Raw genomic sequence first — 60,948 nt, forward strand, 5'->3', positions numbered from 1 at the left:
GGAGTCGGAGGTCGGATTCGGCCTCCGACAAAGTCGGAGTCGGAGTCGGAGGAGGCCAAATCCAACTCCGACTCAATCGGTGCTCAGCCCTAATCTGCTTTCCTCACTAGTAGCACTAGAGATGAGTATGGACTTTGACTGTTTCGTATAATGCCACTTCGAAACATCTCAGCTACCAACCTTTCTATCTCCTCTTTTTGGTAATATGGATATATGTAGGGCCTTACACAAGTAGGCTTATGTGACGCCCCCAAATTCTGTTTGGGATCGGACGGACATTTGAAGCGTCGAGACATGCAACACAAGGTTACCTGCCCCCGTTCATGACATATAAGATGCAATATTCCTAACATGCATCTAACATTATGCAATATTTGCAGCGGATAATTTTTTTCTTTAGCAATACTATGCACCAAATTGAAAATATCCAAATTGCTTAAAACATACTTCATACATAAAGACCCATTGAACAACTAAGATCACAACACTAGTCCAAAATGCTTATGATCCAAAAAGTACTGGAGATGCAACTCCATCGTACAAGTAGTAATTTAACTACTATATTAATATTAACGACGCACCGTCGTTCAGTCGACTGTGTCTAGTTGGTCAGCTCCTGATCCTCCTTCAGGTTCTGTAACAAGATCTACCATTCGGGGGGAATGGTAGTTGGGACTACCACAGTGAGATTTGATTACAAATCTCAGCAAGTTAACAAGAAACTTCCACACAGACTAATGATGCATGGATGACAGTAAAAGCATAAATGCATAATCAAATTCATAAGTAATTAAAGCATAACTTAGCGTACAACATAGCATAATTGACATGACTTAAATTGAAACATGAGCTGAACTTGACTTGACATGAACTTGATCTGAAACTTGACTTAGCATGAAAAATACATACTCCACAGTTGTTGTGGCCCCATGTATTCTACGTGTAAATACATACTCCACAGTTGTTGTGGCCCCATGTATTCTACACAAACTTGACTTAACATGAAAAATACATACTCCACAGTTGTTGTGGCCCCATGTATTCTATGTGTAAATACATACTCCACAGTTGTTGTGGCCCTATGTATTCTACACATCACAATGCAGTTAAATACATACTCCACAGTTGTTGTGGCCCCATGTATCCTACATAAACTTGACTTAACATGAAAAATACATACTCCACAGTTGTTGTAGCCCCATGTATTCTATGTGTAAATACATACTCCACAGTTGTTGTGACCCCATGTATTCTACACATCACAATACAGTTAAATACATACTCCACAGTTGTTGTGGCCTCATGTATCCTACATAAACTTGACTTAACATCACAATGCAGTTAAATACATACTCCACAGTTGTTGTGACCCCATGTATCCTACATAAACTTGACTTAACATGAAAAATACATACTCCACAGTTGTTGTGGCCCCATGTATTCTACACAAACTTAATATGAAACGTGACTGGAATACGAAAGGATTGAAGTTCTAACGTAACATAACGTGATTTGAACATAACTTGAAATACATGACCAACTTGAGATAGAAACATTTCGTAACATGGCATAACATATAACAGACAACATATTTAACATGACATACTTGTAATGTACAGTAATACATGACAGAATATATATTATGTAACAGATAAAAATTGATGACAGAATAAATTCTGTATAATAGACAATTACGTGATAACTTGGCATGGCATGACATATTTGATAACATACATACATACACTGTAGTTCCTTTACTTAGCACACATACACAGTAGACTGCTAGTAAGTTAAAAGCTAACTTACCTCGATCTCCGCGTTTCTTATAAAACCTTAAGCGCGATCACGAGGAACTGTAATTAGTGATTCTAAAAGTTAGAACTAAATCACTAATAATTTGAAACCCAACAACAATATTGGAAAAACAACCCCAAGAAAGCCAAACTCAGGTATATGGATGGAGAATCTAGACCCAATGAGAACCCGTTCAAAGAACCTAGATTATATCAAAATCTAGACCCATTGAAGAACCCGTCTCAAGAACTTAGATTACAAAGGAAGAACGCCACAAAGGTTTTGATTTACCCTTGATAAGTTCAGAAGTTCAAGAAGAACAAGAGGAGGTCACTCAACTCTCAATCACAATTCCATATAGTCTGCCTCTCAAATGAGGTTACAATTGGTTTAAATAGACAATCCCCAAAAACCCTAAGTAAACAATTCGTCTAGTACTGTAGCGTGAACAGTGCCATACGCCGCGCTACAGTAACTTCTGAAACCCTAGTAAGACATAAAATTATAACTTTCCAAATAAACCCTTGGCCAAAATACAAGGCCTTCCCCAAACCCTAGTTCATTAGAAATAAGACGTGTGGGCTGGACATCCCCGGAGCCCAATTATTCTTGATTAATTCATTTGACTAATAAATTAAACCCTTTTAATGAAATAAATAAATCCATGGCCTTCCATAACAATAGGCCCAAGTCGTGTCTTCTATAGCTTGGATCAAGTGGAGCAAAACTGGTTCTCCTTCTTTCAAGCCCGTCATGAGTGTTGGGCTCTTGCTAGCTTGATCCCAATTGGATTGCACCAATTCTTGCATTGCTCTCTTGATCTTCGTGGCTCTTAATCTTGTAATTGATCCTTAAGACTTGGTCCGCCTTGGGGCCCATCATTCCCCCTCTCCTCAAAAGGATTCGACCTCGAATCTCCACCTGGATCAAAGGGAAAAACATCAGTAACATTGAAAATAGCAAACACATGATACTTACCTGGAAGATCCACTAGATATGAAGTATCTTTAACTTTATCAAGAATTTGGAAATGTCCATCCAAGCTACTTCTGTCATCAACAGGTAAATGCATTAAATCAAAAGAAATAAATGGATTAAAACCATAAATAATTTCAAAAGGACAATATGAAGTAGCGTTATGCATGATCCTATTATATGCAAACTCTATAAATGACAAATGATACTCTCGCAAACGTTCATGTAACAATTCAATAATTGGAAAATGATACTCCCAGAAACGTTCATTTAGCAATTCAATAAATGGAAAATGATACTCCCACAAACGTTCATGAAACACATTTAAAGTCTTCCTTACACCAAAATGACCATTCCAATTATATGCGATCTCAATGAATGGCAAACCATACTCCCAAAAGTTTTCATGTAATACACGTAAACTCTTCTTTACACCAAAGTGACCATTCCAACTATATGCAAACTCAATGAATGGGAAACAATACTCCCACCAATATTCATGCATTATGTCTAAAATATTCTTTATACCAAAGTGACCACTCCAACTATTTGCAAACTTAATGAATGGCAAGTAGTACTCCCACCAATGGTCATGCAACACGTCTAAAGTCCTCTTTATGTCAAAATTTCTCAACAGACCACATCCATGCACAAGCAACTCACGCATAAGACTAGTAGGCACACAAAGTCTTTTCTCTCTAAACAAGTACCAATCTAGTCTATATAATTGAGAAAACGATGCTTTCTTACGTACTCCATACACACTAGCCAAGCCATCATCATTAACAAATAAGTTCTTATCATATTGAAATCTCAATAACTTTGCATCCAAAATGAAGACAAGGACATACCTTCTTGATAATGCTTCAAATACAAGATTTCTCTTACCATATGTGTACTGAATCACATGAGGAAAGGTCTCAATGAATTGAACCCACTTGGCATGCATTCTATCCAACCTAACTTGTCCCTTCAAGGGCGTCAAGGACTTATGCTCTTCAAATAAAGGTCGGTTAGGGATTGTCACACCTGACACAAGATCAATGTATTGCTCTATCTCTCCAATAGGTGGCAATCCACTAAACACACCGCTAGGAATCATGACCTCATATCCCTGCAACAAAGAGATAACAACACTAGGCAAAGATTTGTTAAGTCCGTTAGTATTAAAATTTGCCTTAGCATAAAAACTCACTTCTCTCTTTGTTTTTCTCTCACTTTCTTCGCTCTCATCTTTCTTTTCACTCTCTTTTTTTCTTGTGGTTTTAACATCACCCTCATTTCTTTCACTCTCTTTTTCCTTTACACTCTCCTTTCTTTCAATCCCTTTTTCAACATCTTTTTTTGAACTCTCAGCCTCACAATTGTTTTTCAACTCATTCTCTCTTTTTCTTGAGGTTTCACTATTTCTTTCTTCCCCAACCTCACTTTTACCCTTTCTTTTTTGATCAACCTCACTTTTCAACTTGAGTTGGTCCTCATGGACCTATGTTGGAGTTAAAGGAGCAAGTTTGATTGTTTTTCCATCATTTTCAAAACTGTACATGTTCCTAAACCCATCATGGATTACTCTCCTATCACACTGCCACGGCCTCCCCAACAAAATATGGCCAGCATGCATAGGCACTACATCACAAAGCATCTCATCCTTGTACTTCCCAATTGAAAAAGAAATTAGCACTTGCTTATTTACCCTAACTTCCCCACAATCATTCAACCACTGCAACTTGTATGGTCTAGGGTGTTTCAAGGTAGGTAAATTCAATTTCTCAACTAAAGTAGTGCTAGCAACATTAGTACAACTTCCCCCATCAATTATCATACTACATACCTTGTTGTTGATGTGGCATCTAGTATGAAAAATGTTCTCTCTTTGTTGCTCTATATCATCCATCTTAAATTCTGTATTGGGAGCACGCCTAACAACAAGGGACTCGCCATACTCTTCATTCTTATCGAACCTATTCTCAATACTAGGCTCATGTCTCCTCCTATCTTTCCCACTTTGTAGATTTTTAATCACTGCACCTCGTTGATCCATCCTATCCCTTACTTCTCCCAACACCATGTTCAACCGCTCAAATTGTTGTTGCATGGCTTGCAGCACAAATGAATTATTTGACATCCTTTTTGGTTATGAGTCACTTTAATGAGTCATTGTATGTGCTGCACAAAAAAAAGAATGTTAGTGGAAAAAGACATCACGCTCTCTATCTTACGTGTTTAAACTCAAATAATGGCACTCCACTCGTGTTTCACACTTAATTGGCTTTTTTTTCTGATAATGATCTCACACTCTCTTGCCTTTTACCTCAAGAGTTTTCCCACTCAAGTTCTTTCAGAACTAATTGAACTAAATCAAGACAATACAACCTTGTCTTATTCCAACTAGTAATTAGGTCCAAGAAACAAGAACAAGAGAAAACACTGAAAGAATAAAATGACACAAGACTCAAGGAAATGCTACAAGGGAAAGAGTACTCACAAGACAATACACCAACTATAAAGATATATGCAGCCCCTTTGAAATAAAATAAAAATTCGGATTTTTTTTTTTGATTTTTTTTTTCTTTTCCTTTCCTTTCTTTTCTTTTCTTTTCTTTTCTTTTCCTTTCTTTTCTTTTCTCACTATTTCAGTCAAAAACAGCAATATTCAATTGCAACAATCAAACAACTGAATTCAAACACATAAAAATTGGCAAAGAAATAGAAGAGAATCAATGAAACGACACTCCAAGGAATTGACAAACTTAAAGATGCAAGAAACTCCAGAAATTTCCAACCTCTATATGGTGTAAATTTTGGCAGCTCTCAAACCAGCAACTTAGCCAACCAATGTTGATAAACATGAAACCAAAATGATAGAGTAATCTGGCAGCCCTAGGAAAAACGAATTTCTGCACTTTTTTTTTTTTTTGCAACCCTAGAACAATGAAACCTTAGAATTAAAGATGCAATAGATAAAAGATAGAATTACACCTGATTGGAAAACCTTGCTCTGATTACCAAATTATGTGAACCCCAATAGACTTGCTTTGAGACCCAACAACAATACTGGAAAAACAACCCCAAGAAAGCCAAACTCAGGTATATGGATGGAGAATCTAGACCCAATGAGAACCCGTTCAAAGAACCTAGATTATATCAAAATCTAGACCCATTGAAGAACCCGTCTCAAGAACCTAGATTACAAAGGAAGAACGCCACAAAGGTTTTGATTTACCCTTGATAAGTTCAGAAGTTCAAGAAGAACAAGAGGAGGTCACTCAACTCTCAATCACAATTCCATATAGTCTGCCTCTCAAATGAGGTTACAATTGGTTTAAATAGACAATCCCCAAAAACCCTAAGTAAACAATTCGTCTAGTACTGTAGCGTGAACAGTGCCATACGCCGCGCTACAGTAACTTCTGAAACCCTAGTAAGACATAAAATTATAACTTTCCAAATAAACCCTTGGCCAAAATACAAGGCCTTCCCCAAACCCTAGTTCATTAGAAATGAGACGTGTGGGCTGGACATCCCTGGAGCCCAATTATTCTTGATTAATTCATTTGACTAATAAATTAAGCCCTTTTAATGAAATAAATAAATCCATGGCCTTCCATAACAATAGACCCAAGTCGTGTCTTCTATAGCTTGGATCAAGTGGAGCAAAACTGGTTCTCCTTCTTTCAAGCCCGTCATGAGTGTTGGGCTCTTGCTAGCTTGATCCCAATTGGATTGCACCAATTCTTGCATTGCTCTCTTGATCTTCGTGGCTCTTAATCTTGTAACTGATCCTTAAGACTTGGTCCGCCTTGGGGCCCATCAATATATATTATGTAACAGATAAAAATTGATGACAGAATAAATTCTGTATAATAGACAATTACGTGATAACTTGGCATGGCATGACATATTTGATAACATACATACATACACTGTAGTTCCTTTACTTAGCACACATACACAGTAGACTGCTAGTAAGTTAAAAGCTAACTTACCTCGATCTCCGCGTTTCTTATAAAACCTTAAGCGCGATCATGAGGAACTGTAATTAGTGATTCTAAAAGTTAGAACTAAATTACTAATAATTTGAAATATGGAAAATACTAACTTAAATAGTAAAATTTCCATTTTACTCTCTACATGTGGGAAAATGACCGTTTTACCTATAACTTAAGGATTTTGCATACTAACTCCAAAAGTCACCAAAATTTACATGCCTCATGTAAATTTTATCCTCAATTCAAATATCAATTTAGAAAAATTTAAAACTAATCACAACTATTAAAACTCCATAGAGCCGAAATTCTCATATGCTATTTCTATTGATTTTTTTGTTTCCAACTTGTTTTGATCAACTTTTTGATCTATGACTTATAAATATGTGATCTTCAAACCAAACCATCACATAGTTTAAAAATATGTCCTAAAACATATATAAGCTTCTAATTCAAGATCACATGGTTAAAAATTAACCAAAACATAAATTTAGCCAAGAACATCCACACTTTGGCTTATCTGAATATCTCTTTACATAAAATTTCATATCTTTGAAACTAACATCAAATATCTTCAAAATAATAATATAACATGTATATAAGATGCTTAGGATCCTCCAATAAAATTATCAAAGTCATTAGAATAGGTTTAGACCACCAAAGAGTTAAACTTTCTCAAAACAGAAACTGTTTTTCCTCTTCCAGTTTCTAAGTTTCTAAATCTAAGAAAATCTTTCATCAAAACCTTTAATCATGCAAAAATCCTCAACCAATAGTCATATATACATGTTAACAATACTCCATAAAAATTTCGGACCAATATCTATCCGTTAGCTTGGTCAAAAACTCCAAACTATAACATACTCTCCAGATTCACGCCCAGAATGACCTTTCTATGGTTAAAAATACTTTTGACTGACCAAATGACCATGGAATGATACGAAAAATACATCTACGGAAACTAGACTCAAATAGGAACAACTTATATGAAGGAGACTTTATGATAAAATACTTACAAAAGCTTCTAAATGGGTGTGCAAAAGAACTCCTAAAAGCTGTCCGAGAGAGAGTGTTTGGTATTCTTTCAATGGAAAGCATAAATGAAGATAATTTCATGGGGAGGGATGGCTGGAGATGCTTGTGGATAAGATATGGAAGAGATGAGGCTGGAGTGAGAGTTAAGTGTAGGACTCTCTTACCGGAGTGAGAGTGGAGTGTAGGACTCTCTTACCTAATAATATCTACAAAAATCAACTCAAGATATTTTTACCCAATAATATCTACGAAATTAGCTTAAAATATTTTCTAAATGTGGAGTAGACTTGGAAGAGTAAGGTGGTTAAAATCTTTCCATGTGTATTTTAAATCTATGTTCTTAAGATATTTTCCAAATGTGTATTTTGCTTAGGTGTCATGATCTCACACCTTGATTTCCTTCATAATTCCATCTAATGGTTTCTCTTTGTGCTAAGTATCTAATACTATTCATTATGTGTGGTTAAGATCTTGCCAAGTATCCAAATAAAATTTTGCTAACCTAATTTGGACATTTCACACTGTGATTTTGAAAACACTGCGTTTAGTACGTTTACCGAGATTACTATTCACTCCAAAAATAAACGTAATAAACTTAGTACTGAAAAATCCTAAATATTCAATTAAGCCTAGTGGTGTAGACTATAATGTATTCTGACACTTCTAACTATCTCAAATAATTAAAATCGCATTTCTGGCACCATAGTGAGTGATAACACTAACTATGTTGACAGGCTAAAACCTATGCGATTAGTCGATTCGTGTAAACTTACGGAATTTTCACGAGGTTCTTAAGGTCAAAAGAAATTCCACAATTGAATTTCTAGCGGGCTGTTACAGCTTAGCCCCTTCTTGCAACTGTATTTTGTGATCATAGCTCTTAAGAGGGGGTAGTTCAATAGGTTTAGCAAAGACACCCCAAAATTCCTCCAACACCCGCTTCACTGCTGGTAATGTAGCACTCTGAGAATCCCCATGAATCCCATCCAGAACTTGGAGCCATAAACCCTTAGCCGAACCCCTTTTAAGTTGGTTAATGTGCTCTTATTCCTCAATATTCCTGGTAGGTAATTGTAATTCGTGCAACTTAACCTTAACATCACCTAAGGAAAACTTCATGGTTAAGTCAGAAAAATCCCACAAAATAGAACCCAAACTCCTTAACCAATCGACCCCCAATACCACCTTATATCCATCAAGTGTTAACACAAAAAAAAATTAGCAAAAAATTGTAACTCTTGTAAAGTAATAGGAACTGCCTTACATAAACCAAGGCAAGGGAGGGTAGCACCATTTGCTAATTTGACTATCAAATGGTTATCTACCATTGTCAATTTAGTCTTTTTTGCCCCATATGGATTAATAAAACTATGAGTACTACTTGTATCAATCAAGACCAACACCTTTTGATGGTTTATTTGTCCTTATAGCCTCATGATTTTCGATGCTAAAGACCCTACTATGGCATTTAATGAAGTTCCCAACAACTCCCCCATTTCTTCTCATGTGGTCTCCTCTATTTACATTACAGCCAAGGCTCTATCTATTCCCTCAAGTTCTTCCTCTTCTTCAACCCCAATTCCTTCCAACAGAAAAAATTTGGGGCGATTGCACATGTGCCCTGGGTGAAATTTCTCATCACAATAGTAGTATAAACCTTACTCTCTTCTTTCTGGCATTTGTGTGGGTGAAACTCTTCAAATGGGTAAGGTAGGTCTCCTGGTTGTGTTGTAAGGGATTGAGTTTGGTTTTGGTTTCTGATATCTGGTCTATTTGGTGGGGCTGGTAGTCTTAATATAGGTGTTGGTTCAAGTAGTTTGAGAGGTGGGTTTTGGGTAGTGGTAGTTTGAGGTTGGTGTTTAGGTAAGAATCCGTAAGTTTTTCTAAGGACCTCCTCCTCCTATAATCTTACTAATCCAAAAGCTCCAAAGAGTGTGATAGGCTTAAACATAGTAACAATAATTATAAGATCATCCTGAAGCCCACTAAGGAAGGTACTAATACAAAACTCTTCTGTTACTCCACTGATTTTGTTAGACAAGGCTTCAAATTGGGACTGATATTCTTCCACAATAGTAGTCTGACTCAATTTTGTAAAGGCTCCCACTGGATCCTCATAAGCTGAGGGCCCAAAATGAAATTTAAGGGATGCCACAAAGTCCTCCCATGAATGGACTAGGCTGGAGTCCATCAACTAATTGTACCAGTAGAGGGCCTTGCCCTCCATATGAAAAAAGGCTACCTGAAACCTTTATTTATCTGGTGTTTGATAGTATGAAAAGAACTGTTGTGCCTTGCGAACCCAATCCTCAGGTTCTGACCCATCAAATTTAGGGAAATCCAACCTAAGTGTATTAGCTTGTATTGTTATTGACCTTAGTGTGAGGATTAAAGGATCCTTCTCCAAATTGTTGATTCCCAAGAATCATCGCCAACTGCTCATAGCTGGACACCAAATTATTGATCTACTGTAATATTGTTTCTAACATATTTTTCTGCCTCTCTTACTCTTCTCACAGGTGCCCCATCTCCCCCTTCAAAGTTGATACTACTTCTGCTAGCTGAGCTTGGCGGGTACCTTCCACCATGGCACAGGAACGCAACTCTGAGACCACTTTTATGAATAAAGGGATTTATCGTTGTAAATATAAATGAGTGTGATAGGTGGCTATTCGAGAAGTCACTGACCTCCAGCAATACTTAGGAACTTTTGGATGAAAACTGATAATTTCATTGAACCTATGCAATATATAAATAGACCCTTATAGGATAGACCCACTACTTGACACGACTACAATAGCCCAAAGGGCGTGCCCACGTTCTACCAGAATGTAACCCACCTAAACCAACTAGCCCACTAACTAAGACCCAGTCAATACACTTAATGGAAAACAAATAAAGCAAAGTACTTAAATAATCCCAACTAAATACAAACGGACATTAAAGACGTAACTCTAAGATAAACCCCCAAATAACATTGACCCCCTTCAGATTAGGGCCTAAGTTGTCGCAGAGGAGAAGGGAAGGCTGGAGGGAGAATGAAGCCTCACAAGGGTAAAAAGGTTGTGTAAAATGGTATGTTTTGATTTTAATGAAACACACTATTTCATTAAAACAAATGCCCCACCCACCAGCCGAAATGCGTTGAAGAGAAAAGAAGGAAAAAAAATTTCTACGCGAGTAGAGGTCATCTTCCAATAATAAAACGTGTTGTTTAATTAATACCAAGTGTCAGCCCACATCCCATAGTGCGCAACAACTACCCTTGGCCGACTGCATTTAGCATTTTTGTTTGGTCAATAAGGCTTCTGATTTTGAATTTTAATTTTGAGCATTGTTTTATAAACGATTCATCCAGACTATTTCAATCAATTTAACTTGAATAAGTTGGGAACTAATTCAATATTTGTGCAGTATCTGATTTGCCCACAAAACACGTTAAGTCGATTAATTGAAATTAATTCTAATATGTTAGACTAATTCTAAGTAATTCTTGCTGATTCAAAACTATTTCTTTTCTCATTTTTAGATGTGATTTTTTTTCTTATACTTAAATATTATATATATATATATATTTATAACATATATATTAACTTTTTCATTCGTGTTTAGTGAGAAAGTAGAAGAAAATTAAAAGATAAAATATAGAATCTGTTTGATTGAAATTTGAACATAAATGAGTATTTTTAGATCACAATTATGACTTGCTACCTTTATTTTATATCTAAATTCCTACGTTGGGTGGATCATGATCCTTAGAAAGATACAGGTGCATTATAGATACTTTTTTGTCATTTAATTGCTCTTTGTCACATGAATCTCTCCTGATCCCATTATCTTCCAGCCACCCTTTCCTCGCCAACAATAATGTATATTTATGCCCAACATCATTGATTGATAAAGTTGTAGCATGGTTTTAAGTTTTATTATTCAAGGAAAATCTGATGGAGGGACCTAATTAATCAAATTGTAACCCTATGAAGTAAATTGATATAAATATATATACATATATATATTTATTTAAAACACAAGGAATGAGGAGATAATCTTGTAAACACCCTTGGATTGTTTTAGTACTTAAACCCTAAATTTCATTTTCAACTAAAATCAGAGTAGGATTCTCAATTTTGCCTAGCCCTATTTGAAGTTCCATTTCAACATCATTTTTTCTTTACCTAACTCTGACTCTGATTTTGAAACTTTGATTACAATCGGAGCAAAGTTGAAATGAAGAACAGAATATCAGAGTTCATGTAAATCCCCAGTACCAACTCCATTACTTAATCAAAGTTCACAAAAAAAAAAAAAACACAGCATTGGAGCTGAATAATAAGAATTGATAATCAAATAAGATGGAAAAAGTTGGAAGAAATTTCTGCAAACAAATTGGAAGGAATTACTTCTAAGAACATATTATAAACATAAATTAATTGAAATGCCGAATTTCCATCAAGAGTTCATATATAGTCACATTACAATATGTAGGGCATGACAAGGAATTCCCTCATACTCCAAAGGGATGTACACAACTATGATCATCATACTTGGAGTCATCTTTTAATCATATCCACACCAACTCTAATTCGAAGAAGTCGTTATAAGAAAAATGGTCTTTTGGGACGATTTTAGTATTGTTGGAAATAAAAATGCTGCAATAAATCAACAATTCCACCGATTTTTATGTCATCACAGACTTTTAGTAACAAGTTTTTAAATTGTTCTTTTGCAGCGCTTTTTTTACTTTTTTTCGACGAAACAATTCGCCGCAATATGTGGACTGCGATCAGTGATTTGTGACTTTTTGCGATGGAAAATGCAAACTAATAAAAACTTATTGCGACGGAATAATTCGCCGCCATATTTAAAAACACCCTCCTTTTATTTCCTTCCGCACAACTAAAATTGCATTTGAACACAACTGCCTCATTTCAGGTTTTGAACCCATTCTGCTCCTGTGAGCCCCTCCCTCCCTCTCATCTTCTCTCTCTCGTGCTCCCTCTCACACTGCGGCCATTTCCCTGTAGATACTTCTCTCTCTCTCTCTACCCTCTGACTTCAAACCCCAAGGCTTTCACAGCAGACCCTCTCTCTCTCTCTCTCTCTCCCCACTGCAGATTTCTTGTGGGTTTAGTGCTGCACCCATACGTGTTTGTCCCTGGAGTTCTAAGGCCTAGTTTGTTTTCAGAGATGAGATAAGATGAAATGAGATGAGTTGAGATAAGTTAAATAAAATATTATTAAAATAAATAAAATATTATTAGAATATATTATTTTTGTATTGGAATTTGAAAAAGTTGTGTTGAAATTTTATTTTATATAAAAATTTAAAAAAATTGTAATAATTGAGATGAGATGAGATGAGATGAAAGTTTTCTGAAAACAAACTAGGCCTAAGTTGTTGAACTGTGGTAAGGCCCTCCTCCTTCTCTGCTCCTCACGAACACACACACATTACTCCAAGTTATTTTCCACTCGCATGAAGTTTCTGTGAAGAGTTTCAAATGTACAGTCCGTGGGATCTGGGGATTTCTCCTACGTTTTGTGTGATTTTGGGTCATTGCTGATTTTGGGATTTGGGGATTTCTCCTACGTTTTGTGCGATTTTGGGTCGCTGCCGAGTTTACCCACATTGTGAGTTCTCTTCATCTCTCTTTCTCTCATTCTTTTCCTCTGTATTTTTCCCTTTCACAGTCTCTGTTTTCTCTCTTTATACCTCACAAATCTATTTTTACAGAGCCATCTTTACCTACCCGTTGTTGGCCCTGCGATTTTGTTGTTGTCGTGAGCAAACCTCTCTCACACTTGTAATGCTCTGTCGTTTTTCCCCTCCTTTTCTCTTTAAATTTTCAGATTTCTCTTTTATCTTCATTGGATGGTTTTCTTGTAAGGCACAAAATTTTTAAATGTGTTATTGCCGTTAGAGTAAGACGCAGAAAATTCTTGAACTCTGATTTTCATTTTTTTGTGTCGCAGGGTAGCCCATATGTTCTTAAGTAGCCTTGTCGCTCGCTCGAATTCGACTAATCACTACACAATTTTTAGGTATAGTAAACTGAGCTTGGGTCTCACTTTTTGCCCAATTAATTCATGGCATGTATGATTGTTTTCGTTGAATTATTTGATGGATAATGTTGGAAAGGAACAACTGGCTTTGTAGTTCTCTCGTATAATTGTTAAGGTGTGGCAATTTGAGGTTAATTTAAGTGGCTGTATAGGATGTTTTTAAACTATTTTGGGTATTGTATCCAGGCTCTTTTGAGTTGATATTAGTTTTCGGGATGTATTATTGGAGGATTAAGTAATGTAATGTGTGAAATGGTGCAGTGGGGTACAGACTAATTTGTATAGTTTTTTTTTATTTTTTATTTTATTTTGTAACAGCCTGGGGGTTAGTTTGAGCTTAGTGGTGCTCCTCTTGAAACTTTGCATCAGACATGTGCTGAGGTTAATTCACACCTTTATCAGCTTGGCTGACATTAAAATACTTGGTTATATGCTATAACACACTAGGGGTGAGTAGTCAAGTATATTGAAGTCTAGTGGTCATCGGCCATCTTCTTTTCCTTTCATCTTAGTGCAACTTCTTTTACTTGTGTTAAGGTAAATAGAAAAAAGTAACCTATTACTTAAGTTTGTACCTATTTGATGAAATCCTAGTGCTCGAATATCGTGTGTTGCTTTTCTGGTTCAGTTGGTTACTTACGATTTGGAGAGACAGAAATGTTCTGATTTTTGAGGCCATGAGACATCTGTTGTGAATCTCAAATTCTATTTTTTGTGAGTATATGTGCTTTGGCGTGTGCTACAGATACTTTTTTTTTTTTTTCAAACTTGATGGAGTTCATTGAACTTCATAATCTTAACAAGTAATCTAAGTGTTCCAACTTGTACTATTGATAACTCCTTTATAACTCCTTTTATGCCTTTTCGACCTTTGGTTGTGTTTCTCTGGTATTTTCTCTATAAGTATCATGTGTTAACCTATATGAAAAGGTATCCTATTTTATGTCAACTCTAGTCCATGTTATTTCAGAATCACTTTTGACAAGCCACAAGAGCAACCTATTCGAGTAATGTTTATATACGAGCAAAATTTATTTTGCAAAAGTAAAAAACATATGGTCATATGGTTTTTACTTTTGCAAAACTATTTTGACTTATCAGAAGGAAAAAAAAAACTTAAGTTCTTCAACTGTTAAGGATAAGGAGATGACAGTTTTTTTGATAAAGCTGTGAGGCATTTGCCACTTTTAATTCTTTGTGGTCTGTGTTCCTGCTTATTAAGATTTTATTTCAATTTTCAAGGAACGAGAAGTATTTTGATATCATGACCTGTGAATACTAGGAATTCTTTTTGTTGAAGAGAATAAATAAGGTGGTCTATGTTGAGTCTATGAGTCTATGACTGACAGTCAAGGTATTATTATGTTCAGATAGATTTCTGAATATTCTGTTGATGCCTAGGTTTCCTTCATGCTATTTGTTCTCAACTTATTATGTATCTGAACTGGTCTTGGATTGAATTATATTGTGTAATTTTTCTATATGAATTGGTTTGATGCCTATGCAGGTTATATTTTCATATGACTATCATCATTATCGTCCATTTTCATTGGCATCTTGCTCCTTTACATTGAGATAAGTTGAAGTCAGGGCTTTTGCCTTTTAATCATCTATTATATGCTTTTGAGCTTATCAGTTTTCTTCAGTTCTGCATTTTAATAGGTTAAAGCTGTTGTCAAGGAAACCAAATCTGTGGTTTCTAAATTTGTACCTATTGTTTGTAAGTATCTACATTTAATATTGTATGCACTTATTACAAGTGATGATTTGCATGCACACTAACTTTACGTGTTGTTATACAGGTGCGGCAAATGGAGATGAAAGGAGGATCTGCCAGCTTATAGAGATTCATGTATTTACTCTGGCCTGGTCTCCTAGAAAATGGGTAACTGGTGTTTTATTTCCAAGTTTCATAAATTTGAGTACAAGAATTCCCAAAAGAGGGATGAATAGTTCTCTATATCATGTTTCCCCATGGCAACTCGTATAGGTTCTTTTAGCATCAATATTGATGTAGGGTATTTATATTGATACCACTAAGCTGAGAATGTTAAATCTGTTTAATTTGGTGTAGGCTAATGGTGTGTATCTTCTTAAAGGCACATGTTGTTTACGGGCTATACATAAGACTAGTGATATTTGCCATCTTGAGGATCTGTTCGGTGGCAAACCATCTTGTGACCAGCTCAAGAGTGAGATAAGGTACAGGTTGCATCAGGTTTCTATCATCTAAAACTCAAGCTACATACATTTTGTATAATTACCAAATATATGTTGGTATTTGCTAGCCTATGAATTTTGTGTACTGCAATTAATTAGGTGCTGATCAGTCCAATATTAGTGGACTGATCTCCAGCTTGAAACTGATGATGAGTAGTAGTAGTACTTGAGATTCATGTACATGATATATATTTGCTAATATGGGATGGGTATAACCTGAAGTGGTTAAAGTAATTCCACCAAGGCTGATAGAAGAGGTCTTTAAATGGTTTATAATTAAACCAATATGATGAAGATCCTCTCTAATTCTTAAAAAACTAGTGCACATGAAAGAAGCATATATGATGCATGGAAGCATGATAGAAATAAAATAACACAACGAAAAATATTATTTAATCAATTCATGTACCACTGGGATGTTCTGGTTGGATTTAAAAAGGTTCATGTCTCGATGAAGATGCTCATGTTTGGCTTTGTAATTGTATGATAATTGCATGCAATTTGCCACGTGGTGTCAAATGTCTCTCAATGTGGTGTCCAAAGCCACAGGTCAGTATCAACTTTATGCACTAGGGATTACTAGTGAAAGAAATGCTAAATCGCACTTGACTAAATATTTCCGAATATGAAAAAAATTTCCACATTAATAAAAAATTATGGATGTAGCACTGCTCTTACTAGTACACATGCACGTTGCAGAAAGAAGATCATAGTATATGCACAAAGAATATTCCTGTTATATTAATCTACTTCTAATTACACTTCCAATAAAGAAGATCATAAGATTGGTTTTGGAGATATTGAACTGTATATGTTTAACCAACCTGAACTGTATATGTTATATTGAACTGTAAATTTACATATTCCTATAGATTTGAATTTGACTTTAGAATTAGCATTTTCCTTATTTTTGGTTTTGGTTCTATTGATGTGTAACCCCCAAGCTTTGTTGTGATATGGTATTTCTTTAACAGAAGCGCTGGGCAGACAATAAGTAGCTTCAGACCAGTTGTGACTTTGTCCAAGCCTCACAATTTGTAGTAAGCCATTATCTATTGCTTTAACAGCTTTTGTTAAGATTTATGTGTGACAGCTTTAGGCTATGACAGCTTTCTAGCTTCGTTAGTATTTTTTTTTTTTTTTTTTTAAAAAAAATTGTGATTGAGTATTTCTGGAAATTTTTAGTCGTCGGAATAAGCATATTGCTGTTGCAAATCGTTTTTTCATTGCTGTGAGAAATATTATTTCTAGCAATTTTTTCAAACGATGTGAATAAGATAACACACATTTGCAGCAATTTTAATGGTATTTGCGACGGTTTTGTGCCACTGCAAAAACTTTTTCTCAACGATTTTAGACAAATGGAATCGAAATTGTGGCGATTTTATTTGATATTTGCAGTGATAATACCATAATATTTGCAGAGATTTTATACTTTCGCTGGTTTTGTTTATAAGTGAATAGACAAATGCGACTAACATGCGGCGCAATATAAATCACCGAGAATAAATTTTTGTAGTGATTTTAGGAGTTTTTTGCAACGGTTTATGGTGCTGGAAAGGTGTATTTCCTTGTAGTGTGTGGGCTGTAAGGTATTCACAACCCTATCCAGATTCCTATAATCACTTGACTTCAAGGACCCATAGGAGTGGTAATAGAAGTAATCGAGGAAATCTCTAGGATTAAAGTAGATGAAATAAGAGGAAAGGAACTCCACCTATCTTGGCCTGTTACCATTTCTCTCGATGTTCAAAACTTTATTTTGGATCTATTTCTTCTGGGATCTCCGACGAGCAATAGGGCTAGCCACACTTCGTGATCTAATGCTTGCAGTTTTTAGAAGTCTGCGGAATTCTAAGAGACTTGTTTTCCCATCTTTGTCAATATCAGTCTCCTCAAGAAGTCGGTCAATGGAATCCCTTAAACCCGTGTGCTACAAAGCAACGAAGCAATTTCAGTGCTGGGTTATCTTTGTAATACTGATAACAATGATTTTATGAAATATATAGCTCAAATGTAGAACATCCTTTAGCACTCCCCAAACACATGTATATTCTAGGGTTTTTTTTCCACTTTTTTATATGTACTCTATGTGCTAGGATTTTATGATAACCAATTCGCACGACTGCATAAGTGCACAGATTCTCGGCTACTGAAAGTGAAGCCTATTGAGGATCAAACCTATGGTATAAAATCAAAAGATGAGGGTTGCAGGGATGAAGGCCATGTTAAAACTATCCCATAACTAAGCTAGATTTCATCCAAAATCAATGCTGAAGTATAATAATCACTTGGTTCCCCAATGTTCACCATCTAGTTCAGAAAATAACTGTTTTAGCCAATCATATCAGTAGAGTGTGTAAATAATATGCAAAAATAACTACACGTAACATAACTCGAATCTTTCCATAAGACGGCATGTAGGTGTTTGGAGTTACAAATAACGAGATTATGGATGTCGTGATCCATCCGAGGGATAGAATCTACAAAATTTCCCGTTTTCATATCCGTAACGCATTATCTATTCTCAAGTGACACAAGGTGAGAAGGTTACTACTACTCTTGTGAAAATTAAATAAAAAAAGTTATTTTACTATCTTGGCAAAACTTGGTTAAGAATTCCAATCCATATCGTGCCATCCTTGCATTTTTCGAAAAGAAAACAAAGAGACGGACTTAAGCCTAGCTGCATTCCGATTACAGTACTGCAGCTGAGCGTTCTCTCCCTCATACTACCTTGCCAAAAAAAAGGCACTCATCAACAATGCCCCTCCCGAGGGATATCCTTGTTTCATTTTCTTCAACGTACTCGAATACAAAATCCTTGTTTATGTTGCCCTCTTGCTCATAGAGTCCTGCCACCCACAGCCTTATACATTAATGATTTATCAACGCTAAATGATCGTAAAGCAAAGATAAATGCCCCTCTTCACATCGGTATTTTAAAGGTATTATTATGTCAACAACATAAATGGAAAGGTACCTTTAATTTTCCACATCAGCCACACAAAAACATACGCACATGAGATTACATACATACATTATACATATAAGAGTTCCATGTGTACGGATCTAGATGCAAGTAGCAGCGCAGGTGGTGATATATCATCATCTATCACAAATGGATGCTGAAAACTGAGAAAATTACATGACCCTGTTAAGCACCTAAGCTGCGTCCGGGAGATGGACGCATGGCTGTAGCCCAAAAGAAATTGCAGGGGAAAGAATAGAAGAAATCATCGCAGGGCAACTAGGAAAAGTGAAAACTATTATGGCAGTCAAGTCTGATTGCTTCTGCTTTACCCTGTTCAGAAAATCACCAAACGCGCGCATTACTCTTGCTGCTATGTAAACTTTGCCGTTTCCCTTCAAATGTCAAAGATGGTCACTCGATTTTTTTTTTTATTATTTAAATTTTAAAGATTCATTTTGGTAGGGATTTTGAACTCTTGACCTTCATTTTCGAAGCTAAAGGTGATGCCAATCTGGCCATACGCCATTGACGGCATGGTCACTCCAATTTAAAGGTGTCATTATGTATAGGTTTTCTTTCTAATTATAATACTGGCATTTCAGTGTATGGCCCCTTCAAACTGATCGAGCAACAGTCAACTTCAGAGCTGAATAATTGATCATGTTTTGTATATTTCTTTTAGAAACTCTGAAGCATAAAACGACAACATTGTCATTGGATTAGTCATTTCAATATTTAAAATTTGACTAATATATAACTTTTTTATTTTTAGCCAATCAATCAAAACTTGAAATCTACATTTGATTAGCCATCACACTTTCTATAATAATAAAATATTATTATTTTTTATTATTAACATTTCTCTAATTAAATTATATAGATGAACATTACTTATATTATAATTTATTATAGGATAAGATTATTGCATTATTTTGTACTTTATAAATAATTAATAAAAATTTTATTCATATTTTCTCATATTATTATAATTTTTGCATGATTATAGATAGATGAAAAATAATAATTTCTTAATTATTTTTTATATTTTAAAAAATATTAGAAGAAAGATGATTAATATTATTTTATAAAAATATAATTAATAATAGGAAAAGACATCGTAATTCTCGGGGTGAAGTTACTCTAGGGATGAAGTTACACTAGAGTGAAAGAGACGAAAAACACATGAAATAATAAAATATTAGAATAAAAATGCTACAGTTCCTTTTATATATGACTCTAAGGATAAAGTTACTGTAGCTCATCTTTTAGAAAAAATGTGTTTAGCTAATTTAATATAAGAGAAATTTAGTAGACATTTTCAATATACGACTTACACTGACACCCCGAGGAATGATCTACCAAACTTGATCATCCAACGGGCAAATGAGCATTTTTCATGAAACTCACAATGACAAACACCAGCATGACAAGTGTTACGATCTCAGACCACATGCCAAAGGTTTTCTCAGTCACGCACACTTCTGAACATTGACTGCAAAACGAACTTCCTCCACCTCACACTATCGCGTCTACACCTATAAGCATTATCCCTTAGATTCTGAGCGGCATTCATAAACATTTCGAGCTCCTTCTGGATCGCATCTATCACAACCTTCACTGCCTCCTCTTCACCAAGAGCGCAATCAGCTGTCTTTAGCATTGAAACAGTCTCAATTTGCAGTTTATCAATAAGTGCCTTAATGTTACCCAAGTCCTTCTTTGTAGTACGAGTGCCATCTCGCATTGAGCTGATTACTCCCCTTTTTCCTTCCAGTGCACTCTGACGGCTCTTAAAAAATGAGTTGCACCATTCAATTCCCAGATTGCCCATTGGATTAGACAATGCAGCCGTCAATGCAGCCGTCAATGCCCTTCCCCAATTCGGTGTACTTTTATTGGCAGCTAACACCACCATGAGAACTGACGACACAAATACAACCCATAAAATGAAAATGAACACACTCCTCCGTGTCTTTTCATGTTCCAATTTCTTGTCTAGCTCTGTTTTCCGAAGCTGCAATTTGTCCAACACCGATTCATGCTGCTCATAAAATGATGGAAAAGGTCGAAAAAACTCGTCAGTAAATGGGTCCTCAGCATCCTTGAATTTACTCAATTCTTGCAAAGTCTTCATATACTTCACCCCATTAACCCCATCTTCCACTTCTTCCTCAAAATGCTTAACTGCAGACTGAACTATCGACTTGTAATTATCACGTCTGCGCTCCAGGCAGTCCTCAAGGGCAGTGCAGAAGTTCGATGCCCTGAGACTATTTTGAAAGTAATCCTTCAGGAACAAGAAAAATTCCTGATTGTTCCATATATCTTCCTTACACTTGAGGTTGAAATTGGCCATTTCCAGGTGCATTTCATATAGACATTTGACGATCTCTTTGATTGAGTCAGAAGAAACGAGCTGAGGTTCAACGACCACGATGGCATCACCGGACTCTAAGTCCACATCCAGTTCACGCGCCACCTCATGGGCGCTCATATCAGCCGTGAAATGGGTCTTGCTTGAGTTACTAACCATGCTTGCAGATTTTCCGGCTAATGACTAGACATACCTAAGATTTATCTGCAACCGTTGCAATCCAAAAGCGATTATTTCTTATAGCCAAAATTTTTTTCTCACTGCCATCTGATTGAACAAATTTCAAATCTAAGTATCAGTAATCCAGCTAATCAGGTCATGTAAGAGTTTTATTTAATCTCTATGTCCCACACACCCATATCTAATGGGTTTAGATTAGCTAAATGTTATCACTTAATTTAAATGAGTTACAGTGACTCTATACCTAATCACATTGAGACACAAAGTTTTTAGATTTTATGATAGTTGGAAATCTATAAATAGTACTGAAGGGTTAAAATGTTCTCTCACCTACAACATTATTGTACTTCTAGCCATCGGGAGATACTTGAAGGCTAAGTTACTAAGGTGATCATTTCCTCATATTTAGATTAATTTCTTCATCAATCAGATGGAGAAATGTATATGTTTATCTATCATTATTGTGATTATTGTAAATCATGGAAAATTAAAGATTTGATTATTAATGTTGATGTTAAATTTAACAGGTCGCACCATCCGAAGAAACGATACAATAAAAATTAACAAAATTCAGCTCAATCAAGCCGATTGGGAGCTTGAGGAACAAGGCAACTGCTAAAGACACAAACTTTGGTTAAGATTTTGAGAACTCAAAAGCTAATGCTTCACTAAGCAAAACAAGCTAGATCCAAATAAAAATAAATGCAAAAATCCAAGATAAAGACGTCAATTTCCGAGTATATCTTGCTAGCCATCTATTGGAAGATAGTTGGGTACCTGAAATTTAGCGGAAATGACAAAAAGTAGACGGTTTTCTCTCAATTTAATCTCCATGTAGAGTATTCAGCCAAAAAAGAAGATCTCCTTGTAAATAGTCCCAAAATCGAAGCCAAACACAGTAATAATCTTGGAAAGCTAAGACCTTTGGGTAGCAGTGAACGATCTTGATATGAAACAATTAGAGAAAATGCTCATAAATTAAATCTATGAATTGAAACAGGAAAAAAAATTCAAGACAATGACGGGTAACAAGAGTAGATAAACCAAAGAGGTTGGAGTTGGTTTGTAGGGTGGCCAAGAAGCATGAAGCAAAGAGGAGGAAGGGAAGTCGAGTGGGGAAGGTAACGAGGACTCAGCACTGTCGTCAACGATGTTTCATCGACAGCGGCTCAATATATTTTGCAAAACACAATTAATGCTAAAGCCACAGCTTTTTCCGGCTGAAAATCTCGACCTGTTTTATTTATTTATTTATTTATTTTACTTAGGGACGTTTCATTTTATCTCATTTTATTATTATAATTTTTTTAATTTTTATATAAAATATAATAAATAATTCAATATTTTTAAATCCTAAAATAATAATAATATTAAAAAATAATATTTTAATAATATTTTATTCAACTTTCATCTAAACATCTCATCTCATCTTATTATACAAACAACCCATAGTGATTAAGGAACTATTTTTTAATGATGTTGTGAATTTTTTTAAAATAATTATATATAAAATGTTTATATTATATACTAAATTGTTAATTAATATAATATTAAATTTTAAAATCATATTATTCATATATAATAATAATCTAATAACGTAAAGTTAATCTTATAAATCTTAATCTCACATTTGATATAACATTATCATTAAAATTTTTAATTTTTTAATAAAAAATTTTAATCTTAAACATAAACATTTGATCATATGTTATTAATATAATATATATATATATATTAAGTATAAATACATCTTATAGCATAATAAATTATAAGATATATTTTTTATAAATACATTTCTATACATTTAATTATATAAATTCATATAAAAAGTGTATTTAACCAACATATTATTACTAACGTATATGTAACAAAGCATATTATTACTAACATACATAATCAAACTATATTACTATATGATACTATTATATATATATAGCCACACTAATACTCATAATATTAGCAATCCACTGTCACGACAGCACTGAGTTGTGTTGCCCACATGCCAAATGTTACTTTTTAAAATTTTTTAAATATCTTTAACTATTTTTAAAAGATTAAAAAATACATTAATATATTAATATAATTTTTTTAATTATTAAGAAAAATCTAAATATATAAACGGTCTGAAGAGGCAAAATCATAGATACACTGTCATTTTTCTTAGAGAAATGATTTTTACAGTCGGCAAATGCAAGCGGCGTGCAGTTGTTTTGAAAAAAGTGAATTAATATGGAACTTATATAAAAAAAAATTATTCATTCCGTATAACCATGAAAAAAAAATTTATTTTTATAATTTTTTTTATTCATTCCGTATAACCGTTTACATCTCACTTACATTTGTGGACTACATCTAACAAAACCCTTTTTCTTAAGGTTGGCTTTACCGTCACCGTTGGAAACTCTCACAAGTTACTTGTAAGGTTTTTTAAATTTTTTTACATATATTTTTTTAACATTTTTAAATATTTAAAAAAATAAATAAAATTTATAATATTATTAAAGAATATTTATTTAATAATTAAATAAAAAAAAACAAATAAAAAAATCTCAATGATAGCTTCCGGCTAGAGCCACTGACGAAAAGCATTTTTCTTTTCATGAAGAAAAGTAGCCGTGACATGAAAAGTGATACCACGGACTGGAATTTTTGACACTTGGCATCTATATATTCAACGATGGAGCTGACTGCAGGCTCCCGGCTCCCAGACCTAAGAAGATGGAATCCATAGTACAAGCATATGGCTTTTCCTTTACAAAACCATTGGTGGATGTATAGTGCTAGCTGCCCTACAGCATGACTTTCCACAGTCATGAAAATATAGGAAAAGGAAAATGCTTGAGCGACCGCTGATAACTTTTATTAAAGGCCATTGTAGGCCTTTTTTTGTTTTTTGTTTTTTTTTTTTTTTTTTTGCTTTTGCTTAATGATTAAGTAAGTGTTTTTTAATAATATTATAATTTTTTTTAAAATAAGATATTTAAAAATGTTAAAAAATACATGTAAAAACAAATCAAAAGTAAAAACACACATTATAACTAATGATAGTTCTCAGCGATAACCATTGCGCTACTTTGGAGATATATGTCCTCTAATCTTTTTCAACTTCCTACTGTATTTGGTAAGGGTGTTGCAGCATAGGAGATAGTTGAATGTGCCCTTATGCTAGATTTTATTTATTTTTTTATATATTTTAAATATTTTTAAAAAATAAAAGAAAATATCAATATATTAATAATTATTTTCTTAATTATTAATTAAAAATAAATAAATACATAAACAGTTTAAATAAGAAATCAAAATCAGCAACCTAGCCGGCCCTAGTTTATAGAGAGAGGCTCCTTCTTTTTTCTAGAAACCAACACAAAAGAGACACTACGCAGAGGGGCAGCTCCTCCCTCCCTCCTTCTTCCCTCATCCCTCCTCCCTCTCATCTCTAGTTTTTTCTTGTCTTATTCTTTTCTGGTGTTTTGCAGGACTAAGTATGGAAGAAGGTCGATCTGTTGCTCTCCGGGGTCCGACGACCACCACGGGCCTTATCGCAGGCTTCTCAAGGCGCTGATCCTTTAGACTGGCGAAAAATTTTTCCAAACAGAGCAGCACGTAAGTCACACACATGGTTCAAAGTTAGCGCATGTATCACACGTGCCTCTGTTAGGAATGCTATTCTATCGCCAAGCACAGCTTTTCTGGGTCCAGGGCCATTGGTTACTTTAGATCTGACCGACCGCCGTACTCTCAGGGTGGCGCATGTCCCTCACGCGCCATCACAGTAATCGTGTTTGTAATTTTTTTCCTCCAAGATTGAAAATGCGGATATATATATTTCTAATATGTAATTCGTTATTTTTTATGTATTTTTAATTTCTGTATTGTCTTTTTTTTAGAAAAAAAAAAAACCAAAAAAACATATTGTCTCTTAAATTTTGTCCATAGAGTGTGTCCTCTGCTACGTTTTAGACAGAGTATGAGATTTGTTAACTTTGTTTTGGACAGAGATTTGCTGTCTCTTAGACTGTGGGTCTATAGATGTTTGCAACAAGAACTAGACCATGTCAGTCACGGTTGTGTACTGGAGAGTTATTAATGTTAAGTAGTTGGCTTGTAATGTATGTTTCAAGTCCAGTTTGTAATGTCCATTATTAGTGAATATCGTAAATCAAAGCAAGCAAAATAAAAAAAGCATACTATATTTTCCATTGGGAGCTTATTGCCATTTCAGTCATTCTTATGCCCTGCCCATATATTTTTCCTATACGTGATATCTATTGTTTTTTTTTTTTTTTATGGATTGGGCTTGTGCACTGGGACTGTTTGGATCGTGAGATAAGATGAGATAGTTTTAGATGAAAGTTAAAAATTGAATAAAATATTATTAGAATATTATTTTTTAATATTATTATTGTTTTGAAATTTGAAAAAGTTAAATTAGTTATTATATTTTTTATGAAAATTCGAAAAATTTATAATAATGAGATGATATGGTTTCTGAATCCAAACAATACCTCTTGAAGTGTCTCTCTCTCTCTCTCCATTTCAATTTACCTGCTCTAGCTTTTTTCACAATACAAAATTGATGGGACTAGGTTCATTGCCTGCAAAAGAACAAGTTTAGTTTAGTTTTATTTTATTTTATTATATTATGCTATTGTATTTTACAGTGAATAAAAGTAGTCATTTGATGCAAGCTTCAGCATTTTTTATGACACTTATTCACCTTTATTATATTATGCTGCTGTATTTTACAGTGAATGATTAAAATGTTACTATTGATTTGTGTGAGTCAAAAGTTCTTGGAGGGGTTGTAAACGTAGAACAAAATAATCGTTGTCTAGTTTTTCTTACTAAGCAATCTTTTTTGCAAGTGAATTGATTAGCACACTAACAAAGAAATTTCTCCTAGATTTTGCAAGTGGCTGCAACGGCTTACTTCATTTCAAGCAATGCATTTTCAAGGCAATTTGCAAGAAAGTCAGGCTAAGAGATGATATTTTTTGCAACCAAATTTTCAAGCATCGTGGTGGAAAAACGTGGACATCTATTCAAGTTACAAGAAGGTTTACTTATTTTGTTGAAAAGTTAAAGGAAAATAGCATCAGGATGGAACACTTTATTTTGTATTGTTGTTCTTGCATGTTGCAGCTCGTTTATCGTTTAAGTCTCTCTTATCTTTTTGAGTTCATGTGGTTGATTGTTTGTAGAAAACAACCTACTTTGAAAATGTGGAAAATTGATATGCTATATTTGGGTTTCTGCGATTTCTGCTTGTGTTACTCGATTAAATAGTTTCAGATTGGCATAGCAATTTTTTTTTCCTTTTCAGGTTTTTATCATAATGTATTGCTGCCATAGAAAACCTTTATTTAGTTTTCTTCTTCCACCTACCTATTTAACTTGTTCCACTTTCAAAATGACATGATTAGTCGAGATCGTTTCATCTCGTCGACTCACAAATTAACCACTTTGGAAATGTCAGCAACTAGAACCATTAACAACAATTTATTTGAACATATAGCAAAAGGTTCCAGTTCAAAGGCATAAAAATAAAATATTAAAAAAACCAAATGCAGCTCTCACTTCCTAACTCCTACAAAGATATCCACCTATTGTCATTGTCAAATACAAACCAACCCTGCAAAGAGGGAAAAAACCAACTCCAGTTTCCTTTCCATTTTTCTTTATCAAAGAAATAAATGAAGAACTACTCCACTGTTAAGTATGCAAAAGCCACTTAGGATTTACATATATATATAATATGTTCCAATAATTGGTCTCCATTACAAACATTAAAGTCCCTAACAACAAAGTGAGCGATTGGTTAATCGAAATTATATGCAACAATAGACCAACAAAGTCCCCAACATACGATGTGTAAGTCTCCATTAATTGGAGCTTCATTTTGATCGAATCAAGTACAAGGAAATTAATATGGAAACACCCCAATACAAATGAAGTAGTGTCCGCGAATGTCGCATGTCCGATTCTTGCTTTTGAAACTCGATTTGATCATTTTGGAGTCCCAATTGTCTTTTCCCAATCTCTTCCTCTATTTTGAAGCTCTTCCTCTTTTCTCAACAATTTTCTCTCTTTGCAAGTGATTTCTCTTGCTTCAAGCCTTCACATACAAACAAAAAAAAAATGTAGGTCCTGGTCAGAGTAAAGGCAAACAAAAATGAAACAATCGGAGGAAGGCCAATAATTGGTCTTACATCCTCTAACCATTTGAGGTACATCATTAATGAAGAGGGATTAATTGACTTGGGTTTCTCAAGATTATGAATTATGAATCTTTACAATCTAGCCTGACCAATCATAAGAACACCTGGCTTAGTTAAGATGATCCTTTTTTATTTAATCTGGACTACAAAACTAGCTAAAGGGTAAAAGAACAAATCCATGAGAAAACACTATCTATAGAAGTAAATTGAAATAGGAATTACAATATGGGATTCAACAACTACAGATAGAACTATAAAACCCATTAATTGCAAACCAAACCAACAAATAGAAATCAAAGAACCCAATTCAATCCAATACACAAAATTCAACCTATTAGATTCCTTTCTTCCCCTCATTCTTTCTCAACTATCAAGGACCACATAGAGAGTCAAGAAACCATACCCCATTAAAAAAATACTTTCTAACCTTCCAAGTTGATCAGAAAGAATGCTAAAAGCCCATTACAGCAAACCAAATTTCTCCAAGAGTCATGGTTCAAAAACATCTTATCTACAATAATCATTGAATCTTATTATACCATAATCATTGGTATAATAAACATTAGTTACGAGCAAAAACATTCACTGAATTTGATTATAATCACCTTAGTGGTTCTTGAACACAACAACATTAGCTACCAGCAAGAGTCACTGAATCATACACCTTAGTGCAATTCCTGACTTATAAGTTTGTATTGAACACAATCACCACATCATGCATTATTGTGTTTCTCTTAACTAATATAGTAGTAGAATAACAAGAAAGTAGGCTTTTTTAGTACAACTATTATACTCAGGTACAAAATCATACAGCAAGTTATAGTTGCAAGTTAAAATCAAACAACAAGATATAAATTGCAGAACAACAGGAATATATAATTCCACATTGCAAAATTTTAGTTAAACCAACAAATAAGAACTAAGAAATTTGGTTAACCCTAAATTTTCTTACAACATTCCCTTCAAGAAATGGAGGGTTAGGATAAATTCAACGTCTCGTACAACCACCTTAACGTCCGTAGGGATGAGCAGTTATTTCTAGGCTGTGATGCCTTGTAATGTACGAAATCGAAATCGTAAAGAATGAGAAGGGGAAGTGATACAACATGGAAATCAAAATCACACGAGGCAATAGGGTTTCAATTTCGTTTTGATGAAGGAGAAAGGGAAGACACTATTCTTAGGGTTAGGGTTTTCCTGTTTGGGGTTTAGGGTTTTCCTAATGAAGGGAGAATGTTATAAATACAGGGATTTTTCATTGTAAAAATAAATGTGTGATAGGTAACTATTCAAGGAGCCACTGATCTCCAGCAATACTTAGGAATTTTTGGATGAAAATTGATAATTTCATTGAACCCATGCAGAATATAAATAGACCCTTAGAGGATAGACCCACTACTTGACACGATTACAATAGCCCAAAAGGCTTGCCCACGTTCAACCAAAATGTAACCCACCAACAAGTCTGCCACTTGCTTACTAACATAACCAATGACAGTAACTCTTTCTCATAAATAGATAGGTTCAGATTCTAACCCTTGAGTGCCTGACTAAGGTATGCAATAGGCTTTCCTTCCTGCATTAAAATAGCTCCTAGGACTTCCCCTAAGGCATCACATTCCACAATAAAAGTTTTAGAAAAATCAGGCAATCGTAAAATAGGAGGATGTATCATAGCTTCTTTGAGTTTGTCAAAAGCTACTTGTGACTTCTCAATCCATGTGAAAGAATTTTTCTTCAAAATGAAGAAAAAAGCTGTAAGAGGGGTTGCGATGGCTCTATATCCTTGAACAAACTTTCGATAGCACCCCGTGAGGCCTAAAAACCCTCTTAAGGCCTTGAAATTCCTAAGAATAGACCAATTCTGCATTATTGTAATCTTCTGAGGATCAGCCCTTACTCTTTCTTGAGGCATTAAATATCCCAAGTACTCCACTTTGTTGCTACCAAACGCACATTTTGATTCTTTTGCGAAGAATTTTTTAGACTGTGATGTTTCCAAAACAATAGAAAGGTGTTGTAGGTGTTCCTGTAGAGTCTTGCTATAAATTAAGATATCATCAAAGAAAACCAGCACAATGTTCTTTAGGTACGGCCTAAAAACTTCATTAATCAAACCTTATGTTGCCCAGATGACTAACACAAGAGGGAGGGTGAATTGAGTTGTATTAAAAAAAATTAACAATTATAAATCAAATATACAATATAAAATATAAACAAAATATGAAACAGCAATAAATATAAAGAGTAAGGGTAAGAGAGAAACAAACTCAGTATGTTAACGAGGTTCGGCCCCACTGCCTACGTCCTCGCCTCAAGCTACCCCTTGAGGATCCCCAAATTCACTATTCAACCTCCTTCAGGTGGAGATAGAAATCTATTACACCTTTGAACAACACCGCTACAAAGGATCCTTGTAGAACACCATCTACACTTGCAATCACCTTACACGTGGTGATTTAACTATTCCCTGTGTAGAACACTTTCTACACACACAAGGGTTATACACACCCTTTTACTAATACAAGAGCTGATAGTGGGTAGGTTATCAAAAAACACTTCTCAATGAGTGAAATAAGAACAATACAGCGCAAACTATATTTCTCTCAAAATGAACAAGGATTAAGGTTCAATTGTAACAGCCCGCTAGAAATTCAATTGTGGAATTTCTATTGACTTTAGGAACCTTGTGAATAGTCTATAAGTTTTCACGAATCCATTAATCATATAGGTTTTAGGCTAACTACATAGTTAGTGTTATTACTCATTATGATATCAGAAGTGTTTTTGATTATTTGAGATAGTTAGAAGTGTCAAAATGTATTATGGTTTGTGCCATTAGACTCGGAGGGTTATTTAAGGTCTTATGGCGCAATAACATTTTTTCATAATTTCGGGCGAAAAGTCTGTTCAAAATTGTAGATATTAATGGATAAAAATATATTAAGCTAATTTTGTAGATATTATTGGATAAAAATATTTTAAGCTAATTTCGTGGATATTATTGGGTAAAAATATCTTGAGTTGATTTTTGTAGATATTATTAGGTAAGAGAGTCCTACACTCCACTCTCACTCCCGTAAGAGAGTCCTACACTTAACTCTCACTTTGGGTAAGAGAGTCCTACACTTAACTCTCACTCCAGCCTCATCTCTTCCATATCTTATCCACAAGTATCTCCAGACACCCCTCCCCACGAAATTATCTTCATTTATGCTTTCCATTGAAAGAATACCAAACACTCTCTCTCGGACAGCTTTTAGGAGTTCTTTTGCACACCCATTTCGAAGCTTTTGTAAGTGTTTTATCATAAAGTCTCCTTCATATAAGTTGTTCCTCTTTGAGTCTAGTTTCTGTAGATGTATTTTTCGTATCATTCCATGGTCATTTGGTTAGTCAAAAGTATTTTTAACCATAGAAAGGTCATTCTGGACGTGAATCTGGAGAGTATGTTATAGTTTGGAGTTTTTGACCAAGCTAATGGATAGATATTGGTCCCAAATTTTTATGGAGTATTGTTAACATGTATATATGACTATTGGTTGAGGATTTTTGCATGATTAAAGGTTTTGATGAAAAATTTTCTTAGATTTAGAAACTTAGAAACAGGAAGAGGAAAAACAGTTTCTGTTTTGAGAAAGTTTAACTCTTTGATGGTCTAAACCTATTCTAATGACTTTGATAATTTTATTGGAGGATCCTAAGCATCTTATATACATGTTATATTATTATTTTGAAGATATTTGATGTTAGTTTCAAAGATGTGAAATTTTATGTAAAGAGATATTCAAATAAGCCAAAGTGTGGATGTTCTTGGCTAAATTTATGTTTTGGTTAATTTTTAACCATATGATCTTGAATTAGAAGCTTATATATGTTTTAGGACATCCTTTTAAACCATGTGATGGTTTGGTTTGAAGATCACATATTTATAAGTCATAGATCAAAAGGTTGATCAAAACAAGTTGGAAACAAAAATCAATAGAAATAGCATATGAGAATTTCGGCCCTATGGAGTTTTAATAGTTGTGATTAGTTTTAAATTTTTCTAAATTGATATTTGAATTGAGGATAAAATTTATATGAGGCATGTAAATTTTGGTGACTTTTGGAGTTAGTATGCAAAATCCTTAAGTTATGGGTAAAACGGTCATTTTCCTACATGTAGAGAGTAAAATAGAAATTTTACTCTTTAAGTTAGTATTTTTTCATATTTCAAATTATTAGTGATTTAGTGCTAACTTTTAGAATCACTAATTACAGTTCCTCGTGATCGCGCTTAAGGTTTTAATAAGAAACGCGGAGATCGAGGTAAGTTAACTTTTAACTTACTAGCAGTCTACTGTGTATGTGTGCTAAGTAAAGGAACTACAGTGTATATATGTGTGTTATCATATATGTCATGCCATGCCAAATTATCACGTAATTGTCTATTATACAGAATTTATTCTGTCATCAATTTTTATCTATTACATAATATATTCTGTCATGTATTACTGTACCTTACAAGTACGTCATGCTAAGTATGCCATATATTACATGTATGTCAAGTCATGTAATATTCACTGTTGCAAGTATGTCATGTTAAATATGTTGTCTATTATATGTTATGTCATGTTACGAAATGTTTTTATCTCAAGTTGGTCATGTATTTCAAGTTATATTCAAGTCACGTTATGTTACGTCAGGGCTTCAGTCCTTTCGTATTCCAGTCACGTTTCATCTTGATTACTTATGTATGGGGTCACAGCAATTATGGCGCATACACTACGTGAGACACAGCAATTGTGACACGTAGAATACATGGGGCCACAACAACTGTGGAGTATGTATTTATACGTAGAATACATGGGGCCACAACAACTGTGGAGTATATATTTTTCATGTTAAGTCAAGTTTATGTAGAATACATGGGGCCACAACAACTGTGGAGTATGTATTTAACTGCATTGTGATGTGTAGAATGCATGGGGCCACAACAACTGTGGAGTATGTATTTACACATAGAATACATAGGGCCACAACAACTGTGGAGTATGTATTTTTCATGTTAAGTCAAGTTTGTGTAGAATACATGGGGCCACAACAACTGTGGAGTATGTATTTTTCATGTTAATTCAAATTTCAGAGCAAGTTCATGCTAAGTCAAGTTTCAAATCAAGTTCATGTCAAGTCAAGTTCAGTTCATGTTTCAATTTAAGTTATGTCAATTATGCTATGTTGTACGCTAAGTTATGCTTTAATTACTTATGAATTTGATTATGCATTTATGCTTTTACTGTCATCCATGCATCATTAGCCTGTGTGGAAGTTTTTTTGTTAACTTACTGAGATTTGTAATCAAATCTCACTGTGGTAGTCCCAATTACCATTCCCCCCGAATGGTAGATCTTGTTACAGGACCTGAAGGAGAATCAGGAGCTGACCAACTAGACAAAGTCGACTGAACGATGATGCAACGTCAATGTTAATATAGTAGTTAACGTAAATTACTACTTGTACGATGGAATTGCATCTCCAGTACTTTTTGGATCATAATCATTTTGGTCTAGTGTTATGATCTTAGTTGTTCAATGGGTCTTTATATATCAAGTATGTTTTAAGCATTTGGGATATTTTCAATTTGGTGCATAGTATTGCTAAAGAAAAAAAAAATTATCCGCTGCGAATATTGCATAATGTTAGATGCATGTTAGGAATATTGCATCTCATATGTCATGAACGGGGGCAGGTAACCTTGTGTTGCATGTCTCGACGCTTCAAATGTCTGTCCGATCCCAAACGGAATTTGGGGGCGTCACATCAATACTTAGAGAAGAGAGAATAAAAGTTTTGAATGAATGTTGTATGTTCTTGATGTTGTTAATGTGAAGCTCTCAAATGATCTATTTATAGACATATGAGACTTCATATTCAAATTTAAAAAGATTCACATGTCAAAGACAACATCATTCACTTTTTCAAAAAATTCAAATAAAAGGTTCTTCTTTTTCAATTGTCAAATACAATATCATTCATTTTTCAAAAATTTCAAACCTAATCTTTTACTTTTGACATATGACAAAAGGAGCAAACTTTACTTTTCAAAAAAATTCAAATCAAATCTTTTTACTTTTTGCATATGACAAAAGGAGCACATTTTATTTTTCAAATTTTTCAAACAAAAACATCTATCTTTTGCATAAGTAAAAAAAAAAGAATCAATCACTTTTGAAAATATTCAAATAAAACATGCACATGTGAAAGATGACAATCAATCATCTTTAATATTTCAAAGTTCAAACCTTTAATCATGTTATGCACATGTGAAAGATAACAATCAATCATCTTTCAAAATTTTCAAATTTAATTTTCAAAATATTCATGCACATGTGGAAAATGTATTTTAATGCTTTATGATAAAATATTAATTTTGAGCCTTAATCCTAATTTCAAATTTTTAAGAGATTTACAACATTACTCTATGACTTTAATGTGAACTTGTTCCCTTCTTGCTCATGCTTGTTTCCTTGATGTGCTTGACTCCATTGTATAAACAACTTGAGCTTGAGACTCATTTATTCTTTGAATTCATTTGTTATCATCAAAATCCATATGTAAATATATAATTATACAAAACTTGAGACCTTGGGTTCAACACCTTAGAAGGTTGATGGAGCATTGGTAAGCCTAAAAGGCATTACCAAAAACTCGTAATGAACATCGTGGATTCTAAAGACAGTTTTAGGGATATCATCAAGATTCATCCTGATTTGGTAGTATCCCGAGCGTATTTCAAGCTTAGGAAAAATCACTGCTTCATATAATCCATCAAGCAATTCATCAATGTCAGGGATCAGCTACTTATCTTTTATGGTATCCTTGTTAAGGGCATGATAATCTACACACATATACCAGCTGTCATTCGCTTTCCTCACTAGTAGCACTAGAGATGAGTATGGACTTTTGCTACTTCATATAATGCCACTTCGCAACATCTCAGCTACCAACCTTTTTATCTCCTCTTTTTGGTAATATGGATATCTGTAGGACCTTACACAAGTAGGCTTAGCCCCTTCTTGCAACCGTATTTTGTGATCATAGCTCCTAGGAGGGGGTAGTTCAATAAGTTCAGCAAAGACACCCCAAAATTTCTCCAACACCTGCTTCACTGCTGGTAATGCAGCACCCTGAGAATTCCTGTGAATCCCGTCCAGAACTTAGAGCCATAAACCCTTAGCCGAACCCTTTTTAAGCTGGTTAATGTGCTCTTATTCCTTAATATTTCTAGTAGGTAATTGTAATCCCTGCAACTTAACCTTAACATCACCTAAGGAAAACTGCATGGTTAAGTTAGAAAAATCCCACAAAATAGAACCCAAACTCGTTAACCAATCAATCCCCAAAACCACCTTACATCCATCAAGTGTTAACACATTAAAATTAGCAAAAAATTGTAACTCTTGTAAAGTAATAGGAACTGCCTTACATAAACCAACGCAATGGAGGGTAGCACCATTTGCTAATTTGACTATCAAATGGCTATCTACCATTGATAGTTTAGTCTTTTTTGCCCTATATGGATCAATAAAACTATGAGTATTACTTGTATCAATCAAGACCATCACCTTTTGATGGTTTATTTGTCCTTGTAGCCTCATGGTTTTCGATGCTAAAAACCCTACTATGGCATGTAATGAAATTCCAGCAACGCCCCTATTTCTTCTCCTATGGTCTCCTTTATTTACATTACAGCCAAGGCTCCATCTGTTCCCTCAAGTTTTCCCTCTTCTTCAAACCTCATTCCTTCCAATAGAAAAAATTTGGGGCGATTGCACATATGCCCTAGGTGAAACTTCTCATCACAATAATAGTATAAACCTTGCTCTCTCGTTTCTTGCATTTGTGTGGGTGAAACTCTTCGAATGGATAGGTTAGGTCTCCTGGGTGTGTTGTAAGGGATAGAGTTTGGTTGTGGGTTTCTGGCATATGGTCTATTTGGTGGGACTGGTAGTCTTAATATAGTTGTTGGTTCAAGTAATTTGAGAGGTGGGTTTTGGGTAGTGGTAGTTTGAGGTTGGTGTTTAGGTAAGAATCCGTGATCAGTTCTTCTAAGGACCTCCTCCTCATGTAATCTTGCTAATCCAAAAGCTCCAGAGAGTGATAGGCTTAAATATAGTAACAATAATTAGGAGTGGTAATATGTTACACGACCCGTTAATCCAATACGAACACGACACGATAATAACAGGTTAGGATTTAGTCTTAACGGGTTCGGGTCAAAACGGGTTGACATGTTAAGACACGATTGCTTAACGGGTTGATAACAGGTCAACCTGTTTTGACCCGTTATAATACGTTAAAAAAGTTAAAGTTACAATTATACCCTTATATCTAAAAGTAAAATTGTTATAATTTTAATTTCGATATTTTTATTATTTGGATTGTAATTTTACACTTATAGCTAGTTTTATAATTTTTATAGATATTGTGATTTTAACATTTATATAAAATTCTGCTAAATTTAATCAAGTCAAACGGGTTAATTTCGAGCATATTCAATCAATTTACATAAACAGTTTAAAAATGATCATATTGTGTCGTGTTAACTTATTTCGTAATATTTACTAATTGGTCAAAATGGATTGACACGACACGACCTGTTATGTTAATGGGTCGTATCAGGGTTTGAGATTTTGATACAATAAGCTTAACGAGTCGGGTTATGATTGACCTATATAATATAATATACATACTTTGACACGACGAACACGACCCGTTAACACGATTTAGTTAATAATTCTGAGATCATCCAAAAGCCCACTAAGGAAGGTACTAATACAAAATTCCTCTGTCATTCCACTGATTTTGTTAGACAATGCTTCAAATTGGGATTAATATTCTTCCACAATAGCAGTCTGTCTCAATTTTGTAAAGGCTCCCACTGGATCCTCATAAGCTGAGGGCCTAAAATGAATTTTAAGCGCTGCCACAAAATCCTCCCATGAATAGACTTGGCTGGAGTCCATCAACCAATTGTACCAGAAGAGAGCCTTATCTCCATATGAAAAAAGGCTACCTGTAACCTTTTTTCATTTGGTGTTTGATAGTATGAAAAGAACTGATGGGCCTTGAGGACCCAATCCTTAGGTTCTGACCCATCAAATTTAGGGAAATCCAACCTAAGTGTGTTAGCTTGTATTGTTATTGACATAAGTGTGAGGATTAAAGAACCCTTCTCCAGATTGTTAATTCCCAGCTATCATCGCCAACTACTCATAGCTGGACGCCAAATTATTGATCTGTTGTAGCACTACTTCTAATATATTTTTCTACCTCTCTTGCTCTTGTCGCAGGTGCCCCATCTCTCCCTTCAAAATTGATATTGCTTCTGCTAGCTGAGCTTAACGGGTACCTTCCACCATGGCGCATGAATGCAACTCTGAGACCACGATTATGAATAAAGGGATTTATCGTTGAAAAAATAAATGAGTGTGATAGGTGACTATTCGAGGAGTCATTGACCTCCAGCAATACTTAGGAACTTTTGGAAGAAAACTGATAATTTCATTGAACCCATGTAGAATATAAATAGAGCCTTATAGGATAGACCCACTACTTGACACGATTACAATAGCTCAAAGGGCTTGCCCACGTTCTACCAAAATGTAACCCACCTAAACCAACTAGCCCACTAACTAAGACCCAATCAACACACTTAACGGAAAACAAATAAACAAAGTACTTAAATAACCCCTACTAAATAGAAACGGACATTAAAGACGTAACCTTAAGATAAACCCCCGAATAACTTTGACCCCCTTCAAATTAGGGCTTCAGTCGTCGCACGTAACAGAGAAGGGAAGGAGAAGGGAAGGCTGGAGGAAGAAAGAAGGGAGTGGAAGCCTCACAGGGAAAAAAGGTTGTGTAAAATGGTGTGTTTTGATTTTAATGAAACATTAAAACAAATTTCCCACCCACCAGACAAAACGGGCCGAAGAGAAAGAAGAAAAAAAAATTTCTACGCGGGCAGAGGTCATCCTCCAATAATAAAACGCATCGTTTTATTAATACTAAGTGTCAGCCCACATCCCATAGTGCGCGACAACTGCCCCTAGCCGACTACATTTAGTATTTTTGTTTGGTCAATAAAGCCCCTGATTTTGAATTTTGATTTTAAGCATTGTTTTATAAACGATTCATCCAAACTGATTCAATCAATTTAACTTGAATAGGTTAGAAATTAATTCAATATTTGTGCAGTATCTGATTTGCCCACAGAACACATTAAGTCGATTAATTGAAATTAATTCTAATATGTTAGATTGATTCTAAGTAATTCTTGCTTATTCAAAATGGTTTCTTTTCCCATTTTTAGATGTGATTTTTTTTCTTATACTTAAATATTATATAATATATATTAACTTTTTCATTCGTGTTTAGTAAGAAAGTAGAAGAAATTTAAAAGATAAAATATAGAATCTGTTTGATTGAAATTTAAACATAAATGATTATTTTTAGATCACAATTATGACTTGCTACCTTTATTTTATATCTAAATTCCTACGTTGCGTGGATCATGATCCTTAGAAAGATACAGGTGCATTATATATATTTTTTTGTCATTTAATTGCTCTCTGTCACATGAATCTCTCCTAATCCTATTATCTGCCAACTAGCCTTTCCTCGCCAACAATAATGTATATTTATGCCCAACATCATTAATTGATAAAGTTGTAGCATGGTTTTAAGTTTTATTATTCAAGGAAAATCTGATGGAGGGACCTAATTAATCAAATTGTAAACCTTAGAAGTAAATTGATATATATATATATATATGTAAAACACAAGGCGTGAGGAGATAATCTTGTAAAAACCCTTGGATTGTTTTAGTACTTAAACCCTAAATTTCATTTTCAACTAAAATCAGAGTTCATGTAAATCCGCAGTACCAACTCCATTACTTAATCAAAGTTCACACACAAAACACAACATTGGAGCTGGATAATAAGAATTGATAATCAAATAAGATGGAAAAAGTTGGAAGAAATTCCTGCAAACAAATTGGAAGGAATTACTTCTTAGAACATATTATAAACATAAATGAATTGAAATCCTGAATTCCATCAAGAGTTCATATATAGTCACATTACAATCTGCAGGGCATGACAAGGAATTCCCTCATACTCCAAAGGGATGTACACAACTATGACCATCATACCTGGAGTCATCTTCCATTCAAGTCTACACCAACTCTAAATCGAAGATCTGGGCTGTAAGGTATTCACAATCCTATCCAGATTCCTATAATCACTTGACTTCAAGAAGGACCCATAGGAGTGGTTATAGAAGTAATCGAGGAAATCTCTAGGATTAAAGTAGATGAAATAAGAGGAAAGGAACTCCACCTATCTTGGCCTCTCATCATTTCTCTCGATGTTCAAAACTCCAGTTTGGATCTATTTCTTCTGGGATCTCCAACGAGCAGTAGGGCTAGCCACAGTACTTCGCGATCTAATGCTTGCAGTTTTTAGAAGTCTGTGGAATTCTAACAGACCTTTTTTTCCATCTTTGTCAATATCAGTCTCCTCAAGAAGTGGAAATGGAATCCCTTAAACCCGTGTGCTACAAAGCAACGAAGTAATTTTAGTACTGGGATATCTTTGTAATGTTGATAACAATGATTTAATGAAATATATAGCTCAAATGTAGAACATCAGTTAGCACCCCCCAAACGCATGTATGTTCTAGGGTTTTTTTTTTTTTTCACTTTTTTGTATGTACTCTATGTGCTAGGATTTTATCATAACCAAATCAGCACGACTGCATAAGTGCATAGATTCTCGGCTACTGAAAGTGAAGCCTATTGAGGATCAAACCTATAGTATAAAATCAATATATGAGGTTTGCAGGGATGAAGGCCATGTTAAAACTATCCCATAACTAAGCTAGATTTCACCCAAAATCAATGCTAAAGTATAATAATCACTCGGTTCTCCAATGTTCAGCATCTAGTTCAGAAAATAATTGTTTTGGCCAATCACATCAGTGAAATATGTAAATAGTACGCAAAAGTGACTCAAATTTTTCCATGAGACAGCATGTATGTGTTTGGAGCTGCAAATAACAAGATTATGGATGTCGTGATCCATCCGAGGGACAGAATCTAAAAAATTTCCCGTTTTCATGTCCGTAACGCATTATCTATTCTCAAGTGACACGAGGTGAGAAGGTTACTACAACTCTCATGAAAAATAAATAAAAAAGTTATTTTTACTTTCTTGGCAAAACTTGGTTAAGAATTCCAATCCATATCGTGCCATCCTTGCATTTTTCGAGAAGAAAAGAAAGAAACGGGCTTAAGCCTATCTGGATTCCGATTACAGTACTGCACCTCAGCCCATCCTTGCTCAAAAGTTTGTAAAGCTTTTGGTTCTCTCCCGACTCCCTCGTCCTACCTTACAAAGAAAATACATTCACCAACAATGCTCCTTCCGAGGGATATCCTTGTTTCATCTTCTTCAACTTACTCGAATACAAAATCCTTGTTTATGTTGCCCTCTTGCTCATAGAGTTCTACTCCTGCCTCCAGCCTTATACATTTATGATTTATCTGCACTAAATGATAGTAAAGCGAAGAGAAATGCTGCTCTTCACAAATCATATTTTCACAAATCATTTCAATTCATCTCTTCATTACAACTTTCTCAAGTCTTCACACAAAATAAAATAAACAATTCAACTATTTCACATCCTAAAACAAAATTAATTTAAAATATATATATATATCTTAACAATATTTTATTCAACTTTTTACTTTAATATCAACTCATTTCATCTCATCTGTGAAAACAAACGAGGTATTATTATGTCAACCGCATAAATAGAAAGGTACCTTTAATGTTCCACATTAGCAACACACAAACACACACACACATGAGATTACATACATACATTATACATATAAGAGTTCCATATGTATGGATCTAGATGCAAGTACTTGGAGATCCTTTATTTGCCACCAATCAATGTTTAGAAGGATGCAAATTAGCAGAGGTGGTGGTGGTATGTCATCATCTATCACAAATGGATGCTGAAAACAGAGGAAATTACATGACCTTGTTAAGCACCTAAGCTGCCTCTGGGAGATGGACGCATAGCTGGAGCTCAAAAGAAATTGCAGGGAAAAGAATGGAAGTAATCGTTGCAGGGTAACAAGGAAAACTGTTTATGGCATTCAGACTGATTGCTTCTGCTTGACCCTATCCAGAAAATCACCAAACGTGCGCAATACTCTTGCTGCAATGTAAACATTGTAGTATCCCTTCAAATGTCAAAGATTGTCACTCCAATTTATAGGTGTCATTATCTATAGGTTTTCTTCCTAATTATAATACTGACATTTCAGTGTATCACCCCTTCAAACTGAATGTGCAACAGTCAAATTCAGAGCTGAATAATCAATCATGTTTTTTAGATTTCTTTTAGAATCTCTGAAGCATAAAACTAAGAAGGATCTACCAAACTTGATCATCCAAAGGGGCAAACTCACACTGATAAACGCCATCATGAAGAGTTATCTCAGACCACTTGCCAAAGGTTTTCTCGGTCACACACATGTCTGAACATTGATTGCAAAACCAACTTCCTCCAACTCACACTAGTGCCACTACACTTATCAGCATTAGCACTTAGATTCTGAGCAGTTTTCATAAACATTCCGAACTTCTTCTGCATCTCATCTATCACAAGCTTCACTGCCTCCTCTTCTCCAAGAGCGAAATCAGCTTTCTCCAGCATTGAATCAGTCTCAATTCGCAGTTTGCGAACAAGTGCCTCGATGTTACCCAAGTCCTTCTTTGCAGTAAGAGTGCCATCTCGCATTGAGCTGATTACCCCCCTTTTTCCTTCCAGTGCACTCTGATACCGCCCCCAAAGTGAGTTGCACCATGTTCCCAAAGAGCCCATTGGAACAGACAACGCACCCGTCAATGCTGTTGCCCATGCCGGAGCTTTAATGGCAGCTGCCACCACCATGAGAACTAACACAGACACAAATGCAAAAACAAAAATGACATTGGACACTATCCACCATGTCTTCACAGGTTCCAATTTCTTGTCTAGCTTTGTTTTCCGAGGCTTCAATTTGTCCAACATCAATTCATGTTGCTCACAAACTGATCGCAAAAGTTGAGAAAACTCGTCGGTAAATGGGTCCTCAGCATCCTTGAATTTCCTCAACTCTTGCAATGTCTTCACATACTTCACCCCATCTTCCACTTCTTCCTCAAAATTCTTAACTGCAAACTGAACTATCAGCTGGTTATCACGTGTGCGCTTCAGGCAGTTCTCAAGGGCAGTGCAGAAGTCCACTGCCCTGAGACTACACTGAAAGTAATCCTTCAGGAATGAGAAAAATTCCTGATTGTTCCATATTTCTTCCTTACACTTGAGGTGGAAATTGGTTGCTTCCAGGTGCATTTCATTTAGACATTTGACGATCTCTTTGATTGAGTCAGAACAGACGAGCTGAGGTTCCTCGACCCCGGTGGCATCACCGGGCTCTATGTCCACATCCAGCTCGCACGCCACCTCCAGCTCGCACGCCACCTCATAGGCGCTCATATCAGCCGTGAAATGGGTCTTGCTTGAGTTACTAACCATACTTGCAGATTTTCCGGCTAATGACGAGACAAACCTAAGCTTTATATGCAACTCTTTGCTATCCAAAAGCGATTATTTCTTATAGCCAAAATACCAAATACATGAAATTTTTTCCTCACTGCAGTCTGATTGAACCAATTTCAAATTTAAGTAAGTACTCCAGCTAACCGGATCGCACCATCCGAAGAAATGATACTATAAAATTAACAAAATTCAGCAAAATCAGAAGGCCGATTGGGATTTTAATGAAAGAGAAAACTGCCAAGGCACAGACTTTGGATAAGATTTTGAGAACTCAAAAGCTTAAGCTTCACTTAGCAAAACAAGCTAGATCCAGATAAAATAAATGCATAAGTCCAAGATGAAGAAGTCAAATTTCCGAGTAAATCTTGCTAGACATCTATTGGAAGATAGTTGGGTACCTGAAATTTAGCTGAATTGACAAAAACTAGATGGTTTTCTCTCAATTTAATCTCCATGTAGAGTAAACATTTCCAAAATCCGAGCCAAACACAGTAAGAATCTTCAAAAGCTACGATCTTTGGGTGGCAGTGAACGATCTTGATTTGAAACAATTAGAGAAAGATGCCCATCAATCTATGAATTGAAACAGGAAAACAGATCAAGAAAATGATGGGTAGTAAGCGTAGAGAAACCAAGAGGTTAGAGGAGAAAGGGAAAACGAGCGGGGAAGGTGACGAGGACTCAGCAATGTCGTCAACAGCGTTTCCAACACTGATTTAGCTTTTCGACCACTCCATTCGTCGAACTATTTTCTGCCTTTACGTAAGAAGACAAATATATCAAATAGTAAATGAATAATGAATGAATATAGCATCAAAAGTTAAAAACTTAAATGAATTTGTCCGTTTGTTTATAAAGGATAAAGAAAAAACCAAACAAGCTTGGTAGCCGCAGCTAATGACATAAGTAGCTTCATGGGTGATACCATTGAATTTGATATCTCTCAATTTTTTTTATTTTTTATTTTTAATTTTATAGGAAAATTTGTAATGATTGAAGAGTAGAGGGTGAAGAGCCCAACGATAACAATAGCCATGTTATAGGACCACAACAATGCAATAAAAATAAGAAAACACTAATATGACCTCTCCCCTTGAGGACAGCTGGTCACAAAAGTTTTTTTTTTTTTAATTTAATGATTAAGAAAGTGATTTTAAATATTTTAATTTATTTTTTTATTTTTTAAAAATATTTTAAATATATTAAAAAATATATAGAAAGAAAAATGATAAAAAAATAAAAACTAAAACTAAATACAGTTACAATGAGCGATGCAGTCTGAACGATAGTGTAAAAATAAGAGTGAGAAGTGTAGCCAATTTTTGGTCCAGTTTTGGGTTTTATTGACAAGGAAACTGATACTAACACCTATACTTCTTACTGACAAAATGTATTAATTTTGTATTCTTTTTTTAAGGATTTGCGTTTGTTTATATTTTAATATTGTGTTATTTTTATTTTTATTTTTTGTATTTAAAAAAAACACAAAAATACTTTAACAAGAACCTATAAAAAAAGTTTACGTTGTCGGTACCGATTATCAATGGGTCTAGCACCACTCCTATTGACAAATAGTCTGGTTGGTGTTTGTGACAGTCCAGTTTAACGATCCGACTAAGCAAAGATTGTTGTAATTTTTTTATGGATTGGGCTATGGAGCGAAGGTTTGAGCCAATAAGCCCAAGCAAGAGTGATCATGGACAAGCCTTGTGGGAGGTCCAGGGAAAATACTTCTGCAAAAAATCTTTTGACCCATTTTTGTCTCTTAATTTGACCCAATCCACTAATTCGTATTTACTATATATGGTATTAAACCCTTGTATGGCTATCGCATATCATCTAAATAAACTTCTTTGTAGATCTAGGTAAGGGTGAGCACGGACATAGTTGGAGTCGAATTCCTTTAAATCTTACTCTAATTTTGACTTTGTCGGAGTTCAAATCTGAACTCTAACTTGTCTAAGTCAAAATGGAGTTAGATTTGGATTTTTTTTAAACTTCATATTTAATTCATTTTTAAGAATGATTTTTGTGAGCTTTCGAATTTTAGTTTTTCAAATAATTAAAAAGTAAACTAAATTATTCACTGCTAATTTATTTATGTACTAATATCTAACTTATTTTTATAGTAGACTTCTATTATAGTGTCTAATTACATGTTATTATACTATAGTATTATATGTTTTTAACTTATTATACTAGACTTATTAGTTATTTCTATACTAATGTCTAAGTTAACTTATTTTTATACTAAACTTATATTATAATGTCTAATTACATGTTATTATACTATAGTATTTCATGTTATTATATTATACTAATATCTAACTTATTTATAACTTATAAATTATTTCTACACTAGACTGATTTCTAGTATTTAATTACATGTTATTATACTTTAGTAAATTAGTATTATGTGTTATAAACTTATTTCAATTTTAGTGTCTAACTTATTTTTTACTTAATTATGTATTGTGACGCCCCCAAATCCCCACGCCCGAACACGGGGAAATCGAGACGTCTGGATGGTGACAACCCGGTTCACCATCCCATCGACGGGTGACAAGTGTGTGCAAAGGCAACAATTGTGCACGAAAGAACACGCAACGGATAACGAAAGTCATTACTAAGTACCAGAATTTTCTTAACGTAATACAAGCTGTTTAAAACATACATAGATAAAATATTATAAAAACACAAATACAGCTTTAAACAAATATAACACATAGCATCAGCAACCCGGCGGAGCCGCATCCTCGGGCTCAGCCTCCTCCTCTTCGTCCTCTAACTCTGCACCAAAAGCTACGGAACTAAAAATGGTACCGCAGGTAAGTAAAACTCAAACACTACCAGATAAAAACACATAGAACTCAAACAATATGCATGAACCATGCCCAATGCACAAAACCCAAAGACACAGTTTTCCACACACGCCAAAAACCCATTTGGCCCAAAAACACATCTTTTCCGGAAAACACGCCAAAGTCACATTTTATCCGTTATGCGCCATGACCTCCCCTAGGGGTCATCCGCACACCCTGGCTCCAGTGCCACACCGCAGAGTACCACTACGCATGTGACACCTAACGAGCGATGCCTAGTTCCGTGCCCCGCACGTTCGTAGCCAAGCATCCTCTAGCTCTCACCAGCGAAGGGCCACGGAGTCGGTGCGTAGAGCAATGCCCGGTTCCGCGCCCGGCGCGTTCGTAGCCAAGCAACCCCTAGCCCCCACTCCCATCGTCTAGCGACAACTCAGGGGACATCACTCAGTTTATTCCGCTCCCGAGTGACCAGAGGAGCTCCACCGGGATAATACCTCATCCCGGCTTGGGGTCGTGATACACACGCACCCGTAAGACCACTTACGCCAATACACAGGCTTTTCACACATAAACAAAAACACACGTGCATGCACCATGAAATGCCATATCAATGCATAATAAAATAACCAACCAACATAAATCAATAAAACAAGTAACTTCGTCCTCCATCCATCCGACCCCCGAACTCTTCGGACTCAGTCCGGAATCAACCAACCAGCAGATTAATTAATTGAAAGAGCAATATATATTTAAATCTGAAAATAGGGTTTGGAAAATACTTACAGCGCTATATGGCAATTTTAGAAAACACGCGGCGTTGCAAACGGCGCCAGAAAAGCAACGTCACGGTGAAAATTCACTGTGGCCGTGGGTTGTGAAAAACCCACTTTTGAACGGGGACAAACTAGGGAACGAAATTGATAGGGAATGGTCTAGGGATGGTTGTGAAGCTATTGGAAGTGGTGGTTGGCCGTGGGTGGCGGCGGAATCGCCGGAAATAGGCCGAACTTCCCAAAAAGGAAAGCTAGCTCGTAGGAGCTGTTCCGGTGGTCGTTGGAGGCCGGAAATGGGTGGGTTAGGACGGCAAGGGACCGGTGATGAAGTGGTGAAGAAATGGTGGCCGGAGGTGGAGCGACGGCGGCGGATCGAGCTGAAAACCGTACGGGCTTTGAGGAGCTTTTCCGGCCAAACGGCCAGCCGGCAGGGGGAGATATTTGGTGGGAAGGTGCGCCAGAGGGAGGGGGTTCAAACGAGACCGGCGGTGAGCCAAACGGTGGCCGGACGGCGGCGGTCTGGGCTGAAGAAGATTCCGGCCGTGGGTGAGGAGAGAGAAGAGAGAGAGAGGCCGGGGGGTCGATCGGGGAGAGAAAAAAAGAAAAAAAGAAAAAAAGAAAAGAAAGAAAAAAGAAAAAGGAAGGAAAAAGAAATAAGGAAAAAGAAAAAAAGAAAAAGGAAAAAGAAGAGACAAAGGAAAAGAGATGTAGAGAAGAGATGAGGTCCAATCCTCATTCCGAGAAACAAAACTAAACCGCCAAAAAGAGATTAAAAACCACAAAACAACTAAAAGAAATAAAACACAACGTCAAATAAATTAAAAACCAATTTTAAAATGCAAATAAATTAAAATAATAAACTAATATATTAATTAAAATAAAAATAATTATTTCAGCGAAAATACACTCAAAAGCGGATCATCACATGTATGGTAGTAATGATAAGATATTTATATATACTAAAATATTATTAATGTATTTATATTATAGTATAAGTATATTATTTTATAATAATTAGCTTGTTAGAGATTTTTTTCCAAGTCTAAGAGGCCCAAAGGTTGGGCCTGATACTCAAAGGCCCATACCGGCCAAGCCATTTATCAACCCAACTAAAGGACTCTCAACCCAGTTATCTGGATTCGGGGCCTTAGTTATCATCCTCAGCCATGAGAGTAGGAGTGATTGGATAACTATAACTACACGAGGGGCACACACACCGAGAGAAACAAAGCAAGAATAGTTGGAATGGGCAGATTGGACCGATTGGTTACCTATTGTTTTTATTTTTTATTTTAAAATTTTAAAAAATAAATTATTTATTTTATTTCATATAAATAATTTAAAAAATTTTAACAATGAGATGAGGTTATTTGTCTCAGGCTAAGAATGTGATACACATGCAAGTATTAAGAGTAATAAATAAGTGGTGGAGCATGACATGAGATGCACGCACGACCTAAAATCGATCGCAGCCTGCAGGTGACCGATGAAGATGAAAGTGGGACACATGCATCTCTTTGGTGGCTTGACTGTCTCAGCTGTTACAACATTAAGCACATGTAAATCTTTTGAATCTATTTGCATGTTACCAATTCTATTTTCAATCACTTTTTAACATAAGAAAGGTCCTACAAAGTTTTGTTTTAGTTAATATTCTGAGTTCTCCACAACGAGTCGTTGTAGTATAGTGGTAAGTATTCCCGCCTGTCACGCGGGTGACCCGGGTTCGATCCCCGGCAACGGCGTCCTACTTTTTTTTTTTCCCTCTATTATTTGATCAGCGCTTATTGGAAAGTTGGAAACTATCAATCTGGACGCCATTGTCAGAAGACCCCTTTTTGGTACCAATCAAACTGAGACATATGCAGAGTGAAGGGAGCAGGTGATGGTGCAGCAGCATCTTTTTGCAAACGGATCATTAAAAACAAAAACAAGGAAACTACGCGGCATCGATAAAACATCTGGAGCTGCCACCGGGATTATGGATATGGACGAATATTAATACTAGAATGGGGCCTATGGAAATTGCCAGAAAATCTAGCAGATAGTAATTCCCAAGAGTATTAACTATTAATACATCTTCTACGCAACTTTTCCATCAATGCAGAGCATATCCAAAGGACGATGCAAATGTACAACTTTTGGCCAAAACAAAAGACTCGAGCACGTAAAGATCAAACCCCAGAAACTAAAGTATATAATCGATTCGTCCCTACAGAATTAATGTTCCTAGATAACACAGGCTCGCCCTGCTGGCCTCTCAGCCTCTCCTCCAGCATCACAAGCAGCAAGCTTTGTTTAGGATTTATTCGTTTTGAGGAAACAAGTCTTGTGAATAAGACTAGTTTTGCCTGTGAGCAATATAATTAGCCAAAGCAATCAATGGCGCTGCCTTCTCTGGGTCAAATCCAGCGAGCTGGTTCTGGGCATCCTTGTTCAGTTTTTCGGCAAATTCCCTCGATTTCTCGATGCCCAGTAGCTTCGGATACGTAACCTTATCCGCCACCAAGTCCTTCCCGGCCGTCTTCCCCAATTCCTGCGACGATTTTGTCACGTCAAGAATATCGTCCACAACCTGAAACAGCAGCCCGATGTACCTCGCGAATTTCCTCAGCTTTTCCACCTCCTCGTTGGACCCACCTCCCAGAATTGCTCCTAGAACCACAGCCCCTTCCAGCAGCGCCGCCGTTTTATGCTGATGAATGAATTCCAGGTGCTCCAAATCAACCTCGGAAAGTCCCTCGGAACATATATCGACTACTTGTCCGGCAACAAGCCCTTCAGTCCCAATCGACCTGGCTAGCTCCCCGACGGCGCGGACAACCCTCGCGGGCGGCACGCCCGCCGTTGACACCACGATGTGCTCGAAAGCGAACGCCAGAAGCGCATCGCCGGCGAGAACCGCGACATCCTCGCCGAAGACCTTGTGGTTGGTGGGCTTTCCTCGGCGGAGATCGTCGTTGTCCATGCAAGGAAGATCGTCGTGGATCAGAGACATGGTGTGGATCATCTCAACGGCGCAAGCGGCGGGCATGGCGATGGCCTCTGTGCCGCCGACGAGCTCGCAGGCGGCGATGCAGAGCATGGGGCGCACTCGCTTGCCGCCTGCGAGGAGGGAGTAGCGCATGGCCTCATGGATCTTACGGGGGTCCTTCATCGAAACGGCGGCATCGAGGGCTTGGTTAACGGAATTGGCCTTCTGGACCATGTGGCTCTTTAAACTAAAATTGGGTCTTGATTCTTCTGATTCTTCTTCTTCTCTGACGGTGTCTTCCTTGGTGAGGACCGCAGTGACGGAGAACGATGAGTGGGCAGAAATGGGTCTTCGTCGGCGTTCTGGGGATATGGACGAAATGGGTATGTTCTTCAAAGGACGAAGGGTTTGGAAAGGTGGGGATCTGGATCTGGATCTGCCTGCTTGCATAAACATTGAACAGGTTTGGACCCAGGCACTTAGATTCACAGAGCTCATGTTTCTCAAGCTTTGAGAAAGTAACACAGGCAGAGGTTTTGGTTTGTCTGCAGAGAAAACAAAGATGGTGGAACCGAATGAAGAAAAGGGCCTGATTTTGGGACAAAGCTCCAATGCTCCACTACAACGAGACAGAGAGAGAGAGAGAGAGAGAGAGTGAGTAAACTTGCTAAATTGCTAATGCTCCTGATGGGCAGCCATAAATGGATAGACACACAAGCAAGACCCACAACTCGGTAATGTTTCCCAAGACGGCAGTTAAGCAATATAGCATTCACAGCGTTTGACTCATTTTCCTCTCATTCAAGCACGAAGAAAGCGAGTGATTGGAGAGTGGGAAAGGATGAGTCGAGTAGTTTGGAGCGTCTACTGCAAGCACTCAGAGTGACCAAACCAGCCAGCCAACCAAACAAAGGGACAAAAGATAGGATATCGGGATTGGATTAGCTTTTAGAGCATTGGCATCATTCTCAGCCTCTCACTTTTGCCCACTATATAGTAGTATATCGCCCTGGTTTTGTGTTCGGCAGAATTGAAGGTCAAGATCTCTCACTGCTTTCGGTGTTGACTGTTGAGAGATGGTACTCGAAACAGACGGTGAAGCATGTGATCCATGTCTGTACTTTTACGTTTTGTTGCAGCCATGTCTATTTTCGATGGCAAGCCGCAAGACAAATCATAATTTTTCATGTAAAAATATAATTACAAGTATAATTATGTATTAATTTATGTATTAATATAATATGATTGGTTAAAAAATATATTTTATTAAAAGTAGTGTTAATTTAAATTTTAAGTATGAATAAATCAGTATTAATATACAGATTAGTGCACGACTGTACTTATATATAGCAAAACTCATTTTTCATTCCATACGTAGCATAGTTACAAAGTTCAGAGAGATATTTTAAATAATAATAAAAATTTTAAATTAAAATAAAATAAAATAATTTATAAAAATATATATATTTAGATAATAAGATGAGATAGTTTGTAAATTTTAAGATTTGAAAAATGTGTAGATTTCATTATTTTATAAAGAGCTAAATTGTGTGACTGTTCATATATTGTTTATATCAGTTTTGCACTGTTTATTATCAGTTTTTACTATTTATTATTATTTATTTAAGTGTATGTTTTAAACTTTAGAGATGAAATATAGTTTGTTTAGATAGGAAAAACTAATGTCCAGTATAAATGTGTATTTAAATAGTGAAATGAGATAGTTTTTAAATTTTAGGATTTGAACAATGTGTGGATCTCACTATTTTATAGAGAGTCAAATTGTATACTGTTTATATATTGTTCATGTACTGTTCATGTCAGTTTTGTACTGTTTATTGTTAGTTTTTACTGTTCATTACTGTTGATTTAAGTGAATGTTTTTAAATTTTAAAGATAAAATATAATGTATTTAAATAGAAAAAACTAATATACAGTACAAATAAGATCAACATCTCATATGTATCCAGTAACCAAAGTGGGCCTTAATAATTCCATTATCATGTTTCACTTTTGTTTTGTCTGTATTTTATCTTGGGGTTCTCCGCTTATTGTATTGCATGAAAGAACAGATTTATTCAAATTCTTGTTCTACCTTTAAAGTTTTAAGTGAAATTATCACTCTCTTTCATTGCTTAAGTTTTACATTAAGTTATCACTTGTTCTAATAGCTTAAATTAGGAGTCGGGATCATTATTTTGTATATGACAAAACGGCATTGTTTTCATGGTTTTGTTTATAAAATAACATATGACAAAGCGACGTCATTTTGTTGACAAAATAGCATTGTTCTGGTATGGGTTTAAGAGGCCTCCCCTCCCTTGAGACTCTCCCTTTCTACGTCTGTGAAATCTCTCTCTCTCTCTCTCTCTCTCTCTAACGTAGCTGTCATACACACTACATTGTTGCTGTCCCTCTACATCTCTGTCACCGAAGCTAAAAATCGAATCTGATAGCTCTTTGATTATGTTTAATAATTTTTTTTTTCAGTTATGAAGATTGGAGAAATGATAAAGTAATGAATAGTAATAAAAAGTAATAAATAGTTATAAAAGTATGTGAAAGGTAATAAATAACCCATTGCCAATGCTCTTAGTATCCAAACGGCACATTGGAGGAGTTGAAAGATGAAATTGTGTCTTTGTAAATTGTATACGGTGGAGACTCGATTGTGCATGTGTTTTGATGTGTGTTAATTTTTATGAGTGATAATGATTTTGTGACTTTAGGGTGAAACCCTAAACTTTCAATCCGAACCGTAAATCACTATGCTCTCAAAACAACAATGAACATATATGACAAATGCTTAATTGGTTGGTATTAACAAAAGTTCAACTATTTAATTTAAAATCAACAGATGCATTGGATTATAGAATAGTTTCAAATCCTGGTAAGTGGTAAATAATCATGATCCATCACAGACTCCAACTTGCCATATGATTATGGTGGTTGCAACTTGCATAAAGCTGGAGCTATATTTTAGGCAACTTGTAATTTATATATATATATATATATATGCTTACAATTGATATATAATCCTATCATTATCACGTACCTCTCCAGTTTTTGAGGACTAATTATAGGATATATAACAAAGACTATATATAAATCTTTTGGGTGGTACATAAAGTATACTAAGGTAGGTACTAGGCAACACTAACAAGTAAAAGGTCAGTGTTTGTTAGATTATTTGCGTACTGTTTGTTAGTTTGTTTTATCTTGTAACAACGTTCGTTTTGATTTGCTTTGTTATTATGCATAGTTAACTTTTTAACTTCGATACAAATCAGTCCTTAGTTTTGTTCTGAATATGTGCCATGTAGTGTTGCCACACATTGATTGTTGATGATAGTGAAAATGTGACATGTTGATTGTTTTCATTTATGATTTTATTTTGGGGATTCAGGAATGTTTACTCTAGCAGATTTAAGTAATAGCTCTCTTACCCCTACCTCAACACCTAATCCTACACGTGGCACTAACCACGTAGACCCTAGTCCAAACCTTATGAAGATGGAACCTTACTTTGCCCCCAAGCCCACACAAATTAAGAAACTTGTTTCTATAGTTTGGTCTTAGTTTAGCAAACTAGAGGGTGGTTAGGGGTGAAAATTTAAACCGAAAAATCAGCTTGAACCGAATGGGACTGGTTGGTCCAGTTTTTGACCGGTTTAGTCCGGGACCGTTCCATGATTCCACAAATCGGATAAAATTTGTTCGATTCTAATTCTACGATTTTCAGGACCGGAGCAATTCATGTTTATATATATAATTGATTTTTAATATTATTTAAAATATTATATATAATTTTTGTATATAATTTATATATGAAATACTTTTATATTATAATTTATAACATAAAATTATAATATTAAACATGAACATTTATTTGATCATATGTTATTAATATAAAATATATATATTAATTACATTTGTAGGCCTGATAAATTATCAACATATTCCTTTAAATCATTTTGATAAATACATAATACATTAGTAATACTAATATATATTAGTATAGTAATTACATTTTGTTTTAATTAATTGGTATGCATTAGTATACTAATATTGGACCCGCTCTCCTCCGTAGGGGAGGTCGGGCTAATTTAGGGATAGTTTCACCTATTGACCTTTACATGGAGTTCGGCCAGTATGTTTGACTGAATTCACTCTCATCCGTTGACGTCACAAGAAAGGAGAATGAGGACTAGGCTGGTGCTGCACCCACTTTTCGCCGTGGTGGATTGGGGTGACGTTTGGGCAACCTCAAGGCTGGACTCACTCTCCTCAAGATGGTCTTCTAGCTCATCTCACCCCATGTTGCCCCACGGGAAGGTAATCTATTCGGGCAGTATATCTGACTGAACCCGCTCTTGTTGATTGACCCTCACAAGGAGGGTAATGTGTGTCGGATTATTGAGAACAATCCCACACTCCACCGAGAGAGGGGTAGAGGCACTCAAATCACTATCTCCATGCTCATTCCCTTGGGAGAGGTAATTAGTCGACCATCTAAGAACCATATTACTCTTCATCATGGTAAGATATAGTAATGTTCCGGCAGACTCGGGGCTGGTCCCGCTCTCCTCCATAGGGGAGGTCGAGCTAACCTGGGGTTAGCCCGCCTATTGACCCTTACGTGGAGGTAATCTATTCTGATAGTATGTTTGATTGAACCCGCTCCCATCAGTTGATATCGTAGGGAAGGTAGGTAAGAGTCAGGCTGGTGCTGTGCCCATTCTTTGTCGTGGCAGAACGGAGTGACGTTCATGCAACCTTAGGGTTGGACTCGCTCTCTTTGTGGGTGGGTTAAGATGGTCTTCTGTTCATCTCGCTCTTTGGTGTCCTGCTAGAAGGTAATATGTTCGGACAATATGTCTGACTGAACTCACTCCCATTGGTCAATGCTCACGAGGAAGGTAATGTGTGTTAGATTGTTTGAGGGTAAGCCTGCACTCTGCCGTAGGAGGGATAAGGCAGCCTTCAGCATTACACACATCCCTTTGTTATCCCACAGAGAGGTAATCAGTCGATGATGATTTGATATTTGAGTGAAATAATTGTGGCCAAAGACTTGTTTCACTGAATCCCTGAAAAGGACTAGCGGTTTTCTTTAAGTAGATTCATACAAGAGGGAATTAAGTTTACAAAGTTATAAAAAGGACTCGAATTGCTTTTTATTTTTCCTATGTGCGTCCCTCTCCCTCCCCTCTTTAGCCGGGGCGGCTTGCATCCTAATGTGAGCTTGTTGCAACTTTATGAGAGGCGCATATTCGCGTTGGGCATCCTTTCTCTTGTCATTGGCTTCAACTCCTGCACGTAGCATTCTCGCACTGAGGCTTGTTCTCTTCTGATTTCGCCCACCCCTTGGATTGTCGAGAACTTTATCTTTAGGTGGTAAGTGAATGTGATTGCCTTCAGTTTGTTGAGTGTTGGGCGACCAATGATGGCGTTATACGAGGATGGGGGTCTCACCACGAAGAAGTCGACTATGACCAGGGCAATACGAGAAGGGCTTCCTACCAACACAGACAGGGTGATTATCCCCGCTGGTTGGATTATTTCTCCTAAGATGCATTTGAGCAGCATTGTGGCTGGCAGGAGCCGGGCCGCGTTTTCCCCCATGAGGAAGAATGCTTCTTAGAACAAAATATCTACTGAGTTGCCACTATCGACAAGAATCCTCATGGTACTAAAGTTAGTGATATGCATGGTTATGACCAATGCGTCATCATGCGGATAGAGGACTTCCTCTTCGTTGGCTTCTCTAAAGGAAATTATGAGAGCGGGTTCACCTCTCCTATATTTGGTGGGGCGGTAGGAGGCCGAGTAGACTTCCCGATACTTAGCTTCTCTTGCATGAATTTTCCTCCCAGACGAAGTTGCTCCTTCACTAACGAAACCCCCCACAATGGTGTGAATTTCTCCTATGGGAGGTACCTCTCCTTGCGGTTTTTGTGGAGGGGCTCGCGGCGGCTTTCGCTCGGTCTCCCTTCTTCTTAGGCTCTCCACCCTCCTCTGTAGGTATTCTCTGCCGAGACTCCTCTCCCGGGAGCGTCCCCTTCACTGCTGCTCTCCTTGTCCAGATGGATGGTACTGGGGGCTGCTCGGTCCCTCTAGTATGAACAACACTGCCTAGTGTTGTATGTGGTTGAATGATGATTGGTGCAATAGGAATGATCCTCTTGGGTGGGCCACTTATTCTCCTTTATGACGGCGAATGTTGATCGGTCATGCCAGTATTGTGCATTCCTTGCAGTGGGCTCTTCCTTCTTGTCTCCTATTCTATCCACTCAACTTTTTCTCAGGTGTGGCCTTTGGTTGGGTTTTTCTCCTTCTTGTCCGCCCGCACCAGCTCTTGTCGCCTTAGTTTGTCCAGAGCACGGAGGGTGTCCTCCACGTTGATGAAGTTGTTAGCTTGGTCCAAGAACTCTCGAAGGGTTGCAGGGGTCCATTTGGCCAGCTCTACCATGAATGTAGATTGGGGCCATACTTCCCCACAAGCGCTGCCAGGGTGATTTTTTCGTCTTGGTCTTTCACAGTAATTTGCTCCTTATTAAACCTGGCCATGTAGTTTTTCAGGCTCTCATCTTCTCAGTGATTGATGGTGAGGAGAAAGGCAACAAGATGCCTTCTCCTCTTTCTTGCCATGAAATGGGTGAGGAATAAGCGAGCCAACTCGTTGAAATTTTCGATAGAGCCAGGCCCTAGAGAGGCAAACCACATCCTTGCTAGTCCCCTCAAGGTTAATGGGAAGGTTCTGCATGCCACCTCCCCAAGGAATCCATGTAGCGTCATGTGAGTTTTGAAGGTTTCAAAGTGTTTCACTGGATCTGGGGTCCCGTCATATGCTTCCATGGGGGAACTCAGAATTTCAGTGGTAACGAGATTGCCATTACCTTCGAGCTGTAGGGTAAAACTGTGCTAACGAGTAGTTGATCTACTGTAAATGAGCTTCCCATCTTTCTCATCATTTTCTCATACTTTCCTTTGAGGTTACGCAGCTCATCTTGCATTTGCTTCCTCTCCTCTTGGTCATTGTCACCTTCCTCTTCCCTTTTGGATTCCTGGTGCTCACTAGCACTCAACTCTTCATGTTGTGCCGAATCTTGATGGTTGTCTTTAAGGGTCTGGTTTTCCTTGTAGAGAATGTCCATCTCGTTAGTGAGTTTTTCAATGAGCTGCTCCATGGCCACCAGCCTCATTTCCATGTTGACTGAGGCTTCTTCTTCCTAGTTCTGCACCAACAAAGAACGGGTCTTTGCAGACATACGAAGACACATTTTTTTTAGAATTCTTTGAATCTCATAGACGGCATCACTGTTTGCGACGTGTTTCGTACACCTAAGGGTCAAGTTCTTAGCGGTCCAGGCCTTTTGTGGCTTGGGCCTGCAATTACAAAGATAGAGTAGGAAAAGGTGGCCCTAGGATCTCCCGGGAAGCCTCCGATGCCATTTTAGTGATCGCCCTCAACAAGTAGGGATTTACGTAACTAATTATTGAGTATGAGGAAGAGCTAATTGGAGGAAGCAGTCCCCTTTACCTAAAGGTCGAGTCACCTTATATACCCAGTTCTAAGAGTCAGAAGACCATACCTTGCGACCTGGAGGGGAAGGAAGATCCTCTCGGAGCTCCCTCCGCCATATTGTCATTAATGCGGCGTGACCCTTTGGGCTTAGTCATTAATGTGGTATGGTTGTCTGGTGAACCCATTTAATGCGGTGTGATCTCCCGTGCTGTTTTGGAGTCTCGTCCATTCTTTTTGGCGTGCCTCCTTTCCTTTCCTCTAGTTTTGGCTTCTCGCACTCTACGCAACGTCCCATCTTGATCCAGACGGGTATACCCAGTTTTGGTGGGTCTCGGGTCCCACTCAGGTCGCCATGGGGCCTCGCGGGTCTGGGCTCGGCCTCTTCGGCCCCTTGGGGTGTGGGAGACTTGTCTGATGCTGGATCTAGGCCGGTCTTCGTGAGTCTCAAGCCCTCGGCAAAAATCCCCCAACAATTCATATTCAAAATTTATATTATGATACCATGCAAAATCATAATTTATTTAAAAAGTTTAAGTTGATGTAAAAACTAAATTTTATTTAAATAAGACTTTTCAATTCAAGCTATAACTTTATAAATTTGATCCAAGATAATAAATGAAATAAGTTGCCAAACTTGACAATTGCATTTGGTTTTCACGAAACTCAACGTGCTTAAAATTCAAATGTGCAATGTGTAAGGACACAGATCAGTCCAATTACTCATAGACAGACAGTATTAATTAATGTGTAGACTTATAGAGTATAACCTAACGTGCGTGTTTCAAGCATCAGAAAATGAAAGGTCAATTCCCCATAGGCAGACAGTATTAATTAATGTCTATAGACATAGAGTATTACCGAGCGTACGTGTTTCAAGCATGAGAAAAATGAAAGGTCCTGACTTGATTCCACCAAATCTTTGGATCCCCCGTGAACCTCGTGTTATTTTATCGTTTGTATTTAAAGAAAAGAGAGAATAAAATAAGTTGAGTTGAGATTAAAATTAAAAATTAAAAATTAAATAATATATTAATAAAATTTATTATTTTTATATTAAAATTTAATAAAGTTGAATTGTTTATTTTATTTTATATAAAAATTTAGAAAATTGTAATGATGAGATGAGATAAAATGAAATGAAAAGTTTTGTAAAAATAAACATTTATTTTTTACTTGTATTATTAATTTATGCTCTATTTGATTTCACATATATTTGAATTCATCTCATTTTATCTTATCGTTTAAATATAAATATTTTTTAATTTTTAATAATTTGATCTAATAATTATAACTTTTTCAAATTTTTAAACACAAAAATTAATTTAATTTTTTTAAATTTTAAAATTATAATAATATTAAAAATTTATATTCTAATAATATTTTAATTTTATAATATTTTTATTTAATTTTTTCTCTTTTTTTAAATTATTTAAAACATATTGATTAAAATAAATTTCTTAGAACATTGGCATTGGATTGGTCATCTCAATATTTAAAATTTGAAAAATATGTAACTTTTTAACTTTTAACTAATCATTCAACACTTAAAATCTACATTAGATTAGCGCTAATCACATTCTCTATAATAATAAAATTTTATTATTTTTTATTATTTATATTTATTTAATTAGTTTTTTAATATTTTTTTTTATTTTATTTTCATAATCTTCAATAACCTCTAACAATCATATTCATTTTTATTTTCACAATCCAACAATCTATAATATAATAATCGCATATATACATAGATGGTGAAATCTCATATTATATAAATAAAAATCTCATATATACAATCCATAAAAATTCCATATATATAATATAATAATCTCAAATGTGAATAAATGTGGGACAAGAAATAATAAAATACTAGTTTGAAGAAGTTATAGTTATTTTCATATATGGAATGTGGGATGGATTTAATGTACCTAATATTTGATATAAAAAGTGTTTAGCTAATTTGAAAAAGCAGTGGTTCTACACAACACTACACCTAGAGGGGGGGTGAATAGGTGTAATCTAATTTTTATGGCCTTTTGAAAATTAATCAAACAAGCAGATAATAAATGAAACAAATAACACAAATAATCAACACATGATTTTGTTCACGGAGTGGAAACTCATTTGAAGAACCTCTTCAAAATTTAAAACCACTCCGGGTGTAAGACACCACCTCAAATCCACTATAGAAACTTTAGTTTGTTACAACCAATTTAGAACACTCACAAAACCTTTGTAGTAGCTAAACTTGGCTTGCAACACCACGAGTGACCCACTCGATCTCTACACGCATGTAGTGTCGGAACTCCGACCTTCCTATAGCTTCCCACGAGAACCTCTCGATCTCCGCATCAACGGCAGCTCCGGACTCTTCCGGCCAACAAAAATGTCCACTTCAATGGACTCAAGTAAAAGCTGATTTTTGTGTATGTTGTGGTGGAGAAATGTTTTTCCAAGAAAGAATCAATCAAATGGGGGAGAGATTGCTCTAAGATGTTCTTGGAGGCCCTTAGGGTTTTTGCTCTGATTCTCCACACATAGAACAGAAGCTAACATGTTCTATTTATAGTTCCCATCAAATGAGGCGTTCAAAACCCTACATTGTAAGTGATCTGGAACATTGGCTCGAGCGAAGTGTCGAGCGAAGGTCGAGCGCCGAAATCTGCCTGAGTTCGCTCGAGCGCCATGTCGAGCGAGTATCGAGCGGTCGACTCTGCCTGAGTTCGCTCGAGCTCAATGTCGAGCGAGGGTCGAGCGACACACTCTGCCTGGGTTCGCTTGAGCTCAGTGTCGAGCGAGGGTCGAGCGGTTGAATCTGCCTGAGTTCGCTCGAGCCGTATGTCGAGCGATGGTCGAGCGGTTGAATCTGCCTGAGTTCGCTCGAGCCGTATGTCGAGCGATGGTCGAGCTGTTGAATCTGCCTGAGTTCGCTCGAGCGCTCTGTCGAGCGAGGGTCAAGCGAAGTCGCTTCTTTTGACCAATAATGAGCACACTTCAAGCCCACTTCAATCCTTCCGCAACAACACTTGTTACAACACCATTTTCCACAGGTTTTCACAAGAATATGCCAACACGCTCATTTTTCCCTCAACAATCTCCCCCTTTGGCATTTCTGTGACAAAACCTCTAACCTATACATATGATCTAATCCTAGCACACCCAATTAGATCCATATTCTTGAACATGTTGAAAAATTTCTGCACACGCTTAGCAAACGGTTAAACATACCCATTCACATATGCACAAAAACATATTTGCTATTCTCAAATCATAATTCATGTCAAGTACAGGTTTTAGAAGAGAAATATTTCATTAAACAACAAATCATAGATTGAGTTCAAGAAACATTAGTCAAACAATCAACAGCTAACAAGAGATATAAATCAACAGATATAACCAAAAGCTGCTGTTCCCCCAAAACAAAAAAAATTAGTACAAGTAACACTCCCCCTGAGTTAATACTGTACTACTCCCCCTCAACAATATATATCTCCCCCTCAACAATCAATCTCCCCCTTTTTGTCACAAGAGGCCAAGGGTCTCAATCATCACCATCGGTATCCTCATCATCCTCATTGAGCTGCCTCTCAATGTCATTGAAGCGTTGAGTCACAAGTTGTTGCAGGTTGTCAACTTTCACCTCAAGGCTGTCGAACCGGGCGTCAAGGCGAGCTAGATACTCAAGTACCTGCTGAAGACTGGGCTCCGACGAACCGGGGGCTGAGGAAGATGGCTGAGAGCTGGATGGGGCCGAGGTAGACGGCTGAGAACTAGATGGTCGAGAGCTCGAAGGCTGAGAGGAGGGAGCGGGAGGGTGCTCAACACGGATAGGCTGTGGAGTTGTGTGAGCACGACTCAACTGGACCGTCCTACGACCAATAGGAGCCTTAAGGGCAATTCTCGGCTCCTGAGGATGGAAAGCAACAGATTGGGAGAGAGCTATTCGGGTGATTAAACACGGTAAGGGCAAACCAGTCCGTGTTTTGGAGGACCGATACGCCTCAACAATAACCCGACACAAAAGACTTCCTAGATCAATGGAGACACCATTGATCAAGGCATACAGCAGACGGGCACGGTCAAGACCCACATCACTATTATGACCAGTAGGATCTAAGTTCGTAAGAACAATCCTACTAAGAATGAGGTGATCGGGGGTAAAACGAGCAGTTGAAATAGGGGTTGTCCCTTCCCAACTACTAGGTCGGCCACAAAGACAAGTAGCAATGACTTGTGGACTTGGAGGAGATGTCCGTGAGTAGGGAAACTCAGGATAGAGCTCACGAGGGGCATTTAGCAGAGTCGCTATCATGCCCGGAGTGACTCGGAAAACAACATTCCTGAGACTGACTTCAAATGAGTCATTAA

At 36.3% G+C, this 60,948-nt stretch overlaps 3 protein-coding genes and 1 non-coding gene across 6 annotated transcripts; 1 reads left to right on the top strand and 3 right to left on the bottom strand.

The window, feature by feature from the left end:
• Positions 1 to 20,238: 20,238 nt before the first annotated feature.
• LOC122307066 (UPF0496 protein At4g34320-like) lies at positions 20,239 to 22,803 on the bottom strand. 2 transcript variants are annotated; one of them, XM_043119692.1, is made up of 2 exons: positions 22,379 to 22,803; positions 20,239 to 21,625 (listed from the first exon to the last, which is right to left on the bottom strand). In XM_043119692.1, the coding sequence occupies exon 2, from the start codon at positions 21,578 to 21,580 to the stop codon at positions 20,513 to 20,515; it is 1,068 nt and encodes a 355-aa protein (XP_042975626.1). In that variant the 5' UTR covers positions 21,581 to 21,625; positions 22,379 to 22,803; the 3' UTR covers positions 20,239 to 20,512. The 2 variants fall into 2 exon arrangements, with proteins under 2 accessions (XP_042975626.1, XP_042975622.1); XM_043119688.1 differs by having other exon boundaries at positions 20,239 to 21,688.
• Positions 22,804 to 40,642: 17,839 nt separating this feature from the next.
• Positions 40,643 to 43,301, bottom strand: LOC122307081 (UPF0496 protein At4g34320-like). 2 transcript variants are annotated; one of them, XM_043119709.1, is made up of 2 exons: positions 42,885 to 43,301; positions 40,643 to 42,587 (listed from the first exon to the last, which is right to left on the bottom strand). In XM_043119709.1, the coding sequence occupies exon 2, from the start codon at positions 42,460 to 42,462 to the stop codon at positions 41,380 to 41,382; it is 1,083 nt and encodes a 360-aa protein (XP_042975643.1). In that variant the 5' UTR covers positions 42,463 to 42,587; positions 42,885 to 43,301; the 3' UTR covers positions 40,643 to 41,379. The 2 variants fall into 2 exon arrangements, with proteins under 2 accessions (XP_042975643.1, XP_042975638.1); XM_043119704.1 differs by having other exon boundaries at positions 40,643 to 42,657.
• Positions 43,302 to 47,754: 4,453 nt separating this feature from the next.
• On the top strand, positions 47,755 to 47,826 carry TRNAD-GUC. Its single transcript has one exon. It is a non-coding gene; the product is annotated as a tRNA-Asp (tRNA).
• Positions 47,827 to 48,106: 280 nt separating this feature from the next.
• LOC122307093 (geranylgeranyl pyrophosphate synthase, chloroplastic-like) lies at positions 48,107 to 50,034 on the bottom strand. Its single transcript, XM_043119720.1, has one exon. It carries the CDS (start codon positions 49,551 to 49,553, stop codon positions 48,423 to 48,425), a length of 1,131 nt encoding a protein of 376 aa, XP_042975654.1. The 5' UTR covers positions 49,554 to 50,034; the 3' UTR covers positions 48,107 to 48,422.
• Between the last annotated feature and the right edge of the window lie 10,914 nt (positions 50,035 to 60,948).

This window comes from Carya illinoinensis, chromosome 1 (assembly GCF_018687715.1).
Source record: "Carya illinoinensis cultivar Pawnee chromosome 1, C.illinoinensisPawnee_v1, whole genome shotgun sequence".
In the NCBI taxonomy this organism is placed as follows: domain Eukaryota; kingdom Viridiplantae; phylum Streptophyta; class Magnoliopsida; order Fagales; family Juglandaceae; genus Carya; species Carya illinoinensis.

What these genes read in the sequence shown, in the direction of transcription:
- LOC122307066 (XM_043119692.1), bottom strand. Translation starts at nt 21,580, where the DNA reads ATGGTTAGTAACTCAAGCAAGACCCATTTCACGGCTGATATGAGCGCC.
- LOC122307081 (XM_043119709.1), bottom strand. Translation starts at nt 42,462, where the DNA reads ATGGTTAGTAACTCAAGCAAGACCCATTTCACGGCTGATATGAGCGCC.
- LOC122307093 (XM_043119720.1), bottom strand. Translation starts at nt 49,553, where the DNA reads ATGAGCTCTGTGAATCTAAGTGCCTGGGTCCAAACCTGTTCAATGTTT.